This window comes from Lepisosteus platostomus, chromosome 1, assembly GCF_059453375.1.
Source record: "Lepisosteus platostomus isolate fLepPlt1 chromosome 1, fLepPlt1.hap1, whole genome shotgun sequence".
Taxonomy (NCBI): domain Eukaryota; kingdom Metazoa; phylum Chordata; class Actinopteri; order Semionotiformes; family Lepisosteidae; genus Lepisosteus; species Lepisosteus platostomus.
Genome location: NC_142611.1, coordinates 81,070,892 through 81,124,190, shown reverse-complemented (window position 1 = coordinate 81,124,190; position 53,299 = coordinate 81,070,892). Strand labels below are relative to the sequence as shown.

The 53,299-nt window shown below is 48.3% G+C and overlaps 4 protein-coding genes across 5 annotated transcripts in view; 1 reads left to right on the top strand and 3 right to left on the bottom strand.

Moving 5' to 3' along the window:
* Window positions 1–10,918, top strand: part of paip2b (poly(A) binding protein interacting protein 2B) — a 21,853-nt gene extending 10,935 nt beyond the window's left edge. For both annotated transcript variants that reach the window (XM_088638882.1, XM_088638893.1), the window contains exons 2-4: window positions 4,855–5,012; window positions 9,372–9,548; window positions 10,350–10,918. In XM_088638882.1, the coding sequence (XP_088495008.1) occupies window positions 4,866–5,012; window positions 9,372–9,548; window positions 10,350–10,406 (381 nt within the window). In that variant the 5' untranslated portion in view covers window positions 4,855–4,865 and the 3' untranslated portion in view covers window positions 10,407–10,918. The remainder of the gene's footprint in view (window positions 1–4,854; window positions 5,013–9,371; window positions 9,549–10,349) is intronic.
* A 4,968-nt stretch (window positions 10,919–15,886) lies between these two features.
* On the bottom strand, window positions 15,887–22,202 carry LOC148679036 (uncharacterized). The gene is made up of 8 exons (XM_088638859.1): window positions 22,063–22,202; window positions 20,833–20,964; window positions 20,072–20,152; window positions 18,691–19,114; window positions 17,613–17,753; window positions 17,134–17,257; window positions 16,516–16,708; window positions 15,887–16,112 (listed from the first exon to the last, which is right to left on the bottom strand). The coding sequence occupies exons 1-8, from the start codon at window positions 22,084–22,086 to the stop codon at window positions 16,056–16,058; spliced, it is 1,176 nt and encodes a 391-aa protein (XP_088494985.1). The 5' UTR covers window positions 22,087–22,202; the 3' UTR covers window positions 15,887–16,055.
* nagk (N-acetylglucosamine kinase) lies at window positions 21,941–37,295 on the bottom strand. The gene is made up of 10 exons (XM_088638872.1): window positions 37,238–37,295; window positions 35,416–35,500; window positions 34,859–34,957; window positions 33,919–34,060; window positions 32,107–32,217; window positions 31,502–31,614; window positions 30,915–31,002; window positions 27,654–27,751; window positions 26,052–26,130; window positions 21,941–25,098 (listed from the first exon to the last, which is right to left on the bottom strand). The coding sequence occupies exons 1-10, from the start codon at window positions 37,264–37,266 to the stop codon at window positions 24,914–24,916; spliced, it is 1,029 nt and encodes a 342-aa protein (XP_088494998.1). The 5' UTR covers window positions 37,267–37,295; the 3' UTR covers window positions 21,941–24,913.
* Window positions 37,296–37,927: 632 nt separating this feature from the next.
* LOC148679034 (E3 ubiquitin/ISG15 ligase TRIM25-like) lies at window positions 37,928–47,089 on the bottom strand. Its single transcript, XM_088638846.1, has 6 exons — window positions 46,059–47,089; window positions 44,267–44,362; window positions 41,710–41,943; window positions 41,094–41,116; window positions 40,664–40,821; window positions 37,928–40,343 (listed from the first exon to the last, which is right to left on the bottom strand). The coding sequence occupies exons 1-6, from the start codon at window positions 46,626–46,628 to the stop codon at window positions 39,802–39,804; spliced, it is 1,623 nt and encodes a 540-aa protein (XP_088494972.1). The 5' UTR covers window positions 46,629–47,089; the 3' UTR covers window positions 37,928–39,801.
* Between the last annotated feature and the right edge of the window lie 6,210 nt (window positions 47,090–53,299).

The window sequence follows — 53,299 nt, the reverse complement described above, 5'->3', positions numbered from 1 at the left end:
CTGCTCTGTACTCCCCCAAGCAAGCTGCTTCATGGCTGTGGAGCTTAGTTCTGGTTTTGTCAGTGTCGCCCCTTGTTTTCCCTTGTATTGAAATGTGCTGAAGCGGTTATCTGCATCACATGCTTGTACGTGTGCATGTGGTGTATATCTGACCGGGCGACGTACTTTCTGTTGCATCTGCGTTGTGCCTGCAGTGACGTTCCAGTACCGGTAGGGGCTGCGTGTGACCAGTGCAGCTTCTTCGTCAGGAGTGTTTCTTAATGCAGTGTTCATCTTGAATGCTTGACCTTTGTCCACAGTGCAACAACAACAAAGGACAGGAAGTGCTATTGAAGTATCAAACCTGCACAGGTTATAGCAAAATTTAATACACACTCTGTTGCTGGTGTAGCATGGGGCGCAGGAGAAGTGAGGCAGATGTCCCCAGTCTGGGGTTGGGAAAAACCTTGTCCTCTCTGTAGAGTGTAGGAAGCCTCCCAAGTTCTTCAAAATAAAATTTGTGCCAGTGGGCATGCAAGCACTGCTTAAGGTTTACAAAAATGCTTTAATCATGTAACAGACTTAAAGCTGTTCCACTGCTGTGTAGTCAGGCAGGGCCACCTGTCTCACCACAACTCGTATAGGGGCCTCCCAAGAAGTAGTAAAACAATATTAAGGCAAAGAAAAGCTGGAAGTTGTGCCGTTATGTGGGTGAAAAGAAGCAAGGGGACATGTCAGCCCCACCTACAGGACTGATGTAAATGTATTTTTCTAAAACAGGTTTCCTTACCTCTGTTTTAGTGATGCTGCTGAGATATGAACTGTAATTTAAGCCTTTGTCATTTTACGGGTCACCATTACTGTACAAGCAGCCGTGTGGATCGGTGGTCAGTCACTTTGCAGCCCTGTTGACCAGAGAAAGAAACACGAGTGACTTGATGGGTTTGTCAGTGCTGCTGTGGTCTGTGATAACCCATTGCTGCCTGTTCTGTATGTTTTAGGTGGTTTAAAACAGAATTTTCAATTGTAATAGAACTGAAAAGGAAAAAGAGAATGTAGGCATAGTTACGCTGTTTTAATTGTCTGCATGTTCAGAACATCATTTTATCTGGATTATATTGGGTTGACTGCAAAGGTACCGTCTGTGCCGTAATGTTAAATAGAGGTTTAATAGTGGTTTGTGTTCTGTACCGTTTTGTCCTGCATGAAGATTGCTTGCTGGCTTTCAGTTCAACAACCTTGTCTGAGGAGTGACAACAGATCTAAGTGCTGTGTGCATGTAAGTGCTTTTGTCTTAAAATACTGAATGTCTCCCATCTCCTTGCTTTGTGTGTTGAGGGCAGTTGTTGTTTGTGGACAGCAAGGGGCATGCGTGTATCTCGAGGAAGCTGGGAGAGTTTTCAGACCTGCAGTGTCTCGTATGCAGACCAGGGTGCCTGCACACCTCTTCCTCCCCTTGCAGATTTGCTCGTCTCTGCGGTGTTTTAGTGGATGAGATGGTGAGGGTTAAGTAGAGAGGGAGCTGTAATAATGAGCAGCCCTTTTGCACGACTTTGGCGCTTCCAGTGACAGCAGTGGGCGAGAGATGTTGCTGAGGTGGTGTGTCCTGTCAGCAGCTGCTTTGTTTGTCCACTCCACTGTGGCCCCCTTTACCACTGAGTCCCCTCTGAGGCCAGTCTGCACTGCTGATGGGGCTGTTTTTAATCTTCACACAGGCACAGGCTCCGGCGTTTTTCTCCTGCATGCATCTCTCACTGTAAAAGCAAACCGAGATACGCTGAGGCCCAGCTCACGGTCTGCTTGCACCCTGGAGAACACAGGAAGTGATGTCATCTAATTTCTAAGGAGAGTGGTTTTCGGCACAGCTTCATGACTCAGTGTGTTTTCATGCGTGTACTAGCTTGTTCTGTGTGCACGTGCTAGGTTAAAGGTGCTGAGCAAATTGAGGGAAAAGGTTATTGATTTTGATTCAAGTAGTCTTATAATTGATCTGTTTTTCCATTTAATAATTCAGAGAAAAGCAATCTAATTTAATGTACTGCCACAAAATGCTAAATTCAGAACGAAATAAGAAAACTCTTCTATGAACTTTAACCTGTATTTGCAAAATAAACAAACTCGGTGCTCTTGAAACATGATTTTTCTTGCCTTGTGTTTTGCAGAATCCATCACCTGTTTTTGTAGCCCGTTTTCCAGCTATGTCCTGCTTGATTGATATTGGGGCAAGTCCAACAGGTAGAACACACACCTGTGGGTTGTAGCTTTGAGGTGCCACAACCAACTAGCTACAGAAACTGGCTAGAAGTTAAAAGAATGCGCAGAGCTAGAAAAATGTTTGGAAAACTAAGTTTATTTTCATAAACTTCAGTCGTTCCTAAGAACCAAAAGCAGAACAAGGTTTATTGGTGTAGCTTCTTCCTTTTGTTAGTTCCTGGTCTCTCTCTCGCTCTCTCTCTCTCTGATCCCTCTCCATGTTGGCGTTTATTCACGAGGACAAGTGTAACTCATCAGGGCAGTTTCTCTTCTTCAGAGCTACATTTCCTAAACAGAAGAGCGGTTACAAAGATGAAAAGGATGCCTTCCATAAAATCACTTCCCCAATAACATTCTCAATTGCGATCTACATACTGCAGCGCAAGTTCATGGTTTATGTAAAGATATACATTACACTTTTACATAGACACGATCCAGAATTATTTTATTAAATTTTCTATACTGTACAGTTAAACACTTTGTTTTACAGTAAACAGCACTGCTTTATTTTTGAAAGTAGTATATGTCCCAAGAAGCTCAGTGTGTACATGGTTTTAAGTCCGAATGCTGATGGAAATATAAGCACTGTCCGAGCATTTTTGGGCTGAAATGGAAAAATGTCATGTTTCCATGAAGCTGTTATGTTATGGCTTCAGTCTTTGCTGCTCAGTACAATGGGAGAAAAGTGAATTTCACCGTATAACCCTAAATGTTTCATTGTATCTCATATTATTTTTTTCTCCCTCCGTCTCATGTCCCTGACTCCTCTCCATCCCCTTTTTATGCTGTGCCTCCATATGCACACGTGAATTTAAATTATTACATTTCTCTTCACTCTTCATTTCTACAGCCGTAAACGATATAATAGCTGTGGATAAGAGGATGACGTAAATGTGTTTGGGATACATTGGTTCATGGTTCGTTTGTTAATATTGGATCATGAGCAGTTTCTGCAGAGTGCGGGGCTGCTGTCCTGGGTCTGTTGTCAGGGTTGTCTGTGTCAGGTAGCTGAGGTTTCCTGGCTCTCCCGTCCTGGGTCCAGGTTCCAGGCTCCAATGTCCCGGGCCGTCAGGACCTGCAGAACATTATCGGAGAAATTTGCGCATGTTGGGACAGTGAACTGAAATTTGTATTTCAGATCAAAGGGTTAATATGAGGCAAAACTAGCGAATTTGGTTTCTCAGTTGCGGGGTCACTGTACACTCATGTATGTGTGACGAGCGACTGCACGTATGCGAGTTGTGTAACATTATTACTGTTAAACGGGAACTGAAACGCTATTTTTATATTTTGAGGTTAGAGAGAATCAGCATCGACAAGTGCATTTTAAACCAAAATAAAAGTGAAATATACACAGTAACTTGTAAAACCTCAAATTTACATCACAAAATAGACCCTAATGTCCAGGTATGCACAGCGCTGTATTCTGTGATTCAGAACGAGGCTACAGAACGTCTGGTGGTGTGTTACAGTCTTGTGTTGTTAACACGCAGGCTTGTGGACACATCCCTTTTAATAGACGTATGGCTCTGGAGTTCAAGACGGTCTTGCCAACACATCTGCATGCAGATCACACCGAAACATTTCTGAGGTGAAATGTCTGCTGCGCAATCTGTACTTATTCACTCGTACGTCAATTACATTAGTCACTACGGTGACTAGTGAGCAGGAAGGGCTGCATCACGTCGCGATTCGTGAGGACTCTCACCCGTGGCCAGACCAGGGGTTCTCAACAACATGGTGACTTACAGTACTTTCACAAAGTTTACGATCATGTGCTTCATTTGGAGTGTGTGAAATACTGCATAACCTTAGTTCCAGAGAAATTTGGACTACAGTCCCTCTGTAAAACCCATTAATGGTTGTCTGTCAGTGGGTGAACTTAAAAAGCATATTGCACAACAGGAAATCCTGAATAGAAAAACCTCCACTTCATCACACATCAACAACAGTTAAAGTCAGAACAGGTTTTAACATTTTAGCAGTGGAAAGGACTGTCTCTAGTGTGCAGGAATAGAAGGTTTGGCCCTTTGTGTTGAAGAACATGAGGTGGCATGATTGATAAAAGGGTTGATTATCTTCATTATCCCAGCTCTCGACGAGGAGGGGGCTGCCGCATGAGTCGTTTCTCAAGGGCGGCTGTGCTCTTGCCTGTTTCTGTCATTTCTCTCTGTAGCTACTGCAGCTGCTGCTCGTATAGCGCGGGCAGACACAGGGCAGGCCTGTGCGGGGTCCGAGAGATCTCGGAGGACTCGATTGTGAGTGACCTGACTCGCAGCCTCTCCCGTGTGCTGGGTTTCACCTGCGCTCTGCCACAGTCCCTGCAGTGCTGCCAGCGATGAGGCCATGGGGCTTCTGGGAATGGTTAGAGTTCGGCATTTCTTTGGCTAGCTGGCAGAACTGTTTGCTTCCTTAGGGAAGGGAAATGCTACAATTTAGAGGTTCTTGAGACATGCTGTTTGCCGTTTAAGTTTCCATCGTTCATAAAAAGCCAGGTGTCCGTGTCGTGCCGTGCTGCGCTGCAGTGATTGTGTCCTGCTCGATCGTCCTGGATCCCCGAAGAGGCCCTTTCCCGCCAGGGACAGCTGTGAGCGTGACGTTCCTTGTCCCCGGTTCCCACAGAGCCGGCAGAGATGAACGGGCCTGAGGTCGCCAAGACGCCGGGGGGTGGCAGCGCGCCAGGGAAGGAGGAGCCGGTGACCAACGGGCACAGGGAGAGCGAGCCCAACCCCTTCGCGGAGTACATGTGGATGGAGAACGAGGAGGAGTACAACCGGCAGGTGAGTGTACCCTAACTCTCCGCGCCACGTGCTCCGTTGCAGGGCGAGGAAGAGCACCAAAAATCCTGGCTCGCATGCAGGCAGGCCACTTAATCTCTTCAGTCTGGAGCAGAGGAGGAAGAGAAGAGGATTCATCCACGTGTACAGAATCCTGACCTGTCCCTGTGGACAAGTTCACCTTGGGGGGATGGTTTCACACGGGTGACAGAAACCTGATGGGAAGTCATTTGGGACAGAGAGCCTGACATGCTTGTGCGCGCTGGGAGAACTCCTGTGGTGTGTAACAGCTCATGCTGCCGTGTGGTACGTTATTTCAACGGGTGCATAAAACTATATAAGCCTCGTACAATTTCCAAACGGCCGTGTGCGTTGAGCTCCGAGAGGTTACAAAGGAGAGGAGGACTTGTGAGGGCTGGTTGATTGAGAGTCTCGTTTGTGTTGCGGCGCACTGTCATGTGTGACCGATCTGCAAGGCTGCAGGTTTGTTGCGCAACCTAATAAAGCCAAATGAACAAGTCTTGGGTGTCAACCCAGATTCTGCGCTACTTCAGACCTAACCGGTTCTGGTCTAATTAATCACTCCACAGCTAATTGTTACGTCCAGGAGGCAGCGATCTGGTGTGTGCCTAGACACTACACTGTTATGCTCTTTGTGAAATACCTTTGTCTGGGTTTCTTCTAAGTAAACATCATTGAATTTTGATAACTGCATACTTTGTGTCTGGTTCAAAGCTTGCTTAAAGGCCTTTACCCAGAAATGGGGAAACAAAGAAAGCTTAGATGAGCAAACAGAGAAAGAAGCCCTTTACATGTGTACCTGGATACTGCTTTGCGCGTCATGCTAATTGCGGTCAGGGCTTCCTGCCAGTTGTTCCGCACAGCTGTTAAGGGTAATTGGCCACCAAAGACGGAGACTCAAAGGTCAGTTTAAAATTATATGACTTATCTGATTATAAGACGGGAGGCACGGATCCCCTCCAGGTTTCTTTCATCTGCCCTTTCGTTGACTGCTCTGTGACGCCTCTTCTTTTTCTTGGCAACAGTGGGGAAAATGCCAGGATTTTTCCCCCCGCTTTCTCCCAGGTTCCTCCCACTGCAGCTGCCTGTCAGTCGTGCCTGAACCTGCCTTGGGCCTGTGTGGGATCATCGGGGAGAGTTGAGCTTCTGCTCCCTGCTTGTACCCCCTGCCCTAGTGGTGCTGAGGATCGGCCCATCACAGGCGGTACCAGAGCGGCTGACGGGCAGACTGCAGCCCCTGTTCTCCGGGCTGAGCGGGGAACTTCGCCCTGCAGCCTGCTTTCACAGGCCAGCCGGTCCAGGCAGCGGCAGCAGCCGAGGCCCTGCGGCTGACAGAGCCACAGGAATCCCCTGTCTACCCTGCGGCTTATTGCTTCCTTCTTGCCTATAGCGTGGTAATGTGTTCTGTGTGATTTTCTCTTGTTTCGTGGTCTTTTTTTTTCCCCATCCAATTCCAAATACTTCAGTGATATGAAAATACTCCCCCACCCCCCACGGTTAAAAGTTTTAAAAAAAGAAGGGCTTGGGGACGACGATCAGTGTTGCACTCGTGGAGTTTTCGTGAATTTCGTGCGGTGTGTTGTGGTTGCACTGCCCAGCCAGGCTGTTGTCACCTTAGCAGGGGGGGACGACTGCTTGGTTACACAGAGGACATTGAAGCTTTGAAATACAAAAGCCAATGCTAGCTAAGAGCTTAAGGAACTTTTACGTTGTCAGTGAAAGAGCCTTTGCTCTCTTCCCAAGTGAAGATGGTTCACTTTTGGTACTTTTGTGGTTTTATTACAAGAAATTAATTACGTAAGAAGTGACCAGGTGTGGATGTAAAATACGGATGGACTGAAATGCTTTCCCCCTCTCTCCCTCACACCTAGAGAAGGCTCCACAGCCGAAACAGTTTTTCCTTCCCTTTCAGCTGGATTAAACCTTTACCTTGTCTTTTACAGCCTATGCATGCTGACCCAACTCCCTACTTGATATGCTGCACAGGTTGTGCCAAAGTATTGTGGGCTTGGAAATATGAGAAATTGCTCCCAAGTTACAACAAAATGTTTTTTTTGACAGACGGGCAGAAAAGTAATAGAAGTAGAACCATTGACGTGGAGCTTTTTCCAAAAGAATGTATGAACCATAACATGCTGCTAGGTTAACCTTGAAAACTTAAAAAATAACACGTACAATACACACAGCTGCCAAATGCCAAGAACTTAACCAACAGGAACATTTTATGTAAACTTCCTTCTGTCCATCTGCATCTGAATACCAGATTGGGTACTGATAGGTTTGCAGTTTTTCGAAAGGCCAGAAATACCAGCACACCGCCATTGAGCTTTCAGGCTGTTATGTACGTACACAATTATCGCTGCCCATTGTGGTGTCGTAGGCAAAAGGGAGCTCTTTACACAGGATGGGGTTGTAAAGATCGGGGAGGAATATTTTATTCACTACTGTGTATTGTTGTATGCAAGAAAGGGGCCATGGTATTTTGTAATTGCTGTTCTACTTAATTCTGCAACAATTATATCAGTTATTGAATCAGCAGGAATGTGACATTTGCTGCACACAGTAATTAATTGCCAGAATTGATGCTTAAACATTCTATTTCCATTAAAAACCAGTCTTAAAAGCTCATGTCTCAGTGTCCCAGTTTCGATGTGGGACATGTTTCACTTAAATATGAATGAGAAATAAAAGGTGCAAAAACTTTGCATCAGCAGAGCCTTGCAAATGTATTCAGACTCTTATGTTGTCCCAGTTTGTGAAATTATGAAACCATACACATTATGGACAACAGTTTTCAGGTCTTTTTACAGATTTGTGTTAGAATTTAAATCAGAACTTTGTCTGGACCCTTCAAGAACGTCCACTTTCTTGTTTTTAAGCCACTCCGGTGTAGCTTTTTCCTGCAAGATTTGCCAGTGCTTTGCTCCGTCTGTTCCCATCAGTCCTGACAGGCTCCCCAGTCCCTGCTGAGGAGATGCAGAACTATAACAATGCTCCACCATGGTTGACCGTAGGGATGGTGTTGACAGACACCCTGTGTTGGATTTATCTCATGTAATGCACATCATTTAGTCCAAAAAGCTCCAGTTTTGTCTTGTCTGGCTAAAAACCTTTTGCCATGTTTGCAGTATCTCTTAGGTGCTCTGTTGCAAACTTTTTAAAGGTGTTTTTTAGTTCCGTACAAGCTCCTTTGTGGAGTGACTGGAATATAGGCGATACAAGGCTATATTCTCTCCCTCACAGAGCTGGCCTTAGAGTAGCACCTCTCACAGGTTTCCTCCTTACCTGGCTGCTTGGTGTGGAGGGACAGCCTGGGTGAATTCCACTTCTGAGTGATAATCTTCACCATGTTATAAGAGCAAATATGATGTCTTTGAAATAATTTTGTTCCCTTCTCCTTATATATGTACCATTATGCAACTTTGATTTGTTTTGAAATCTCCTTGGTCTTCGTTGTTGATTCTTTACTAAAAAAAACACTCACTACTTGACTGAAGGGCGTTATGTAGACAGGCGTGCTTTATTCTCAAAATCATGGGACCCACTGGGATTACACACAGAGGGCACTCATCTGTGTGGCTCCAGGTAATTTTGCCCCTCTGGATTTTTAGATTTGCCACAGCAACGGGTTTGAATACTTCTGTAATCATGATGTTTGAAGTGACAGGAAGCTTTAAAGCAACAGGATGCGAAACTGTAAGGTTCCAAGCACTTCTGCAAGGCTCTCTGTTTTCTTATGGCCATTTTCCTATGAAAGTAACTTTACTGCATGTTTCTTTAAAAAAATGTCGCAATGCTGTGCTTTAAGCTGTAGTCATCTTGCCACAAGAACTTCCAACTTGGAAAAATATCCAAAATCCGTTTCTTTTCCTGGCCTGGAAGAAAGGCTTTTGTCCCCTAGAGCCAAAGGTAGCTCATTTCAAAGAGCTGCTGGTCACGGTCGGTCTGTCTGATGGAGCCTGACCCCCTGCGCAGCACGCCCATGTAAACCTGCCCGCTGATGGGGTCTGTAAGTGGCCACAAAGGAGGGAGGGGGTGCCAAGCGGTTTTCCCAGAGACGTCACACCAGCTCATTCCCTAGGGGGGTGAGGGCTGTCACATTTTTTAAATAGTTTCTTCAGGTAACACGAACTGTGGCGTTTCACTCGGCTGGCAAAACCTGTGCACAGCTCAGCACACATTACACCACATCAGGCTCGGGTGAGGGCAAGAGCACTCGTGGCTCTTTTCCCCCATGAGCCTCTGTCTCGCGGCTGGTAGGTTCTCCACTCCTGTGCAGCGGGGCGCAGGAGAGAGGTGCTTGCCTTGACGCCCCCATGTCGCCGCCCCTTTCCCGCGCAGGTGGAGGAGGAGCTCCTGGAGCAGGAGTTCCTGGAGCGCTGTTTCCAGGAGATGCTCGACGAGGAGGACCAGGATTGGTTTATTCCAGCGCGGGACCTCCCCTCGGGGGTGGGGCAGCTCCAGCAGCAGCTCAACGGCCTGTCTGTCACCGACGGCAGCACAACCGAGGACATCGTGGTGAGTGGCCTCGGCCCCCGCGCGGCGCTCCCCGCTCACTCGCTCGCTGTGTCTGCTGCAGGGCCCCGCGCGGCACTGGGCTCTTCGCATGCTTCCTCTGCCTGCTCTCGCCCTGTGCGGGCAGCATGTGTAGGTTGTCTTCAACGGGGACTGAAAGCTTTTCGCTCTTCCCTGTATTGCCGAGTGATATTTCTGTCCACGCTTTGTCAAATCGATCCGTCTAGGGAGGGGAGGTCTTTCACTCCATCCTTGTCCACATTCCTGCCGCAGGTCGCTGACCACAGCGGCCAGCGGTCATTCACTGCTCTGGACAGTGGCCTGCGCCCGCTCAGCGTCCTGTAGCCCTCGGAATGGGAGCCAGAGCTTGGCTTGGACAGCATTTCCACCAAAATAAAATCGGAGCTGAAATGCATGTTTTTCAGATGTTTTGCCGCACCAGGGTGCTTGATGATTTATTACATCGATTCAGCCTTTTGAAATAAAAATGGCATGAAATGTGTGTTATAGTGTGTGAGCCCTTCAGTCCAGCTCGTCATACACCCTGTGCAGCCTGCTCTAGGGCCATTTGGAAAAAACGTAAAAGGCTGTTGCATAGGGAAAAATGTTTAATTATAAGCTTTAAAAATAAACTCGACGGTGCTTGATTCTATGCGGAAACTCAATTGTACCTTTTTTTACAACAAGACTGAGGAAGCCAGAGGACAGCTGAAGACTATTCTTGGCAGTTAGGGTTTGACAATTTCACTTCTGCCTCCGTCACTCTCGCCCCCCATCAGTCTCGCTCTGTTTTCTGTTCTGCAGCGCAAGAGCAGCTTGAACCCTGAAGCGAAGGAGTTTGTGCCGGGAGTGAAGTACTAGGACAGCCGGGACCCGGAGAGGCCCCTCTAAAAAGACTCTGGTGTCCGGTGTGACATCGGCCACATGCTGCACAAACTCGGGACTGGGAATTGACACATTGAGGAAAAAGAATTCTATAAGCTTTTTATTTCCATTTGTTTCCATGTGTACTTTTTGGAAGGGTGGGTGGGTGGGGGAGGGATCAGTATTAAAGAAATACTGTAGTTACACGAGTTACGTAAACAGTAGAACAAACCGTTTTTTTAAGTCAACGAGCTGATCGCAGATGGGTTGTCTGGTTGAGAAGAGGGGTGGCAGTTGGACGCAGGCCTGGATGAGTTTTTGGGGTTTGTATCTGTTCCGTGGGCGGGGCTGGTGGGGAGAGGGGTGTTGCTCGGCGCAGTGGAGGTGCTTGGCCTGTGTACGGGGGCAAACACACAGGATTTGTGCGGAGATTTACAGAATCTTCTTCCATCTAAGTCTAAATTCCGTTCAAAAACAAAAAAAAACCAATAAAGGTAAAAGGTACCTCATTTCGACCTCTTCCTGTGCCCTGTTTTTCTCTCTTTCTCTGTCTCTGCCGTGTGTGTGCCGGGTGCCAGAGGGAGTCCTGCTCTCCCTGTATCCCAGGAGTCTGCTCCCTCTCCCGTCAGTCCTGTGCCCTTCCGGAAAGGCAGAGCGCGGCTGTCATCTTGCAGTTGATGCGGAGAGCAAGCTGCGTGCTGTCCAGAGCTGCCGACCTGGGCTGGTTCCCTGGGCCCCAGAGCCAAGAGCAGGCAGTGAAGCTTAAACTTGCATAGCGAGGGGCAAGTTTGGCCCAGGAACCAGACTGGTTTTAATCAGGCCAGCTTGGGTTTTCCATGTCCAGTCTCGTTAAAAGAAAAATAAGCCTCTCATTCAATGCCAGTAGCTATAAAGCACCTGTCACAGGGGGTAGACTATTCTTTTAATTACAGCATGGCAGAAAATCAGTGCAGTGTGTGGTTGGAGCAGCCTGGTGTTGCCTTCCAAATTCAAAAAGCTTTATTGGCATGACTGATAAATTCCAGGGTTGTGAAAGCAATTGGCATGAGCATTTACAACACCCATATTAGAATCTGGGTCTAATAGAAGATTAAAATAGACAGGTATATGAATTCTGGTTGACGGTGTTTTAAAGGAAGAGTGTTTCTCCAATCCCTGAGTATTTCTTGCAGTGTGGCAGAAAGTCTCTCTATTTCTGCTTCTAGATCATAGGGTCTGGCCAGAGGCGCGTCCTCTCCAGTTGAAATCCAGGTCTGGCGCATGGCTCTTCTGAGCTCTGTGTGCAAGACTGTCCTCGTGCCAGTAGTTTGGAGAACAGGGGTCTTGTGCTCATTTCTGGAGGGCATTCTTTTTTGTTTCAAATAGTTGGCAATGAAATAATTAGGAACAAATAAATGTTAATTGCATGCTGAAAAATAGAAAGGACAAACAACTGAAGAGAACTCAACTGATGAACATTTTTCTCCTTTATACGTTTCAAGACGGAATTAACATTTACATGGTCCTTGGTAGTTGATGCAGCTCTCCTTTCAAATCTTAAATGAAGTCCTGAATGTCAAATTCAGAAAATGTTCTTAAGTTCTTTTGCAGTTGATTGCACAAGACGTTCACTTCATTAACAGTACAACTACCTATAAATCACATCTGGACCTGGTTAGAAGTGTTGGTTATGCTGCTCGTTAATTTAGCCAGCTGTGTAACTGCGAGGAGGGGCGTGGAACGGACACCAGAAGATCTCCCTGGAGCTCAGTGCGAGAGCCCTGTTCTTGAGTTTCCACAGGCTCCGAAACACAAGATGGATGCCTTCTGTCCATCCTGGTGAGGAGCCAGCCTGTCTGAGCAGGCCGTGGAGGAGAGACGGCAGGGACTGGCCCCAGCTGCGCATCGGAGAGGGAGGGACTCGTTCCAGTTCGCTTTCAGCTAAGGACTGGAGTGGCTCGGCCCCGCTGACGGCCAGGGGCTCGCCACTCCCTGGCCCAGAATCCCTCTGTACTCCCAGGAGCCCTCTCTCCCTCCCTCTTGGATTTTAGCCATTCTGGGGAAAGGATGGAAATATCCTCAAGTCTGGTAGACTCGGCATAGAAGTGTTAGCAGCTTCGTTCACGGATTTTTGCAGTTCACAGCTTTTTTTTTTTTAACGGTAGCTGTTTTTCCCACAAACCTTTTCCCAAGTCCCCACGTGTATGTTGTGCTCATCCTAGTCTACACTGTACTGCTTTGAGCTAGTGAAAATACACATCGAAAAACAATGGGCCTGTTTATGTGCTACAACACAAAAGCACACTAAAGGGTGTAGTAATACCAGAAGAGCTATATGTAACAGCTTTTGCTCTATGCGGGCATGATGCACAGCTTCATTTATGTGATACTTAAACCGACTGGGTGCTGCAAGCTTGTCTGTCGAGATGTGGGTGAGGCTCAGGCATGCAGACATGACTTCCTTTGCCTATCTGACGATTGGGGGTTTATTTTTATGATGGATCTGAGGATTTATTCATGCTCTTTTCAGAGGTAAGACTTGTGATCTCTTCCCCATCGAGCATGCCTGCTTTGGTCTTACTGCTTCAGATGATCAAAGATGTAGTTTCTTCTGTCTGCAGTCCTGGCATGTCTAGCAGCAGCCTGCTGCTTCCCAGAGAGTTTCTCCATCATGAACTGTAGCTTTGCAGACAAAGGTCAAACTTTGACTCTTCCTTTTCAGAGCCCGAGTTTGGGGTTCAGTGTACAGAAACTCTGAGGACGGGGGTGCCTCGTCATCTCTTGCCACTACAATGAGACTGAAACCTCTCGTTCCTCTGGCTGATTTGCATCCAGCCAGCTGTGATGTTGCAGTACGTGCCGTGATTCCGAGGGTTTTCAGAACCAGGCTTTGTTCTAAGTGTTCCATGAACTAGAAAGTGGTGTTCTACCGCCCCATCACAGCCTTGCCTCCAGACCAGAATTTCCAAACTCGTGCTGCAGGTCATCTGGTGTGTTGGCATTATTTTCCTCAGTGGAGAACATAACCTCAGGTCCTGGCTGCTTGGTCACAGTTTCTCAGCATGGGAATGATAGCCCTGGTGTCCTGGCTAAGTTTCGTATAAGGCTTCCACAATACAGCCCCCTATTTGTAAAAGCCTTTCCAAACCCTTTGAGATAAAAAGCATTGTGTAAATGTAAAGAGTTAAGATTATTTTCCAGTAGGTCTTAGATGCTGCAATTGTTCTATTGTACCTACTGTAGGTAGTAGTAGTTCAGGTGGGTAGCTGCGTCAGCATGCGTAGGCTGCAAAGGAACAAGTAATAGGTTTATTCCATGCTGAAAAAAAGAAGAAAGAGAACACAACGTTTCGGCCGTGGAGCCTTCAGGTGTGAGAGAGACAGGGCAGTAGGCAAAGGTAAAGTAGCGGGAGAACAAAGGCTGGGAGGGAGGAGGAGTGAGAGGTGGGAGCAGGGGACAGAAAGAGAGGCCAATCAAGAGGTGTGAAATGAAACTTCCAATGAATGGAGAAAATTTAAAAGAACAGTAATCTGTCGTTAAGGGAAGGGAGAATGTGTGATCCTAGCTGCAGAATAATTTTAGTTTCGGTGGTCTTTCTGATGTATGAGTTCGGAAAACCGTCTGTAAAACCTACTGTAGGTATGCCACTTCTTTCTTTCCAGTGAAGGCAGCCAGCTGATTTTAATTGTACAACTACACGTTCTCCCAGTCTGTGTTCAGGTTTGGCAGAAAGGCTACATGAATACAGAACACTGCCAAGTTAAATGAATATGGCCTTGACTGCTGATCGTTGGTAGCGTGTTTGCTGTGTACGTTGCAGGGTCTGGAGCAGACAGTTGTGCAGATGGCTGATATTTTTACCGTAAGTAACTGAGCGCTCTGGATATTTCCACTGTTTGGGGTTTCCTTGTATATGGTGGGGCTCTGCGTTTTCAGATCAGTTGTTTATCTTGAGATAGAGGACCTTTGTTTTTCTAACATATCACAGTTACTCTGTCATTGTTAAACTCTTGTAAAATGTGACAGACGGGGAATTTCCTAAGTCTCCTTAGGCGTTATGCTCAACTTGGAAAGAGGACATCTGTCTCACCCTGGCGTCTCTCCGCAGGGACGTCGGCCAGCCAGCGAGCTCGAGCCCTCTGTCCCAGTCCAGACAGCCTGGGCCTGTCACTCATGGCCGTGGTTGGCCTCTCCCCCAGTTTCCTCCTTGGTTCAGGAAGAGTGTGCTGGCAAACTGATCCGAGAAGAAATTGCTCTGTTTTCCTTGCGTTTCAGCAAGCGGGTTGAATAAGTGCTGTACCCTGGCAGGAGAGTGCCGTGACTTGTTTTGCCCAGTTCTAACAGCCACATCAAAGGGTGAAGCCATGAGGTGCGGTGGGTTCAAAGGTCTTCCTGGTACCCCAGTTAACAGCAGCAGGTGCTCCATGGGTGTTCCCTGTGCCCCGCCCTCTCTCAGCTGAGCGGGGTTCCAGCCCCTCAGACCCCCTGGGTTGTGTTGCCCCGTGCCCCAGGTGTGGCTAGAGGTTAAGGACAGTGTGGCATAGCAGCTTTAGTAGTTGTGGGAAATTGGGTGCCCCCTATTATAAAGGTTTATACAGAAGAGATGCCAGGGAAGCTCTGAGAGGGGTTTTAATTGGATGAATAGAGAGCTGTTTGCAGTTCTGGATCAGCTAACTAGGACCTGGGTATAACTCGGGTTGGCAGACCTTATCCTGTGGCGACGACACGCTGGTGTCCCTTCTGGTGGAAAGGAAGCAGTTAGTATTTTGGGAATTGAGCTTTCTCCAGGTGTGACACCTGAGCAGCCTGCATGCAGCCACACCTCATAAAGGTTCAAGCCTCTTCATGAGCAATTCTTCAATACCCCTGCAGTGGATCTTTATCCCTTCTTGAACTCATTCTGGTCCTAATCTGAAAATCTGAAGAACAGTGTTTAGACAAATCAGACAGATGGCCCATGTGTTTGTAGACCTGTCTTTTTGCTGCTTGGTGCTCGCTGACAATTAAGATAGCTGAGGGCCTAGCCAGCACTAAAGCTCGTCGATGGTAAACTCCCCAGCTGAGAGGCCACTGAAGCAGTGGACATGCTTCAGTCCAGACAAGCACGTTACCTGCTGAGCCTGCCTACACTGGAGCCGAAGAGCCTGGTTATTGAACCTTCACCCCTGCATGGGTCTGAGGGAGCGTGGAAACTGTCTCAGGCTTGTGCAGAGTGACTCCTGTCCCAGTCCTGTCTTAGCCTGAGCTCCTGGGTTACAGTCTGTGTGCTGCATTTCCTTGGAACAGAGGTTCACCCAGTGGAGGGCTGCAGTTGAGCTCTCTCAACAGACTAGCTCGTATTTAAGAATGATGAAAAATACTAAAACAAAGACAAATCATCAGGCAACCTGATGAAACGTGATTTTGATTTGGGATTTGAATTGCTTTTAGACTGTTCCCACATTGTCCTAATGAGCCACTTTGTTATGAATACTAATCCACAAAACATCTCTCTTAGGAAATTTTCAAAATTGCTTGTATTTTTCAATAGGATGTCACTGCAAGTCATACATCTTCAGCCCTAAAAAAGATGGGACAGTAAATGAAAAGAAAACCCGCGTGATTCTCTGTGTTCTTTTTGAAGACGTGGTGGAGAGGGGTGGTAAGCGGAGAGCAGTGAGCTGGGGCTCATGCTGTCTGGTTCAGTCTGTATCCTGGGCAGCTTCTGGGTCTGGAGGTGAGTTCCTGGAGTGAGAAAAAGACACGATTTTATCAGAGGATGTTTTCAAAGCAATACCAAGCCAAAAATGCCAAACTCCTGGTTCGTATCCTGCACACTGCAGAAGCTAAGCTGGTTGTGTTTGTGCCTTTGTGTGTCGGGAGAGGTGATGAGTACAGGAGCTAAGGGAAGGTTTGCTGCAGTTAACTTGAGTGAAGGATTCTGCTCCCACAGAGCAATTCCAACATTGCTTAACGGGCCTGATTGTCACTGATTCCGCAGTGACACCCAGGAAGGGACAGTAGGGTGCACTGTAGAAACTCGAGGCGGATTTTCTGGGGGCTCATGTGATGCCTTCGCAGTGGGTTATGGGAAGTGATCAGGGTGGACGTGGGCCGGAGGAGCGCCCCCCCGCAGGCCGGGGCTCACCCTGTACGGTCTGAAGGACTCCTGGTACTCGGTCAGGTAGTGCGTGTTCTGGGAGCGGCGGGGCGGGCGGGGCGCCAGGGCGACGCGGGGCTGCGAGGCGGTGGGCTTCAGCGCGCGGCCCCGGGGCTGTCCCGAGGAGAAGGAGCGCAGCAGCTGCCCGTACTTGTCGTTGTACTCCGACATCCAGGGCCTCCTGAGGAGCAGAGGGCACGGAGCAGTCTGAGCCAGGTGCCGGTGCCGGTCCTGCCCAGCCTAATTCCAGCACCGAACTGAAGCCCTCATTGAACTAACTTCCTGATCGGATTCATTGCCAAATACAATGTGGTCGAAACATGTCCAACATGTCCAACATGTCTAAGAGCTCAGAGAGAAAAAAACATCAAACAGTTCAAGTTAAGCCTGATATTAAGTCAATTAAGGGTTCACGGTTCAGCAGCAAGAGCTCAGGCCCAGGTGTGTGGACCTCTGGGAACTCCCGGCCTAGGCAACACGGAAGAGTCCATCTGCCTCCCTCCCAGACCTCTTTATCATCACGTAACGCAGCGCCTGGCCCTGTACAGCCTGCTTTCCCTGGGCTCCAGGCGGACACGAGCGGAGACGAGCAGTGGTGCTCAGTACCAGTACTGCCAGGTCAGCGCGAGGCAGGGTTGGGGACGGGGCTGGCTGGCTCTGAAGGGCACCGCGGGCACCTCCCAGGCCTGGAAAGACCTTCTGTAGATGGACTCTCCCTCGAAGGGCAGCCCTGCAGCAGGGACACACAACAGCACAGGTCGTTCAATCGACAGTAGGCTGGGTTTTGAATTTGCGTCATAAAGTTCCTGTCCTGTTAGAACAGGTAGTCCTGCAGAGTCCTGCGACCCATCAACACGTTTGGCCTTAATTAACAAGTTGCTTGATGGGAGAACCCCTCCCAGGTCTGTTTCTGCTCCCAAGTTGGGGGTACCCAGTTACTAATGAAATGCAGTAGTTACAAACAGCATCTGACTGAACTGAAAAGAATTCAGTCAGTTTCATCATTGCGTCATTTACAGTTCGAGTGATGTAACTGAGTGGGGCAGGAGAGAGAGTCCCCAGCACCAGGACTGGCTGTGCCTTACCCTGCTGCAGCACAACGGATTGCTCCATGATGCGGCGGTTGAGCAGCGACTGCAGCTTGGCCGAGCGGCAGGAGTCCTTGAGGTAGGCCTCGTAGGACCAGGTGTCGCCCTCTCCCTGCGCAGGAGAGCCCCACCCGCTCCCTGGAAACAGACACAGCGTTACGGCCGCCACTCCTTATTCACCTTTTCTTATTGTTTTAATATTGAGTCGTGCCAATATCTATTAATATCCATGCCATTGTACAGTTTTCCAAGCACAGCTCCCCCAGTGTACTGGGCACTGCAGCACTGATGAACACCGGGATGAAGGCCAAAGGCCCATCTAGCCCTCGTGCTTGTCGGTACGTTGTTGATCTGTGGTTCTTATCCAGCCATTTCTTGATGTAAACAAGGCTATTGGCTTCCCGACAGACTCCCGCAACCCTGTGTGAAACTAAGTGCCTCCGGGTGTCGGTGTTAAACGCCCTTCCTGCTAGTTTCTGCTTGTGTCCTCTGGTTTGTGCCTCACTGTGCCTTCTGAAGCGAGCGCTGGGTTGTCTTTGTCAGTGTCCTTGAGGGGTCTGGATGGTTGTACCAGGTTTCCTTGTACACCAATGTTACACAGATGACAAACCGTCTATCCCAACAGTCAAATGTAAAAAATATTTTTTTCTCTGTGGCGCTAATAAGCTTCTGTAAGTTATTGACTAATTGTAGGTATTTAGTAAAGCCTGGTTGAAAGCATAGAAGTCTACATATCGTAAAACCCAACAAAATGTACTCTTCCTTCTCACTAATGCAGTAGTCTATTGGTGCAGTCTTCATGTCTTGAGAACATAGCAGGAGCTCGTCATGTTTGCAGTACAGTTGTAGTTGGTTACTGGTGCGTGTCTCTATCACAGCTGCCCGTGTATTACTCACTAGGTGGTTGCTTGGGGGGAAGTGACGGCACTGGAATGTCTGTTTCTCGTGAATTACAGTTCGCTGTTAGAGACTCTGTCAGGGACGTGCTCTGTAAAGGCCTGGGATAGTGTCTCTCACTGTCGACGCCTACATCAAGACACGCGCCGGTCCTCCCTACACACGGCAGCCGCCTTACCTTCCTCGCTGGGGCTGGAGCTGGGGACGAGGCGCAGCCGGCTGGCGGGTGTCACGGGCTCCTGCTGGCGGGCTGCAGGGGGCGCTGCTGCTGGCTTCTCGGGCTGGGGCGAGCTGGGGGCTGAGGGGGGTGTGGGTGGGGGCGTGGGGCTTGGTGAAGATGAGGGAGAGGAGGATGAAGAAGGTGGAGAGCAGTGCAGAGGGCCGTGGGGAGTGGCTGGAGGAAGGAGGCCACTGCCTGGTCTCTCCCCACCGCGATGCGCTTGCTTGGTTTCCAGCAGGACCTGGCCTCCCGGGCTCCTCTGCAGGGGTGCCCTGGGGGTCCCTCTGGGCTGGTCCCCTGGCTGTGGCCCCAGGGTGGGGCTGCCACAGCTGCTGGGGGTGTGGCTCTTCTCCAGCAGCGTTGCCACCAGGTTCTTCCCCTTCTGAGGAGAGGCAGAGGGGGGAGCAAGAGTCAGACACCAGCTGAGTGGGAACCCACTGCCACAGCCACAGTGCATCCAGTCGCACCTCGGGGAGAGGGGAGGTCAGCGACTAGGGGGGCTACAGGAAAGACAACACCACAAGGACAGGCTGGGCTGGAGAGGGGGAGGAGGGAGCGGCAGAGGCAGGAGCAGTAGAGCTGGGGTTCATCAGGGTTCCAGGGAGGGTTGATGGTAGCAGGAGAACTGGAAGAACGGAGCAGACAGCAGGGCCGGAGCAGGGAGAGAGTGAGGTTATAGAGCCGGTCGTTTGAGAGGAGGAGAGAAGGAGACTCCTGTCCTGGCTGGAGGAGAACAGAGGTCACATCCCTGAGATGGAAAGACGATGAGGCGCAGGAGTGCTAGAGAAGTCTGTCTCTTACAAGACCAAACCAAGAGCTCAAAAAGACGCACAGAGATGTGGACAGCAGGTGAGTATTTGTACAGAAGAGAGCAGAGACAAAATGTCAAGAATTTCATCTCTTCCCAAACCTCAACACATAGCTCTCTGTGCTGGTCTACATTAAACATCATTGTCCAGGTGTTTTCCCCCTATTGAATTTTGTCTTTTGTAATTTGTTTTCCTGCTTTTGGAGTTTGCTAATCCTGCTTATATTAGCTTCACACATTTCGGTACAATCAGTGGATTTGACTAGTTCACAGCTGTCCTAATATAGATCCCTGTGGTACTCCACTAATTATCCCAAATACGATCCCTTACCTTAGTAATCAAATCCTTATCTGTACTCTGATTCTCAATCCAAATACACCCATTACTTAAATGCCTACCAGCTTTAAGTCTGAGAATGAATCTTTTATCAGAAACATTATTTCTATAGCCTTACATGTTAGAGAAATTAGACTTTTGCTACACGAGACATTTTCCAGTGGTTATATGAGGGAGCAAACAGGAAAGCTTACCTGTGCAAAGGTGGATGAGCTATAGGAACTGCTGGAGGACCTGCTGCGCTTCTGCTGATATTGAGTCCACTCCTCCTCCATCTGCAACATGTCAGCACTGCACTGAGCCAGAGTGCATGGACTAACAAGGATCTGTGTCAGGACACACTGACAGACCCCCCCCCACTGCACTGTGTCAGGACACACTGACAGACCCCCCCCACTGCACTGAGTCAGGACACACTGACAGACCCCCCACTGCACTGAGTCAGGACACACTGACAGACCCCCCACTGCACTGTCAAATTACACACTGTAGTGTGCCAGCATGCCAGGCTCTGCCGTTTAATGTACATATGGACCAATTATTCAATTAGTGCTATAATCCATATAAAGAGTGTCCATTGTCCACATTCAGGAGATACAAGCACTGTATTAGTAGAAAACTTAATTTGTGGATTGTGATATCCCTGAGTCAGGATAGGAAGAGTCCAGTTCTCGAGTGATAGGAGCTGTTTAAAGACAGTATAGGTACTATACAGGTAGACCAGGATCTAGGCACTGTAAGGATTTTACAGCATTTTACTGCTATGACCAACTTTTTGCACCCATGGATGTTCAGCCACATGCTGCTAGAAGACAGAAGTCAAGGTCTTTTAGTTCTCAGCCTCTCGTATGAATTCACATCCATGCTGGTGCTACATGTGTGGGAGCCAGAACTTCCCGTCTGAAGTGTGGGCTGAGGAAGGGGTGTGGATTAGACCCCTCCTGAGCGGGCGTACCTTTTTGGGCGTGCTGGTGGCTGGTCTGCCAGGCGGGCGGGGGTGGAGGCGGTACAGGCGCGGGCCGCGCTCGCTCGGGGGCTTGTAGTCAGCCATGTAGGAGGTTTGGTACCCCTTTCGGTGTCGCTGAGACTGGAGAGGGGAGAGCGCAGAGTCACAGGGCCACAGGACGGCATGTATTTCCTCACTCAGATTTAGAGTTAATTTTGTGTTTTGAAGCACCTCAACCTTTAATCATTAAAGATGAGGCCTTTATTAAACTAAGAGTAACTTGGGAGCATTTCGGATCAACTACCTAAGCTGCTTAGAAAGTCTTGGTTGAGGTACAGCTTAGTGACTGCTAACTACAAAATGCTTTTGGAGCTCATTTATTTTGAATTATGGCTTGTCAGAGATCTGATCATTTGTGAAACCAGCAGTTAGGAAGGGAGAAGAGACAGGAACCTGGAAAGAGCCCCAGAAAAATCACACAATCATTCTGCGGCCACAGAAAGTAACAACATTTTCTGTACAGTATCTACTGAGGGAATAATCACAGCCCAATTTTTCTAGTATACTAAACATATATCTTTTTATCAAAAGCTGAGATCTAAACTTCACCCAGGGTCTTTGGAGGGCGAGTCTGACTCTTCAGCTCCACCTTGCTGAGGTGTTTACTAAACATTCACTACTGTGCAGGTCTTGGACATCTTAGAAACAATCAGGAGTTACAATATTACAATATATAAGCAGATATGTTTTGACTTAAGTTATGATATAAGTTATAAAAAATGAATTAACATAATAAATTATGAGCAGAAACATTCACTCAAAACCTAAAAAACTTGTGTTTTCTATTATCATAAAAAACATCCAAAAAAAGTTTGGATGAGAAGAAGTCAGGCTTGTCATTCAGCATCTTTTATTTATATTGACCACAGTAGCTCAGATACTGTACATCCTTGATTTCTGCGCAGCCTTAAAGCTAACACGTGTTGTTGTGCAGGGTTTATGTTGTCCAAAAGGATGTTCTGGTGAGTGCTTAGCTTTTCTATGATGAAATACAGAGCATGAGAATTGTTGGCTTAAAACATGGCAACACAAATATCAGTAGAATATCGGCACACAATTGTATTACTAAATGAAGTCGTGAAAATTTATTTTCAAGTCATTTGCACAGCTACATTATATATTTATACATTGTATTTAAAAATCATTTAACATTTGTATTAACAATAATAATCGTCTTACCTTAATCTGTGCCAAAGATTGCATTATAGAATATAATTTTTCTAATGATAAAGTGTTCCCATTACAGGCAAAACGTAATTGTCTTTTTCTTGTAATTATATCAGGAAACCTGTTTCTACTAAGTAATGTTCATAACTGAAAAAGTGCCTTGATATCCAAAGTATGCAATTCTGTTTAATTCCCAGCACACTGCCTGTTGTTAGGTTCTGATGGTGTTTTTGAACACTGAACTGATGACATCATAATGCTCAGAACCAGGAGTCTGTGTGATGGCAGAATTCCATGGATTCTGATGATGTCATAGCTCTTCCAGGGCTGTGTTCCGAGTGTAAAAACAACTGCAATATTTTTTCCCAAGTTCAAATTGTCTGCTGCTTTGTAAATATCACATTACTAAAAAAAGAGACTCTATATGTTTCCCATTTTGACCACCTTTTTACAAATATATGATGCTGAGTTCTAATTCTCTGAATTATTCGTTCTCCATGTGATACATTTCATTCATAGAGACCTTCCACATATAAACACGAGGCCTGTCCATCTTTAAACAGTTTCTAGTGATTTGTTTTATGGCTGCAATTCTGACAGTTCTAAACATATTTTTCTACCTCTGACAACAGGAAAACACAATTTTTGTCCCAGAAGCAAAAATCTAGAGTCAAGTTATAATCCAACAAGAAACATTTTTCATATTTCTTCAAGGATATCCCCCAATGTATTTTCAGAACTTTGCAAAACCAAAAATATTATCTTGCCAGGTGTTCCCAGCAATTCCTTCAACAGTATCCTCAAACCTTCGATGCACAACTGAGGACTGCAGTCCAGCATTTTATAACATTCTGCAATCTGGTGACTGGGCAGTAGTAAAGAGAACAATGAAATATTTAATTGGATACAGTCACAATAGGGAGTTTGTGACAACGTGTAGCTTCAGTGCAATTTAATAACCAAGAAGACCTCTTAACAGCACTAGAGCCTGATTCGGAGATTTAAGGAGTTTTGCTGACAAAATTTATCAAGCAACTGCAAAAACTTTTCAAGATGACCTAGTACCTAAGAAATCATTTTACTTTTATTAGATCTTGTAATATTGGTTCTATAAAAACATTGGAAAATGCTTAATCTAATTACATTTGATGAAAAAAGATAAAACTATTAATTAACATAATAGACAATAAAAGGTCATTTGCATTTTAATTACAGTTCAGTCTCAGCACAGGTAAGAGGCTTTGTGATGATTAATACAATGGTTTTAAACTGATTGCAGGGGTGAAACTGTAGATAAATATGACAAATACCATAATGTAAACATTTTAATGCTTACTCAGATGTAGCTTCAATTAAAATATCACAACTTCTCCCTATTGCCAGGAAACTTGCATTACTGGAAACACGTAGGAGACAGTGCCACCAGCAGGCCAGAGTGGGGAATGCAGGTGACGGTGTGCCAAAATATCAATAGAATGAAGATGAACAGTCAGAGCTATTTCTGTGTTCTCATGCCTGCATCACATTCAAATGTTTCTCTCTCCACACAGTGAATTTGTCAACAGAGCTGCTGTTATAACCTTTGGTTTAGAGGAAACAGCAGGTGTGCGGGCACTGAGAGGCGTGGACAGAATCGCTCCGCTCAGCAGCTGCCAGGATCTTCCGCCCTGAAAGAGGGGAGGTCACGCTGGAGCGCTGGCTGTAGGGGGGGACTCTCCCTCCCAGCCCCAGGAGCACAGCCCCTTGTTTAAAACCGAGGATGGCACCAAGCATTTCCTACCTGCACGGAATAAAAACTCAAGGGCTACTGTTTTATTAAGTGAGCACACAGGAGTGTAAGAACAGTATTTGCCTTTTTCCTGATTTGAACATGCAAATCTTCGCGATAGCTGGCTGAGTTGGAATGTGCTGTGGTTTTTTTTCCACACGCTGGCTCACAACTGTGAACCCCGACACTCCTCACAGGGCAGGAATGAGACCCCAGAGAGCCCTAGTGCCCCTGTTCTGTGGTGTCTTGGGGCTGTGGGGGCAGAGTGACGCCTGTCAGGCAAGGCCGCACTTCAGAGGTGGGTGAAGGGGTTATTTTTTGTGAAGTGCTTTGGAATCCCTTGGGATGAAAGGGGCTATATGAATGGAATTATTGTCTTGCCAGAGATCTTGTCAAATTAACTCAGCCAAATCAAACCAGGCGACAAGAAAATGGTTTTAATTTTGTCTCCTTATATTAGGATTTTAGCACACGTATGTGCCGAGAGCAGCTCCTCACTGCTGTAGCCAGGACTCGATCACAGACGAGCAGTACCGAGCCCTAGTCAGAGGTAAAAGGTGAAACTGTTTCAATAAGAATTAACAGTCCTGGTGCTGCCCCCAGAACCAGAATGCAGCAGTGCACTGTGGGACTCATTCAACCATGACCGAAGACCTGACCTGTGTCTCCGAATCTACTCTGCACCCCGGACCAACAAGCAAGGTTTTTCTGCTTGCAATAGGAGGAATATTACCGTTTCTTGATTTATCTCTTAGTTTAATATTTCCTGCAGTTAAATAATATAATGCAGTAATTTGGTTAGCTTTTTTATGATTTCTAGTGATTCCGTCAAGAAAACTTGTGCCTCAGTTCTGCAGGATTGCAATTATTTGAGTTGAACAAAACTGCGTCTGTGGTTTATACAGAACCTGTATGCTTCACGAGAGGCGTTACTGCTGGGTGTAATCAGGGAGGCGGAAAGGACTAGAATGCAGGTCTTGTAGAAAGGGACACACGGGAAGGGTGAAGGGGGGAGTGAGACATGGCCAAGCTGTACCCCAGGAGCAGGGCGGAGTGTCCAGCAGTCCACCTCTTCCCCTGTGCAGGACTGCACTCTCATTGGCAGGCGAAGGTATGTGTGTAGAATACATTGGCATTTGCCTTGTAATCCAGGGGCAGAGTTATGCCCACGCTTTTAGCCCCCAGGCTGGCACCGCCCAGGGCAGAAGAGTGACGCAGCGTCAGCAGGCTGTAGCGAGAGAAGGACTGGCTGGCCACACCCTCCAGGACCTCCGTGAACCCTGAGCGAGAAAGGGAGAATGTGACAAGACATTCATGTTTCATGGCTTGTCTGGCATCGTTCTGTCGCTTTTCATGTTGGTTTGCCTGCCTGGAGCTAGTGCTGACCCCAGTGCCTTTCATAGCAGGGTAAGGCTCACTGCTAGAAGCAGCAGCTCTTATAAGTACTGAGCTCATTCCCAGAGCACAACCTGCATGCTTCCTCAGTGACCCCAGCATCTGCAATGCCTTCTCTAGTTCTAGACTAGTTCTTAGTGCAGCACAGCTCTGTCCCACATGCATTTCTGCTAATTCTCCACTAGTCCTGTCTGCGATGCAGTAGCTAGGGTTAACCTACTATAAATGAGCTCTTTCCCCATCTTAGTTTTCAGTCCTACACCAGTAGCGGCACTTTCACTATACAGCTCCAGTCCACTTAGCACTGCACTCGCCACCACTGCCTTCAAACACTTGAATTAATTATTAAAAACGGACTGGAAAGAAATGGAACAAAACTCTCAAAGGAAGTCAGTCCCTGTTCTTGACTGAAGAGCCGTGGTTATTTTAACGTGTCTGCTTACCTCTCCCAAAGTGAAAAGGGGACCAAAAACTTCTTACAGTTTTTCTGATCTTTTATTCTGTATAAATTCTGAACGTCTGCTAAGGATGAAATACACCTGATGTAAAGAGAAAATGTAGTAGACGTACATGTTGGTGACCCCCCCTCTAATTCACCTGGAGTACTTACAACTGTCGCTGCGATGAATCACCTCTGAGAAGATATCATGGATAAGTATGATGCAATAAATTTGATTTAATAAATCAGCCTTGTGTCGGAGGAACTGTGTCCATGTGTTGTCTGCGACTGTGTAGATTAATCTGCTGTCAGTTACCCACTGGTTTAACTGCCCAGCTCCACTGCAACTCTGGCCTGTGTGATGGACCCCAGGGATCCCTGAGGCCTCTGGAGACTCACCTGGCTTCAGGAGCTCCCAGCTCTTCCATACGGAGCCCACACACAGAATGGGGAGTCCCCTGTCCCCCCGGAACAGGCTCTGGCACAACACACGGGACACGGGCAGAGAGAAGTCAGAACATCCTGGTGAGTTTTTGTCTCATGCTGGGTAGGATCATGTGGTCAGCTACAAAATGGTCACACTAAAAACAGGGCAGTGGTGCAACAACTGATCTATGCATCAAACATTATTCTTCTATTTGTAAATCTCTCAAGCCTCTAGCACATGCTAGTCAATCAACGCAGCCAACTGGCAAGCGGTTTGGAATCAGCTGGCATTAACACCTGAATGTGTGAGCATGTTTATTTTATTGGCAGTACAGCAGGTACGGAATGACAATAAAAATCGGGTTGCTTGCACGCCCATTCTCAGCCACAGAGGTTGTGCTAATGTTACAGGGAAGTTTTTTTTAACCTTTGTTTTGTTTTTCTTCAATTATAGAAGCCAGTGCTCCTCAGAGATAATGGGTGTCACAGATTACTTCACCCAAGTCCAGCCTTCGATGAGAAGAGTTAGGAATGAGAGGAGGCTACTCCATCTGTCTCTCCTGGCAGTCGGCAGCTAATTGATAGGAGGATCTTATCCAGGCGTTTCTTGAAAGAAACCAGGGTATCAGCTTCAGGAACACAGCTGTGCAGCTTGTTCCACAAACCTTTGAGTTAAGAGAGGTTTTAAACACTCTTCCACAGTTTCCACTGGTGCCCTCGTGTTCGGGTTTCACTGACCATTCCCAACAGGTCTGCAGGGATGACGTGTCGATGTTTCATGTTTAATAATGAGAGTTCCGTGCAGGGTTACTCACACTGCACAAACAGCTTTGCAGTGGCCTGAAATGAAGCTGTTATTCTGCGATGCATACATGCCTACTAAAATGAGATGTCTCTTATCAGCTGGGGCTTCGAATTTACTGGCGATTCTTGGGGATTTTATTTTCACTAGAAAGTGACAAAAACACAACATGCTTACCCTGTTACATGTTATGTTTTTAGAATAATTCCAATTTAAGTCTGCATTTTTTTGCTGAAAACGTGCTTGGATTACATGCCAGTACATACAGAAGCTGAATTTTGTATTGTAGATAAATCAGCAAAGATTTGGGAGTTCATATTTTAATGTTGGAAATGTTAAAAATAATGACAAATTGCTCTGAAATATAATACAATTTTCTTTAAATTACAAAGTAAAAGGGACATCTGATACAGATGGAAACATTTTTAAACTGATTTTCTTATTATTATCCGAAGTGATTTTACTGCTTTAATCTTTTATAGCCGATATCTTCATCCTTTCAAGACTACGTAACTTGTCTTTTTTGTTTAATGAATGCAGAATTGCCTTTTCACAGGATCTTCTGTGAAAAATAAAATTAACTTCCGATGTCAAAATGTCAATGCAGAGATCATTGTAGAGGACCAATGATAAACTGACAGTGCGATCATCAAATCATTAATTTGGTTGGCGCCAGTTACCGAAGTAACTTGCGATTTTCCCCCACTGTGTGGAAGGAGATGTCACTAGCTGGACACTGTGGGAGACGGTTCTGTACTGGCGTCTCTGCTCACCTCATGAGCTCTGGGCAGCACAGCCACCACGTGCTGAGCCAAGATCCGGCCGGCCTGGCTGAACACATAGAGGCACAGCGGATCCCCTGCCTCAGCACCTGGAACACAGACACGCCACGCTGTCAGTCCGCCGGCCGGACCACTGCACCTGTGACAGCCGAGGAGCACCTGCAAGGCAGGAGACAGGCACACACTCCTCCCCACTCCCACACACAGCTGAGGGGCAGCAGCATGCTCGGGGCAGTTACAGCAGACAAAGGCCTTGTGGCTGCACCACCAAAACTATTTAATATCTGTACTTAAGTCAGCTGGTGTGCACATCTTGTGCTGCTTGCATATTATATAACAACGACAAGTCTCAACACTTCCAGGGTGGCTAAACTGGAGAGCAGTTAATAATATAGTAACGATCTCATTCAGCCGTTTCTTTAGGGAAGCCAGGTTATCAGCGCCACCAACATGGTTCGGTAGCTTGGTCCAGACTCCCACAAGACTTTGGGTAAAGAAGTGCCTCCTGTTCTTTAAATGCACTTCCATGCAGTTTTCCGGTTTGTGTTTCAGCATTAATGCTGAAGATGTCCTTCAAAAAGAGGACTTTAAAATGTCGAATCAGGTCCCCTTGTACTCTTCTGTGTTTGAGCCTAAAAGGGTTCAGCCCTTTCCGCCTGTCAGAACAGGATGGTCCTTCAAGCCCCAGAACATCCGTGTTGAACCGATTTCAAAACAGCAGTATTATACTTTAGTTTTAGTAATAAAAGCTACATCAAGACTCTCAGTCTTCAATGCTTGGACCCACACAGGATCCAGCCTACCACATCACGAGCCAAGAGATCCTATCTCTGAAGAAAAAGCTGGGTTTATCCTTATCGCAGCAGCATGGGGGTCTGAGAAGAGACAGCTATAACAGGTAGTGGCCTCTCGGTCAGGCTGCTTTCACAGTTTAACTTCTCCTTCCACCACCCCACTGCTGTCTGCCATAACAAAATCACGGCCGATTCTCCTATCAGTGGTTCTCAAACTGTGGTACGCGTACCGGCAGTGGTACATGGCGTGCCGCCAGGTGGTACGCCAAATGACCCTGGAACTGTGTCGTGTGCGCTGAATGAATCAGACGGGTTTTCATATCTTGTATTTTTATACGTGTCGAATACGCAGCCTACGTACTATGATACAGTGCGCGCTAATACTTCAGTGGACACAAGAGATACTCTGTAATTCTATACCACTCTATAGGAATGCGTGCTACGGATGCAAGCGACCAATTGTATTTAAAAAAAGCTACTGTATCTCCAGCAAATAGGGAGAAAGGAGAATGTGCGTGATTTTGGAACAATGCCAACGTTGTAAACACAGGAATGCATAGAAATGCGTGCTATGAACGCTAGTAATCTTGTGAGCACAGGAAAGCATGAAAAATAACAGAAAAATATTTAAGAACTGTTCTAAGTTAATTTGAGAAAAATACACCGAGCGTCTCTGTGTTTCTCTTCCATGCGCATGAAATAAATACTTAAAATAAACACTGAAATAAAAACAGAAATGTGGAAAAATGCAAGCTTGCGGATTACTAAAGCAGGTAAGCCCCACACTATTATGTGTGGAGAAAAAGCTGCTGAACAGCTCGACCTGCTGCCCCCCCCGAAAGACACAGTCATTCATAGAATTATTGAAATGAAGGATTACAAAAGTACAAAAGTACGCTGACAGCGCGCGTTAAGATGAGCAGATGTTTTTCACTGCAATTAGATGAGTCTGTAGTCGATTTGGCCAATTCGCTCGTTAACGTTGGATACGAGTTTGAGGGTACGTCCTGTGAGGACTTTCTGTTCTGTAAACCGCTACCAACAGGAACTACAGGAGAGCACATATTTCAGCTTCTGAATGAATTTATTGAAGAGAATGGCATCGACTGGATAAAATGTGTCGGAGTTTGTACAGACGGTGCTAGAGCAATGACAAGCCGACACAGGGGTGTAGTTGCACGAATTAAAGAGGTTGCTCCAGAAATTAATGGTTTCATTGCAACATCCACCGCGAGACCTTTGCCGTCAAGACAATGCCTGACGATTTAAAATCTGTTAAGACTGTTGTGAATTGTATGAAGGCTCGAAAAATTAATTCACATCTGCTTTGCTCGACTAAACAGGCTCACCCCTCTCACTGAAATGGTGCTTTTTTATTTTTATTTGTTGTTGTTTTTTTTTCTATAAAACACTTTAAGAAGCCACCTTTAAAGGTGCTATATCAAATAAAGTTTATTATTATAATGTTTATTATATGTATGTGTGAGTGTGTGTGCACGCGCGCTCATGTTGGTCATTGAGAATTGCTGGGGTTCCTATGAGATGATGACTTGTAGGTGGTACTTGGATGCTTTGGTTGGATAAGGGGTGGTACTTGGTCCAAAAAGTTTGAGAACCACTGTCCTATACCAATCAAATTCCCATAGAAGCTTCCCATTCCTATCAAACTTCCACACGATCCACATGGCATTTGACTCCTGTAGTGCTTTTTACTAGTGTGGCAAGGCTGTGCAGATTCTATTGTGTAGCTGATGCACTGTAAGGAATTGTTGCTGCTGTGGCATCTGTATCATGCGCTCACACACTCCAGTCTCTGAGGTACAAAGTAACATCTCTTGGGACTTCTTTGCTGCTGCATGCTCAGCTTTAAAGCACCGCAGGACCTCCTGTCTCTGCAAGTGATCAGTTTGGCTTGTCTGTCCAATTGCAGCTTATAAAGCAGAGCCAGCCTGCATGACACATGGCACAGCCCAGTAATAAAAAGATCGCTTTATTGGCCATATACAATTTCTTGTATTAAGAATTTGTCTTTTCACATACCCCAGCTTGCTGTCCATGAGACACACAGACAGGGAGAGAAGCTGGGGGTCAGAGTGCAGGATCAGCCATTTATACAGCACCCCTAGAGCAGTTGGGGTGAAGGGCCTTGCTCAGGGGCCCAACAGAGTAGGATTCCTCTACAGGCCGCAGGATACGAACCGGCAACCTTCCAGCCACAGGGGCAGAGCCTGAGCCACAGGGCCACCGCTCCGCCACATGAGGACACAAAAAAGCTTGTGCAATTTAGAAGAACATCAGTAATAATTATAATTAAAAAAACGGTTTGGGGACTTTTTGTTTAGACCCCATGCCTCGCCACGCACAGAGAGGGGGAGGTAAGGCATTTGACAAGAGTACAGTTAGCAACTGGCACAACCCTAGAAACGAAGGAAAAGGGCGCAGGGCCGGCTCACTGTACCTTGGGCCAGGTTTCGGCAGAACCCCGCGAAGAATGACTTCTGGAAGGTCCTGTACAAGTGGGAAAGCATCCCCATCAGATCCGTCACCTGAGGAAGACAGAGGTCAGAGCTACGGCAGAGCTCCCGAGGCTCAGCGGACAATCAGCTGTCTGACCGCGTCACCATCCTTCTGCTCTGTGCAGGAGCAGTGAGACTCAATGCACTGCTCTTCATTAGCAACAGGCCAGAGTGTTCTGTAAGCCTTTACTGAGATACAGCTTCTCCTGCCCCAGTGCAGTAGTGTGCAAGGTGCCTAGGTTTAACTAGCAATGCAGCTGCAACAAAATAACCCGAGGGAGAGATGAAAACACTGTCACTCAGCACTGCCTCTCCTGGTGTCACACACCTGCAGACACTGTCCAAGACCCCCAGATACTGCTTTCTACTGGGGGTTCTTGGGGTCCTCTGTTGTGGGGAGTGAGGTACCCCCTGATACCACTTTCTACTGGGAGTTCTTGGGGTCCTCTGTTGTTGTTGGAGTCCTCTGACAGAACACCTGTAGAAGCGCAGAGTGGGGTGGGCAGGGGATGCCTGACCTCACTCTCACCTGGAAGTACTCCATCATGGCTCGCTTGATGTAGGTGACATCGTGCGGGGGCGGGACCAGGTTGTCATAGGCGTCGAACACAGTTTTCACAGCCAGGTGTGCAATCCAGTAGGCTGAGGGAAGAGAGGGAGGCAGCAGCCGAGTCAGGAATGAGCTCTCAGGAGCTTCAGACAGCAGTCTGCTGGCCAGATGGCTCCCTTGAGGTCCCTGCATGCCCGCAGCAGATACGCAGAGAAGCCCCTCAGCAACCAGAAGCACCGTAAGGTCACAAAGAGCAGGAGGCCATCTTGCTCACTGGACTGCAAGCAGCCGATAGGTCCTGAATCCCACCTGCCTGTTTCACAAACAAACCCAGAACGTCCACATGAACTGGGCTGGCAATGTGGAGACTGCAACCCCCCGCCACCGCCGCCCCAGCAGCGTACAATACTTGTGCAAATTCAGGAAATGTGTTATCTATACCTCACAATATTGAAATGTGGGGTAGTACAGAACAATGTGCTAAAAAACAGCTGTTCACAAAGCAAATGCTGAGAAATGCTTGTCTGTTCTGAAACTCTACGGACGTTACAGAGAGAGGTCAGCGAGAGGCCGGAGTGTTTTACCTGAGCCCTCGTCGCCCATCAGGTGCCCCCAGCCGCCACAGCCCACCTCCGTCCCATCAGGGTTCACCAACTTGCAGTTAGAGCCTGTGCCCGCGATCAGCACCACACCCCCTGTAACACCACACAGACACATGACTGTATACAACACCAATCAGCAGGCACAGCGCTCGCAGGGCGATAACACTGGGCATCAGGCGCAGCGCTCGCAGGGCGATAACACTGGACACAGCGCTCATAAGGCGATAACACTGGGCATCAGGCGCAGCGCTCGCAGGGCGATAACACTGGGCATCAGGCGCAGCCCTCGCAGGGCGATAACACTGGACACAGCACTCGCAGGGCGATAACACTGGGCATCAGGCACAGCGCTCGCAGGGCGATAACACTGGGCATCAGGCGCAGCCCTCGCAGGGCGATAACACTGGACACATCACTCGCAGGGCGATAACACTGGGCATCAGGCGCAGCGCTCGCAGGGCGATAACACTGGGCATCAGGCACAGCGCTCGCAGGGCGATAACACTGGGCATCAGGCACAGCGCTCGCAGGGCGATAACACTGGGCATCAGGCGCAGCCCTCGCAGGGCGATAACACTGGACACAGCACTCGCAGGGCGATAACACTGGGCATCAGGCACAGCGCTCGCAGGGCGATAACACTGGACACAGCACTCGCAGGGCGATAACACTGGGCATCAGGCACAGCGCTCGCAGGGCGATAACACTGGGCATCAGGCACAGCGCTCGCAGGGCGATAACACTGGGCATCAGGCACAGCGCTCGCAGGGCGATAACACTGGGCATCAGGCGCAGCGCTCGCAGGGCGATAACACTGGGCATCAGGCGCAGCCCTCGCAGGGCGATAACACTGGACACAGCACTCGCAGGGCGATAACACTGGGCATCAGGCACAGCGCTCGCAGGGCGATAACACTGGGCATCAGGCGCAGCGCTCGCAGGGCGATAACACTGGACACAGCGCTCGCAGGGCGATAACACTGGACACAGCGCTCGCAGGGCGATAACACTGGGCATCAGGCGCAGCGCTCACAGGGCGATAACACTGGGCATCAGGCGCAGCGCTCACAGGGCGATAACACTGGACACAGCGCTCGCAGGGCGATAACACTGGGCATCAGGCACAGCGCTCGCAGGGCAATAACACTGGGCATCAGGCGCAGCGCTCGCAGGGCGATAACACTGGGCATCAGGCGCAGCGCTCGCAGGGCGATAACACTGGGCATCAGGCGCAGCGCTCGCAGGGCGATAACACTGGACACAGCGTCCACACAGCGATAACACTGGGCATCAGGCACAGCGCTCGCAGGGCGATAACACTGGACACAGCGTCCACACAGCGATAACACTGGGCATCAGGCACAGCGCTCGCAGGGCAATAACACTGGGCATCAGGCGCAGCGCTCGCAGGGCAATAACACTGGGCATCAGGCGCAGCGCTCGCAGGGCGATAACACTGGACACAGCGTCCACACAGCGATAACACTGGGCATCAGGCACAGCGCTCACAGGGCAATAACACTGGGCATCAGGCGCAGCGCTCGCAGGGCAATAACACTGGGCATCAGGCGCAGCGCTCGCAGGGCGATAACACTGGACACAGCGTCCACACAGCGATAACACTGGGCATCAGGCACAGCGCTCACAGGGCAATAACACTGGGCATCAGGCGCAGCGCTCGCAGGGCGATAACACTGGACACAGCGTCCACACAGCGATAACACTGGGCATCAGGCGCAGCGCAGTCTTTGTCCCCGCCCCGTGTGAGTGTGCCACAGCGCCGCAGTGTCCTACCCTGCTGGCTGGCAGTGGCCATGGCACCGATGGCATCGGTGGTGATGTTGTAGCTGCGGCTCAGCTGGGGGAACTGGTCCTCCATCTGGGCGATCAGCTTCAGGATGGCCTCGGGCTGCTCCCCCCCACTCAGAGACATGCCCTGCAGGCAGAGCGCAGGGCTGTCAGTACCTCGCGCGTGCCCCCCCGGATCCCTACGCTTCCCGAAGGACACACCTTCAGACCCATCCCTGCAGGCTTTCAAATGAGTACAATTTCTCCATAACTCCACACCTCCTGCCCTTTGATCCTGGGATGTCCTTTTAACTAATAAATTACCAGCAATTATGCTGAGTTTCAAAAGGAGAAAGAACACAGAACATTCACCCCCTAACTTTACAGTCACAGAAAGCAGATACAGTCACTGCATCAGGAACAGCAGTGCAAAGCAAGCTGCACAGAAACCTCTTGAGGTCAAAAGTTAATTGAAACAGCTTATCATTTACAAAGTCTTCAAATTAGCATATCTAGGGCTCCTATAGAGCTCCAGCTTTCCTCTTTAGCTTCCACTGTTACACTCCTTGGTGCACACCTGTGACATCTCACTCACAGCCAGTTTCCCCTTCTTCTGTTCTGTTCAAGGAGGATTTCAACCAGAGCAAAAGGCACAGGTCAAAGAAATGACCTGAAAGAAGCAACTACACTCAACACAGAAGGGATACACCTCTTTCCCATGTGCCCAACTCTGGAGGAATACAAGCCTGTCTCCACAGGCCGTCCCTGAGGGGTCCTGTTCAGAAAGTGTTCCCAGCAAACAGGGCTGACAAACTCTTCATGACACCAGGTAAAGCCAATATTGAAAACAAATGCCGCCAGCACAGCAGGTCGAAACCTGTTGGCTGAACACGACGGTGAGCCGATCGCGACTGTGGCCCAGCGTGGTCTGAACACTGGTCCTTACCAGGGAGGGCAGTGGCGTCCCAGGGTCGAGCCCGGCCTGGACCTTGGCCCTCTGCACCATGTCGTTGATGGCCTCCAGACACTTCTCTGTGCCAACCAGCTGGAACACAACAGGCCTTCATCACACACAGACACACCCCCACCTGGACCTCCGGGAGGGAAACGTGTAAGCCTCTGTCCCACACTGAGCCCTGCCTCTTCAGGCAGAGACGAGGAAATGTAATCAGCAGGGCCTGGTGCAGACGGTTATGTAGATGGCCGATTATACCATGGGCCCAAAGAATGAAGCAATTCTGAGGACAATATTCTGTTCTTTTAAATGTGTGTGGGGAGGGATTTAACCAAATTGCAGTGTTTTCTCTCACCCCTGGACACAGCAGCAGAAAGCATGTGGCAGTTGCTGCCCGGGGCTTTTAGTATTTTTTTTACCAACATTCCTTGCGTTAATTCACTTTCTGCAAGTGTTGCAGTTTTCTTCCACAATCGCGTGTGGTGAAGCGAAGACCCCTCTTCACGGCCACAGGCCCCCGCCCCCGCCGCCCGCTGGTGCCCCCCTACCCAGTGATTGGTGCAGGGCCCCTCCGTCTCCGCCAGGATCCGGCCGGCCGCGGAGACCAGCACCGCTCTGGAGTGCGTCCCTCCGCTGGGAAGACAGGACACGCAGGTCAGCAGGAGGAGGAGAAAGACAACACAGCACACGCAGCACACGCCTGCATCAGAGATCTCACACCGGATCCTGGGCTCACTGCTGGCCGGGGACTGGACTGAAGCACCCCTCTCCTTAATCCGGGCACAGGGCCCCTCTGTCCCCCTGCAGGGCTGTGAGGATGCTACCCAGCAGGCAGGAATCATCCAATTCCTGGTCCGATCACAGCTCTACTGGGCTAATTGTATCTTCTGGCTTCTGTTCCAGCTGCACCCTTAATGACTTGATATGAATCCAAATCCATTTTTTGGGGGGCGGGGCGGTGGCTCTGTGGCTCAGGATCTGCGCCTGTGGCTGGAAGGTTGCCGGTTCGTATCCCGCAGCCGGCAGAGGAATCCTACTCCGTTGGGCCCCTGAGCAAGGCCCTTCACCCCAGCTGCTCCAGGGGCGCCGTATAAATGGCTGACCCTGCGCTCTGACCCCCAGCTTCCCTCCCTGTCTGTGTGTCTCATGGAGAGCAAGCTGGGGTCTGTGAAAAGAGAAATTGCTAATGCAAGCAATTTATATGTCCAATAAAGTGATCTTATCTGATCCTTCACTGAAAGGGGCCATTGCACCACAGTTCACTCACTGAGCATTATAAAACCTGGTGTTAAGCTCCAGGACCAGGAAAAAAAATCACTGCCCAGGGATCCTGATTGGGATTTAAGGCAGGACATCCACGGCACAACTGGTCACGCTTCCGTCTCGCAAGAACAGCAGCAACAACAGACAACAGCAAGTGTCATCCAGGGACCTGATCAACTGGAGTCAGGTGGCCAGCAGTTACTCTCTTGGGTCTGAACGAGCGTCTCACCCTGCAGGTCGTCCGTCAGTCTGCTCAACACACACACTAGTTCACAGCTAAGGAAGACCTTCCAACAATATACTGATAGGATGAAGGCTTCATTGTCTTAATGTTGGTCCCTTTCTGAGTTTTAATCACCTGTTCAACACTCACTAATGAAGTGACTTTTTTGTTCAATAAATTCACAAGAGTGTATCATGATCATGACTGATGATCAATTAATCAAAGCGACGACAAAAACATCCAAACAATATCCAAGTTCCGGACCTTTAGTTTGGAAAAAAAACATAATGTAAATGTGAGAAGTGAGAAGTTTCTTTTGACGATCTGTGATCTGTATGCAGTGAAAAAATAAGACCAAATCATCATGTGAAACACAGTTCAGGAAACAGGACGAGGAACTGAAATTAAACCGAGCCTTCTTCACCGACCTTTGGCAAGCAAAAATAACCACAACCTTTTGGAATTAATAAAAACATATCTGTTCGTTTCTTGAAAAACGAGACACTTTTTTAAAACTCATAATTAAACGTTCTGTTATCATTAGACAGTATCTTATTTTTCATTAGTTAAGGGGACAAATACTGCAACGTTTCAAAACACTGGTCAGCTTAGTGCGAAAAAAGTTTTTAAGAAAAGAAAAGGAAAGTTTTGACAGTGCTTTTATGCGATTTGCAAATTGCATTATTCTCCACAACGTCTGCGGAACGTAATTGTTTAAGTACAGTAGCTATTTATGTGTGATTTAACAACGAACCAAGCGAGACAACTCATCACCGAATGAAACTTCGATACAGTTCACTCATCCGAAAATAAACAAATAAACTAGTTTAAAATGCAGCCTTCCAACAAGCCGTTTTTCGTAATTTTGTTTTTCCGAGTCTCACCCCTCCACTCCTCCATACACAGCCTCCATGGTCTTCCGGGTTCCGTCATGTGACGTCAGCCGGCCCCTCCGCAGAGCGCACACAGCCAGGCCGGCTAACCGATCAACACGCCTTTAAACTCTGGGAGCACAGGTAGAGCATACAGACTCCACACAGACAGCACCCCAGGACCCCAGCCCTGTAAGACAGCATTACAAACCACTGCTCCACCTTGACACCAACCACAAGAGCTGTGATTTTAAAAAAATATATATAATTTGGAAATATTATAAATTATAAATGTTCTGGGAGATGTATTATTGTGACTTTAAGTGGTTTGATGATTTACTTAAGAATGCTGAATATAAGATCACTTTATTGGCCATATACAATTTCTTGCGTTAGGAATTTATCTTTTCACATACCCCAGCTTGTTCTCCATGAGACACACAGACAGGGAGGGAAGCTGGGGGTCAGAGCGCAGGGTCAGCCATTTATACGGCGCCCCTGGAGAAGCTGGGGTGAAGGGCCTTGCTCAGGGGCCCAAAAGAGTAGGATTCCTCTGCCGGCCCGGGATACGAACCAGCAACCTTCCAGTCACAGGCGCAGAGCCTGAGCCACAGGGCCACCACTCATCCCCCATACATTCTTATAGTATGTCTGTGACAGTACATACTGTACATCCTAAGAGAGTGCATCAGAAGACTGACATTTATTAAAAATACAGCTTTATTTATAAATTAATTAATAGGAACACAAGGGACAGGGCACCACCTGCAGTACAAACACTGTAAAGAAAGACTCCTCACTTTGTCACTGCAGGAGTTCAAGCCCTGGTATCAAAGGCACTTATACAAACCAAGATTTACAGCAGCGTATCTCAGATACACTGACAACAACACTCAAAGCTTGTGCAGTATTTTACGTTTCTGACAATGTTATTCTTATTCTTTACATTCAGTGATTTACAAATGTTTAATACTAAAAATACATATTATGATATTCAACCCTATTTCTGCTAAGACAAAACTTTTTTTTTACCTGGATGTTTCAACATTACCGTAGTGCTCTCACTAATAATACCGCACTCAAAAAGTCAGTTCCTCACAAGGTACATCCCTGATGCTCCTTTAGAAGACGCTATGAAACATACCATAGCGCAGTGAAGCATTAAACAATCCTAATGGGTGTGAACGTAAAACTAAATACAAAATGTTTTCACACACATCAGAGTGTATTTTACTGAAGTTGAGAAAAAGATTAGTGCTGCTTTCACCTTTGGAACAAATTACTGCTTTTCACTCTCCAATGAAATGACAGAAAGAAACTTTTGCTAGATCATGATTCAGAATAATGAAGCGTGAAATTCAGTTTATTCAGTTTGATAGGGAAGTCTTGGGAAATAGGACAGGATCCTGGGAAACAGGGCTGTTGAAGGAATCCTTCTGAGGAGCTGCTGTGAGACTGCTGTAGCTCAGGGCAGGTGACTACAGCAGGGGTGCAGGATCCAGCTCTTTCACTACCAGTGGCTAATTGGCATCCAGGTGGGGCTGCACACTGGTGGTGGTGGAGGGGAGTCCCCATTACCTGTAAAGCGCTTTGAGTGGAGTGTCCAGAAAAGCGCTATATAAGCGTGAGGAATTATTATTATTAATTGACCTCAGGAACTCATTCATTCAGGAACTCAGGGGCTTCCTGTCTGCACACCCTCTGGACTGCCTGAGAAGCACCTGGACCAGCTGGAAAAACATCCAACATGGATGCTGCTGTCTACATTCAAAAAATAGCATTTTTACCAAATAATACAAGTTTTGTTACTAGACCAAATGAATTAGATATATACTTTTATAGATAATCCTGCCTGGGATGAAGTCAAGCACACAGATGTAAAGATAACTGTGCTGCCGGACATGTTGACACTGAGAAGTCCACAACGCACAGCTTCACACTCCAAGAGCATCACTCTCCCTCCTCTCAAACAGCAGCATCCTGCCCTGAGCTTCAGGGCCACACCAGGGAGCCCTTCAGGGCTACAACACTCGGGGTGCTTGAAGGAGCCGGCGGCCATATCACCCTGCAACTCACAGCTGGCGGCCCAGGGGTGAGCCTCACCTGGGAGGGAGACTCCTGGGTAAAACTAAGGTTGCTGCTAGAAAAGGTATTAGAAGGGCCAGTAGGGGGCGCTCACCCTGCAGTCTGTGTGGGTTCTAATGCTCTAGTATAGTGATGGGGCATTTACTATACTGTAAATATGGCGTTTCTAAAAAAACAGTAGGGGTGTTACCCTGGTGTCCTGGTCAAATGTCCCCCTGGCCTTTACCAGTCATGGCCTCCTAATAATCCCCGTCTCTGAACTGGCTTCATCTCTCTGCTCTCCTCCCCACTGAGAGCTGGTGTGTGGGGAGAGGACTGATGGGGCTGCACACTGGTGGGGGTGGAGGGGATCCCCATTACCTGTGAAGCGCTTTGAGTGGGGTGTCCAGAAAAGCGCTCTACAAGCGTGAGGAATTATGATTATTATAAGAAACCAGCTTGCTCTTCTATGGCACAATCAGAAGTGCTTCAGCGTCTCTGGTACCGGAGGCTCAGGGCTCGGTCACCTTGTGCAGGGTCAGCCTGGTGCCGGGGCCGACCCAGAAGGCGGGGCACAGCACCTGGGAGAACCTGGCGGTGTAGGTGTGCAGGAGGGCCGGCTGGGGCCGCGCGCTGTAGAAGGACAGGGTCCCCTCGTCGCAGTCCAGCAGCACCCGCACGCGCTGGACGTGGCCGGCGAGCCGCGGGGCGGCCTGCCGGTTGTTGTGCCACGCCTTCAGGCCGTCGAACAGGCTGTACAGGCACCAGGAGTCGGCGTTGTACCCCAGCAGGCAGTCGTTGTCCCAGCCCTTCCTCGGGAGACCCTGGTAGGCCACTCCCACCGCCCAGTTCCCCGCCTTCTCCACCTGCACCTCCCAGCACAGGCTGCCCGAGGGGACGCCCTGGGCGCACAGCACCTGCGGGTGGTGGTCGAAGCGCAGCGGGTGGTCCGGGTGCGGCTGCCTCTCCTTGGTGCCCGTCACCGTCAAGCAGTCGGCGGACACAACCAGGTTCCGGGAGGCCGTGTTTGGGTCGAAGGTCACGGCCAGGTGCGCTGGCAGGGGACAGGCACCGTCAACTGACGCAGGAGTGACGCAGCTGAGAGCCGCCTTCCTGTACTCCTCTCTTACTGAACACTTCCTCTTAGGTGCTCCCTTCTGAGAAGGCTTTAATTCATAAAGAGCGCCACCCCCAACAAAGCTTAAAATTGCATTTACTCACTGATATATGATGTCTATTGAATATACTGTATTCTAGATGTATGTAAAGGGGTTTATATGTTTTCTTGGCTCGTGTTCCTGATGTAAACATGTTAAGCCCGTGGCCGATGGGCCCCGAGCTGGCGGGCAGCAGCAGGGCCAGGCAAGCAGGTACCTCGTCTCCTGAGCTTGAGCCCTTGCAGGACGCGGAGCAGCTCCTGGCTCTTCTCCGTGAAGGCCTCCAGGTGCTGCTGGCAGCGCTGCAGGGGGTCCGTCCTGCTCTGGTGCGCGGCCCTGGGGCCCCACTCCTCCTCCTGCAGGACTGCCTCCACCCTGGCAGGCACGACAGAGCCCCCGTCACCCGCGAAGCGCCCACACTGTGGGCACGGTCGCCACACGTCACCCTGCAGCGCCTCACTGCCACAGCAGTGCTGCAGCTCAGAACTCTTCACCAACAGCGACAGCACACACACACACAGTAAGTACAATATTTTCATATGCAAGAGTTACTTGATGGCTCAAATGCAATTTTATAAAGAATTACTGTGCAGGAGCCGAGAACAGGGAATGCTTTCACTCGGGGGCTGTGATATTTGGTCACATACCTGTTTTTGACAGAGAGGAAGCCCTAGAGAAAGACAACAAGAACAGAGTCAGTTCCTTAGAGCCGAGAAATTGTCACCTTTGTTGCGTTTTGTTCAAAACCACTGTAAAGTTGACATCTGGAAATTTTAACAAGCTGCCTGGACAGCAGACAAATCTTAAGAAAAACAGGCCAAAGTTCGTCATGATACAGTAATTCGTCAACACTGAATTACAGGACACAAATGGAAAGTATGTGGGAGTACATTTAAAATCCAAAAGAAAATGCACTTCTTTACCCAAAGGGCAGCGGGTGAATGGAACAAGCTAGCCAGCCTGAAGCTGATATCCCAGTTTCTTTAAAAAAAACGATGGATGAGATTCTTGGATGAATAAACTACTAATAACCAAATGAGCTAGCTGGACAGAATGGCCTCGTCTTGCTTGGAACCTTTCTTGTGTTTTATGTTCTTACTCCTCTAAGCCTGAGCACTGTCCAGGGAGGCCTGTGTGGAAATGATACACACCAGGTAGCAAACTGAGCTGGGTTTTCTGTTTTCTACAGCTTGTAGAGGTGTTAGGGTTTTAATTTGAACCCATTTCAGATCCCTCGCTCTCTCCTTCTTCTGCCCTGCTCACCTGGATGCAGTGGAAGGGGTCTCTCTCGGACAGCAGCTCCTCCATGCTGGTGTGCAGCTCTGTTAGGATGTCCCTCTGCCCCTGTGTCTGAGCGACGCTCCTCTGCAGCTCCGCCACGGCCTCCTGCTCCTCCTGCTCCACACAGCTCTCCAGCTGGGCCAGGAACTCCTGCACGGCCTGCTGAAGCCCCTCGCAGGCCCGCCGCCCGCGCTGCCGGAGCCCCTCCAGGTCACTCTGGAGACACGCCAAACACACGCCGGGTCAGTCTGGAGACACGCCAGACACACGCCGGGTCAGTCTGGAGACACGCCAGACACACGCCGGGTCAGTCTGGAGACACGCCAGACACACGCCGGGTCAGACACACGCCGGGTCAGTCTGGAGACACGCCAAACACACGCCGGGTCAGTCTGGAGACACGCCAGACACATGCCGGGTCAGTCTGGAGACACGCCAGACACACGCCGGGTCAGTCTGGAGACACGCCAGACACACGCCGGGTCAGACACACGCCGGGTCAGTCTGGAGACACGCCAGACACACGCCGGGTCACTCTGGAGACACGCCAGACACACACCGGGTCACTCTGGAGACACGCCAGACACACGCCGGGTCACTCTGGAGACACGCCAGACACACGCCGGGTCAGACACACCAGACACACGCCGGGTCAGTCTGGAGACACGCCAGACACACGCCGGGTCAGTCTGGAGACACGCCAGACACACGCCGGGTCAGTCTGGAGACACGCCTGACACACGCCGGGTCAGACACACGCCGGGTCAGTCTGGAGACACGCCAGACACACGCCGGGTCACTCTGGAGACACGCCAGACACACGCCGGGTCAGACACACCAGACACACGCCGGGTCAGTCTGGAGACACGCCAGACACACGCCGGGTCAGTCTGGAGACACGCCTGACACACGCCGGGTCAGACACACGCCGGGTCAGTCTGGAGACACACCAGTCACACGCCGGGTCAGTCTGGAGACACGCCAGACACACGCCGGGTCAGTCTGGAGACACGCCAGACACACGCCGGGTCAGACACACCAGACACACGCCGGGTCACTCTGGAGACACGCCAGACACACGCCGGGTCAGTCTGGAGACACGCCAGACACACGCCGGGTCAGACACACGCCGGGTCAGTCTGGAGACACGCCAGACACACGCCGGGTCACTCTGGAGACACGCCAGACACACGCCGGGTCAGACACACCAGACACACGCCGGGTCAGTCTGGAGACACGCCAGACACACGCCGGGTCAGTCTGGAGACACGCCAGACACACGCCGGGTCAGACACACGCCGGGTCAGTCTGGAGACACACCAGACACACGCCGGGTCAGTCTGGAGACACGCCAGACACACGCCGGGTCAGTCTGGAGACACGCCAGACACACGCCGGGTCAGACACAAGCCGGGTCAGTCTGGAGACACACCAGACACACGCCGGGTCACTCTGGAGACACACCAGTCACACGCCGGGTCAGTCTGGAGACACGCCAGACACACGCCGGGTCAGTCTGGAGACACGCCAGACACACGCCGGGTCACACACCAGACACATGCCGGGTCAGTCTGGACACACGCAATGTCAGTCTGGAGACACACCAGACACACGCTGGGTCAGACACACGCAATGTCAGTCTGGAGACACACCAGACACACGCTGGACTCCCAGGACATTTTGGCTGTGGAGCCTCATGAGCTGCAGGAAACATCAACAGCTCTCCCCTCCAACCTGGGAAGTTTTTTTCTCTTATCAGTGAAGAGGTAACATCTGCTTCTTCTTTTATAAGCACATTAGCACATATACAATGAGTGCGGAGGGACATCAGGAGTAGGGGCTTACTCTTTAACAGGGACAAATGTGATAAATGCGACAGGCTTTAGTGACAAGGTCAGTCCAAAACACGATCACTCACAGCAAGCTTTATCCCAACCCAGTTTTATCAAAAGGGCATAATTAAGATGTATTACCTTACCATACAGTTTCTGATAATACGGTAACATAATGATGCATTCTAAACAGTATCTTTCTTGGTGTTTCCTTTGCCAATACAGTATCTATAAAAATTGATTTAACAGTTTGAGGCTCTAAATACAATGATTCAATTCCTGGGGTGCTCTCTGCGTGGAGTTTGCATGGTCTCTTTGTGTTGTCAGGGGTTTCTCCTGGGTGCTATGGTTTCCTCCCACAGTCCAAAAGCATACTGGTAGGTGAACGGGTCTGTGGGAAAACCGCCCCTGGTGTGAGTGTGCCCGTGTCCACCTGCCCCGTGATGGACTGGTGTCCTCTCTGAGCTCTGTCCTGCCTTGCGCCTCTTGCTTCCCAGGAGTTCTCATCTGTGAGACCCCAGCTTCAGGCAGTGACCCCTTACTCCTAGACTGACCAGACGGGCCGGATGACCCCTCTTGTTTGGGAACGTTCTTCTGTTCTCCTGCAGGAGCGCTGTAGGCCCCCCGGGCCCCCAGCACCAGGAATGGACACCCTCCTCTTCCTCCCTGCCTGCAGAGCACCGCAGCCCGCGCACAGACCCACCCACCTTGACCTGCTCCTCCTGGCGCAGCTGCTGCTCCGCGCGGCCCTGGCACAGCGCCAGCCTCTGGCCCAGGTCCTGCCTCCTGCCCTCCAGCCAGCCCTGCAACAGCCCCAGGCCCAGCCGCCACGCCGCCACGCGCCGGGGCAGAACAGAGAAACTCACTTTAGGGAATGGAACAAGAGCAGAGGGAGCAACACTCTTCGCAACAGTGGAGAGTAACGATTTTCAACTGCAATGATTACTCACAGCACAATTTAGGGACACCATAGCATTTGCAAAGACTTAGTTGAACATCACTTCTTTACCCAAAGAGTGGTTGGAGTATGGGACAAATCATGCTGTTGAAGCTGATGTCCCGGTTTGTCTTGAGAAACAGCTGGAGGAGATTCTCAGATCAATTAGCTACTAATTACCAAAAGGGCAAGATGGTCCAATTGGGCTCCTCTCATTTGCAGCAATTAACAATATGAAGTAAACGAGATTTGGAATTCATAAGACCCTATAGCCCCCCAGGGTTTGGAATTGCAGAATTGTGCAAATTCCAATGATTAAATTAAATGTTAATTTGTAATTGAAATGTTCTCAAATTAATCTTTAAGAACAATTCAAAGACACCTTAGCATTTCGAAAGACTGTAATTGAACCCTTTCTTAATCTGTGCATTAGTCTAATGAAAGAAGAAAGAGGACCCAGAATAGTACTGCTTCAAGGAGATACGAAGTCAGACAGCGTGAAAGGAGAACTCTGCAGTCCTGAGTCCAATGACACAGTGGAGCCCAACTCATGGCTCCCATCCCAAAATAACACTCAGTCAACTCCGCCGGAACAGTGACTGGCTCACATGGGTGCTTTCAAGCTTTTTTTCGAGCTTTTGTGGCCAAAAATGCACTGCTTTCTCAGTGATGTAGGTCTAAAACTTGTTTTTTCATTCCGGGAATGAAAGCCCGTTTCCGCCAGGGAGTTAAAAAAAACGCGCTATGGTATCTCAGAATTCCGACCCGGGTTCGAGCCCATGCAGTGAGCGGCGAGGGCAGAAGCCCTAGAACCCGAACCGTTACAATAACAAGACAGACAATGAAATATGGGCTATTTCGGAGTCGCAAATCTGAGATAAAAAGTCGCAATTGCGAGATATAAAGTCGTAAATCTGTGTTTTTAAGTCCCAATTCTGAGTTACTAAATCGGAATTCTGAGATACCATAGCGCGTTTTTTTTTAATTCCCTGGCGGAAACGGGCTTCCATATATTACCTTTGACGACTAATCAAAAGAGCGCCTTTAACAAGGGCTCCGAGGGAATCAGAATCGCAAGACCCGCATCAACTATCAAAGTCCTCCGAGACGCTCAGTATTGCAATTGAACTCGTGTCTTCGACGATGTGTTCTTCTCGTTACTACCTGAATGCCCTTTCCTGGAAGCTGAATCCCAGTGCGCCGCCCTCGCCTGGCGCTGCGGCCCAAGAGCGCCCGGCTGAAGGACCTCACCCATTTACCGCGCTATCCCACCCACCTGTACCCAGATGACCCTACTGTGTTGTACATGACTTCCTCTGCTCTTATTTCCTTTGCTGCTGCTGCTGTACCGGACGTAGTTCTCGATTAAAAGAGCCCGAGCTCCCGTCTCCATCAACGCCACGCAAAAGACACCCCAGCCCCTAAGAACGCATTGCTTTAGTATTAAAATATGTTATTGTCCCTGGTAACGTCCACGAATGTGCTCTTTTAGTTGTCAGGCGTCTCTTAATTGTCGGCCTGCTGCCGCCCATGAGAGGTGCCGCAGTTAACTCGTCACCCACCCGGAGGTCCTGCTGGGCGCCTTTAAACGACTTGATGTCGTGGCCGCGGTGCGGGCTGTCCACGGTGCAGAACGTGCACACGCAGCGCTCGCAGTCCGAGCAGAACAGCTTGTACACGTCGTCGTGCTCGGCGCACTTGAGCCCCCCGAGCTGGCCGGACGGCTCCACCAGGCAGTGGAGACGCAGGGACGGTTTCTCCAGGTGCGGCCGCAGGTGGGCGGCGCAGAAGCTGGACTCGCACTTCAGACAGGTCTTGGCAGCCGCGCCGGTGCAGTAGTCGCAGCTCAGGGCCGGCCGTCCTTCCTCCGATGACCGTTGCGACGCCTCGTACCTCTCCACTATGCTGGCCAGTTTGAAGTTGCGTTTCGGGCTGGGCTTCTCCTGGAAAGCCCAGGCGCACTCCGGGCACTTGTAGTCGCCCGTCTCTTCCTGTTTCCGCAGGACGACGTCCAGGCAGGATCTGCAGAAGTTGTGTCCACAGCACAGCATGTGCGGCTCGGCAAACACCTCCAGGCAGATCGGGCAGGTGAGCTCCTCTTCCATGACGTCGGCGCCGCCAGACACTGCCATGTCCAGCGCTCTGCGCAGGGAGACTGACAGCTGGACTGGGCATGCGTGACCCAGCGTGACGCGAGAGGGTTGTTACAGTTAAATGGAAATGTAAAAAAAGAAAGTGATATGTAAACTTACAACGGCATACATTTATGCATTCATGTAACATCTGCCTAAGGTTTGTTTAAACCTTCCAATTAAAAACACACATTAAGTCAACTAAATCCGTCTTTTTTCAATCTGCTTTGTTTGAATTCTTCCTGATTCAGTATTTATTCCCGTTTTGTTCCAGCTGAAGAAAAAAATCCATAAAACAATACTGAACTGTACATTCTCATCTGTTTTAAAACCCATTTATGCACACCACTGTAATCGCTACGAAACACATTGCTTAATCGCTACGAGATGTACTTTTCTGCGAGTTTTGAAGTTTGTTGATATTTACCAGCCTTTAATAATGTAGCGAGGATAATGTGTCAATAGTGTGACGAAGAGGGGGCGCACCCGGGCGGCGCATGCACCGCAGGACAGGCTGGGAGTTGTAGGCAGGGGATGGTGCGTGAGAGCGCAGATTGAACAACCACTGGGTAACACTAAGGCTGCTGCTGGAGGAGGTGTTAGTGGGGCCAGCAGGGGGCGCTCACCCTGCGGTCTGCGTGAGTCCAAATGCCCCAGTATAGTCACGGGGATACTATACTGTAAAAAGGCATGAGATGTAAAACCGAGGTCCTGACTCTCTGTAGTCATTAGCAATCCCAGGGCATTTCTCGAAAAGAGTAGGGGTGTAACCCCAGCGTCCTGGTCAAATTTCCCATTGGCCCTTACCAATCATGGCCTCCTAATAAACTCCATCTCTGAACTGGCTTCATCCCTCTGCTCTCCTCCCCACTGAAAGCTGGTGTGTGGGGAGTGTACTGGCGCATCATCCAGGTGGGGCTGCACACTGGTGGTGGTGGAGGGGATCCCCATTACCTGTAAAGCGCTTTGAGTGGAGTGTCCACAAAAGCGCTATATAAGTGTAAGAAATTATTATTATTATTATTATTATTATTATTATTATTATTATTATTATTATTATTACCATTACCATCCTAGTGTATGTATCAATCCTGAGTTCGAGTTTGTCTCTGTTGCCCATAGCTGGTTGATGGAGGCTCATAAAAGCTGTTTGTGTGACAAACTAGTGCATTGTTTGGTTCTTTTTCCTGTGCGAACCCAAATTCGCTACAATAATAATTCCTTACACTTATATACTGTGGCAAATAATGAAAACAGTCCCAAACATGAATTCTTCAAAGAATAGCTTCCATACAATGGATGAGCTGGCTAAAGCAAACAAGCTGAATGACTTTTATCTGAGTTTTGAGACACAGGACTGCTCTGGTGCATGTGATAGTATATCAGATACTATCACCGCTGACAGTAGTACTGGTAGGCTTGTAGTAAGTCCACAGACGATCACACAATCTTTCAAGCACATACAGTATGTGTGAAAAAGGCAACAAGCCCCGATGGCACCTCTGCCTCTCTTTTAAAAACTTACGTGGAGGAATTTATCACCAGCATGGTGCCCTGTCTTTCAGAAGTCTGCGACTCTCACTCTGTTCCAGCGCTGTGGAAAAAAGCAATCATCGTGCCAGTACCCAGAAAGCCTTGTCTCTCTGATAATAATGACTACAGTAGCACTGACATCTGTTATGAAATGTTTTGAGAGAATTATGGTATCCATGTTGTAATCAGAAGTTAACACTGTACTGGATCCATATCAGTTTATGTATAAACACAGGAGGGGCACTGATTATGCAATGAACAGCATTATGCATCTGGTTCTTAAACACCTAGAGGACCCCAATGCCTATGTGCGGGTGTTGTTTGTTGACTTCAACTCTGCGCTCTCCAGTTCTGTTCACACTTTATACAACTGATTGTACAAGCAGTAGTCATAGCAACTTCATTTTCAAATTCTCAGATGATACAGCTGTTCTTGGCTTAATGCATAGAGGAAGCAGTTCATCTGTGTACATGTCAGAAATCCAAAAGTTTGTGCAATGGTGTGACAACAACAATAGCCTAATTTTGAATGCTAATAAAACAAAAGGTATAGTTTTCAATCCCAGAGCAGTTGGTGATCACTCACATGTAGTAATCCACAACAAACCTATCACCCAAGTTGATTCATATAAGTGCTTAGGAGTACACATAGACAGTAACCTGTGCTGGACTACTCATGTTGAGAGTGTTTGCTCCAAAATTCAGCAGCGCTTATATTTCTTGTGAAGTCTAAGAGTGTTTGGAGTTCGACAGGAAATAATGCTACTCTTTTACTTTACTGTAATCGAGAGCATTATTAGATATTGCATAACGGTGTGGTTTGGTAATTTGTCAGTTCAATCAAAATTGCAAATTACCCATCTCATCCAAACAGCTTTGAAGGTCATGGGAGTGAAACAGCACCCCTCCCTGCAGACAATCTTTGAAAAATCCCTCATCAAACAGGCAGAAAAAATTATATCAGATCCCTCCCACATCCTCAATTCTGAATATCAACTTCTTCCTTCTGGCAAACGTTTTAAGGCTCCCAAATGTCAGTCAAACAGATACAAACATTCCTTTGTTCCACGTTAAAGCTGTCAATGCAAATGTCAAGGATAAACACATTTTTTGACCATTACATTCCACTTGTGTGCAATATGTTTTGTAATGTGTTATAAATGTTCTATGTTGTTATGTGTTATACATGTGCATTAGAGCAATGTGCAATGTTTTTTTTTAAAGGTACAGAAGTGCTGTGTGTCCACAAAAACTTTCCCTCAGGGGACAATAAATCTTATCTTATATAACACTGTTCTAGACACTCCCCTCAAAGCTCTTTACAGGTAATGGTTTCCTCCCACAGTCCAAAGACACACTGGTAGATTAATTGGCTGCTGGGAAAACTGCCCTGCTGTGTGCGTGCGTGTGTGTGTGTGTGTGTGTGTGTGTGTGTGTGTGTGTGTGTGTGTGTGTCTACACTGTGATAGACTGGTGTCCCGCCTAGGGTGTGTCCTTCCTTGTGCCAGCTGCTTGCTGAGATAGGTTCCAGCTCCCCCACGCTCCTGGACTGGACAAAGCAGTTAGATTTGTTAGATTAGTTTTGTATGTGTGCTGTCTGATCTGCTCTGCATTGGAACTCCCTGTCCCCCTGGTCTGTTCGTGCTCACCAGGGCCTGGGGGACAGACACTGTGTGGACGAGTTGGTGTTTGGGCCCGGCTGTGCAGCTGGAGCAGTGAGCAGTGAGGTTGTGCAGCAGGCAAGAGCTGGGTGCTGTGAGTACAGGAGGGGTCTGTGCTGACTTGCACCTCTGTCCAGAGGTGCCGGAGACCCCAGTGTTGGAGTGGCAGAGCGCCCCCACGGTGCCAGACCTGAGCTCTGGAGTAAGTCTCTTCTCGAGTCGCTGGGTCACTGCAGTATGAAGGAGCAGGGCCAGCTTCAGAGATTCCCGGGACACAGAAAAGACTAACCTTCCTGTCCCAGGGAAAGGAGGAAGAGGCAACTTCATAGCAAGAGCTCTGCCTCACAGTTTTTTTTCTTACTGTTACACTCTCTGTGGTGTTGATAAAAAAAAAATTCTAAAACTGGAACAATATATGCACACCTGGTATATTCCACAACCTAATAACATCAGAACATACAATACGAGTGCATGCAAGATAGACACAGAGAGAACTCCAAGTCCCACTGCCTATAAATACTGTTGATCAATAATGAAAGCATTTGCTTATTTTTCTATTAATGGAAGCATACCTATGATTTATGAGCACTTCTTATTTTTTACCCAGAAACAAAAAGTTGTGCCTTAAAGGCTTAAAGCGCAACCCTATGAGCAGAGGTGCACTTCCCGAATCCTGTCACTAGAGGGAGATAAAGAACGCAAATTCAGCTCCAGGTGGGCTCGACACCGCCAGAGATCAGCGGTCGTGCACAACCGAAGAGCTTCAAAGAATGGAAAGAACAGAGCATCAGCGAAAATGCACACAGAGTGTTAAAAAAAAGGCCAGCAGCCTTAAGAGTCTGAAATATACTTACTTGATGGTTTTGGGGTCTTGAGGTCTTTGATCTGTAGTTTCAGTTTTGAAGGATTGTTGCAGGATAAGACTGTATGAACGCGTAACCCGCTGATCAGGTGCTCTGTGCCCTAGGCTGTAATAGATACAGAGCCAGTCATGTGGATCATGGAAACTCTGAAACAATGTCAGTTCAGGTCCATTTATTGTTATGAAACTTCAAACTCCGGGACCCTGTAGCAGTGGTGATATAGTACTGTATGTGATTACATGCTTTATTGGCTCAGACGGGAAATTTGCTTTGCAGGCAGGTATAGAGATGTAACACAATACATAATGCATTTAACACAACATGAATCCATTAACAAATCTTATGCACGAATAAAATTAAAAAAGCAAGTCAGAAACTTAAATAATCCTCATGATCAAAAATAGATCAATAAAAAGTTTGGATTGTCATTGGGTGAAATATGTATGTAAGATTCATACCTGATGAAAATAAAATACAGTAGAACAATTAATTACCTGTGCAAACTGAGCTGGTTAATAGCCACAGGAATGAAAGATACCTTAGCTGTATTAATAATAATAATAATAATAATAATAATTCCTCACGCTTATATAGCGCTTTTCTGGACACTCCACTCAAAGCGCTTTACAGGTAATGGGGTCTCCCCTCCACCACCACCAATGTGCAGCCCCACCTGGATGATGTGACGGCAGCCATAGTGCGCCAGTCCACTCCCCACACACCAGCTCTCAGTGGGGAGGAGAGCAGAGTGTTACTCTTGAATAGAGGCAGTCTAAGTCACGGTGCAAGGGGTGCGCTGTGCATGATTTTCTTGGTACAGATGTCTGACTGCAGTAGCTGTTGTGCACCAATAACTTTGTTGAGTGAGTTCCTGCTCAATCAGTTCTTATTGTGTGTGTTTAAGTTACCAAACCATGATTTTGTAGTAAATATCAGGACAGATAAAAAAAAAGTTATATAGAATAATATTTTTTACTACATACAACAAAGAGCAGAGTTTTCTCAGGAAAAACCATTGCTGTTGGCTGAGGGTTAACACTTCTACTCTTCCAAGCAGCCCTGGGATCCACACTGACCAATTATTCAGGACTTCAGCTGAACATCTCACCCCTACAGCTCAGTTTCCAGTCACCATACTGGGGCACTGGATTGAAAATCCAAGTCCAGAGAGAGGGGCACCACCTTCTGGTCCACCCAGGGTTTCCTTAGAGGTCCCTAATCCCAGTTCTAACTAACCTGCAAGGTCTTAATAACATAAGATGTCATTAGGGTGTTTTGTTTGTTAAGTATTCAAGTAGTGCATTGTAATTCAGTATGCCTATATATTCCAAATACTGGCATTTGCAGTGCAAATAAATATTTGCAAAGGTTTATAATTGAACTAACTCACTTTGTACTCAGCAGGACTGGAGGCCAGAAGAATCTGCAATGAGACCTGCTCCTTGTGACTGCAGCAGGGTGCGCTGCAGTGACTGAAACCCTGGGTAACAGTGACCTCTAGTGGCCGGTCGTGTCATGTCTAAGTGTTCCTGCAGGCCTGGGCTTGACTCCTGTAACTCGGCCCTTTCAAACACCAGAACACACCATTTCACCCACATCCCATAATGGCTGTGCAGGTCAGAAAATGAGATTTTCTGACTTACAGGATGCTCACGCATACTCTGACGTTTATACAATTATCTACATAATGCAATATTTTTCCAGAATGAACAAAAGTATACTTTCGATGTGCTGCACATAGCAGGAAAATCCCATAATGGTAGTAGCTTTCTCACAAGGAAAGACCACCCAGCGAGATCACACTGCTGAATTTAAAGAATTAAAAGACACTCAGCATCCATCCCACAATTCTTCAAACTGTGCAAAATATGTTGAAATAGTTTTCTGCTGGAATCTTAGTTTCCAGTTTACTTCTGTGTCCTGTAATGCTCTGACAGTCTCCAACTACAGCGCATGTCTACAACTGGAGACACATAGAAGTTACACCAGGTAGTAGAGATGTAGTAGGTAGCAGTTTCACAGAAAGCTTTTTGGCAAGACCAATAAATTTGGCCTTGCCATAGCTGAGACAATTAACAGAACGTTTACAGTAAAAACACATTATTGTTAGACCCACATAATATTATCTGGGATGCTCACTGTCTGTTCCTCAGGCTGGGACAGGAGATCACACACTGTATTATTATTATTGAGAGACAGGCTCACTGTTCCTCAGACTGAGACAGGAGATCACACACTGTATTATTATTATTGAGAGACAGGCTCACTGTTCCTCAGGCTGGGACAGGAGATCACACACTGTATTATTATTGAGAGACAGGGTCACTGTCTGTTCCTCAGGCTGGGACAGGAGATCACACACTGTATTATTATTATTGAGAGACAGGCTCACTGTTCCTCAGGCTGGGACAGTAGATCACACACTGTATTATTATTATTGAGAGACAGACTCACTGTTTGTTCCTCAGGCTGTGTCAGGAGATCACACACTGTATTATTATTATTTAGGGACAGGCTCACTGTCTGTTCCTCAGGCTGTGTCAGGAGATGACACTGTATTATTATTATTGAGAGACGGGTTCACTGTCTGTTCCTCAGGCTGGGACAGGAGATC

Excerpts from the sequence above, each read along its gene's own strand:
- nagk (XM_088638872.1), bottom strand. The coding sequence starts at position 37,266 with ATGGAGGCTGTGTATGGAGGAGTGGAGGG. Across the intron at positions 32,218-33,918 it reads GGCCACTGCCAGCCAGCAGG|GGGGTGTGGTGCTGATCGCG; the intron begins GTAGGACACTGC and ends GTGGTGTTACAG. Across the intron at positions 27,752-30,914 it reads CTGCCGAAACCTGGCCCAAG|GTGCTGAGGCAGGGGATCCG; the intron begins GTACAGTGAGCC and ends TCTGTGTTCCAG.
- LOC148679036 (XM_088638859.1), bottom strand. The coding sequence starts at position 22,086 with ATGCAATCTTTGGCACAGATTAAG. Across the intron at positions 17,258-17,612 it reads ATCCGTTGTGCTGCAGCAGG|GGCTGCCCTTCGAGGGAGAG; the intron begins GTAAGGCACAGC and ends TCCCTGCTGCAG. Across the intron at positions 16,709-17,133 it reads GCGCTGACCTGGCAGTACTG|GAGGCCCTGGATGTCGGAGT; the intron begins GTACTGAGCACC and ends TCTGCTCCTCAG.
- LOC148679034 (XM_088638846.1), bottom strand. The coding sequence starts at position 46,628 with ATGGCAGTGTCTGGCGGCGCCGACGTCATGGAAGAGGAGCTCACCTGC. Across the intron at positions 44,363-46,058 it reads GCGCCCAGCAGGACCTCCGG|GGCTGGCTGGAGGGCAGGAG; the intron begins GTGGGTGACGAG and ends GGGCTGTTGCAG. Across the intron at positions 41,117-41,709 it reads ACCCCTTCCACTGCATCCAG|GGCTTCCTCTCTGTCAAAAA; the intron begins GTGAGCAGGGCA and ends GTCTTTCTCTAG.